Raw genomic sequence first — 72089 nt, forward strand, 5'->3', positions numbered from 1 at the left:
GACACGTCTCCATTCGTCCCTCCATTCACGCCTGTCGCGACACCACTGGAGGCGGGCTGCACGATGTTGGGGCGTGAGCGGAAGACGGCCTAACGGTGTGCGGGACCGTAGCCCAGCTTCATGGAGACGGTTGCGAATGGTCCTCGCCGATACCCCAGGAGCAACAGTGTCCCTAATTTGCTGGGAAGTGGCGGTGCGGTCCCCTACGGCACTGCGTAGGATCCTACGGTCTTGGCGTGCATCCGTGCGTCGCTGCGGTCCGGTCCCAGGTCGACGGGCACGTGCACCTTCCGCCGACCACTGGTGACGACATCGATGTACTGTGGAGACCTCACGCCCCACGTGTTGAGCGATTCGGCGGTACGTCCACCCGGCCTCCCGCATGCCCACTATACGCCCTCGCTCAAAGTCCGACAACTGCACATACGGTTCACGTCCACGCTGTCGCGGCATGCTACCAGTGTTAAAGACTGCGATGGAGCTCCGTATGCCACGGCAAACTGGCTGACACTGACGGCGGCGATGCACAAATGCTGCGCAGCGAGCGCCATTCGACGGCCAACACCGCGGTTCCTGGTGTGTCCGCTGTGCCGTGCGTGTGATCATTGCTTGTACAGCCCTCTCGCAGTGTCCGGAGCAAGTATGGTGGGTCTGACACACCGGTGTCAATGTGTTCTTTTTTCCATTTCCAGGAGTGTATCTTACGCGCCACGGCGCAGAATACGAATTGTTCATAAATTGTATCGATAGCGATATTTTGTGTTTCTTATTTTTTGACAGCTGAAGAATTGTAATCCTCTTCTGTTACCACAGTCCTGATATGTTTTTAAAGACGGCGGTCCGCAATCACTAATTAGTTATTATAAACTATTACTATTGTTCAATGCTATGTAAGAATTTATGTGTGCATCTAAGATGAAATATCGAACTTAGAACAATAAAACTGTACTGAGCCTAGTGTTAGCAATACTGACTAAGGTAATGAAATTGGTTATTGTGTTCTCAAACGCTGTAGTGCCTGTTTATTACTTAAAGTATTTTTGTGCTATCCATCTCCTATTAATGGCAACACTAATAACGGTGTTTATACTTTTGGTACAGCTACCAGGGACCGATTGCATGTCAGCAAGCGTCGTAGTTAAGGCAGAAGGCGCATTGCCATTTACCTTGTTTGTGATTTAAATCCAATTTCTTTTAACGTGTGGTGTAGTATAACAAAGCAAATTTCCAGCTCTGTCTGGTCCCTTAGGTTTCTCTGTTCGTAGTTGCTACGTCTCACATCCGGTCGTAGGCGAACATGATCACGTCAAAAATAAATTAAGTGGCAATGCGAACTCTGTTCTTGATCTTGAGAACGCTACGCCTTCTGCAAACGATTTCAGGTGACATATAAACTATTACGTACAGCACTTAAGTTTTTTGAAAAGTCTTTGCTCTTCCCGCCAAGAAGTGGTGCAAAACTCACAACAGATTTTGAGTTTTCGCAACAGAATAATAATTTAATCAAAATATAAATAATTTAAAAAAAACACAAACACCGACTCAATTGAGCCTAGTCAATTCTTGGGCGCATTGAAATCGAAAATTATGGGAATTGTCAAGCATAATCTAAGAATGCATCGCTGATTGAAAGTCTATTTTAAACTTTTTTGTGAGTACCAGATGCAGACAGACGGAAATGTTACAGAATTTCAGTTCCAGACAGAAAACTGTAGGGTTACAGATACAGGAGAGCCTCCTAAAAATTTTAGGGTCGCTAAACGAACTATCTTGTCAATAACGGATTATTTTCGAGCTCGCGGATCGGGATGGTTACTAAAAAGAACTACTGGACTTCAGTTAGGAATTAACAGATATTTTCCATTGAGAGGATCATCGTACATCGAGTTATAGGATATAATCAAAAATAAAAACTTGCATCAACTTAAAAATTAATGATCAGAAGTGTTTCTGTGAGCTATAACATCTGCGCTTTATACTGTAGGTAAAATTCAGAAAGGGTAATCAAATATAAAAATGTCGGCCTTGAGCTCGATCAGAAGCTTGAATATGTTCAATTTCCTGTACTGGTTAATCATATTCCAAAAATCGAGAGTAGAATCGTCGTGTCCATCAACATCTATTCGTTTGATGACAACTATCAGGTGTATCCATTAAAAATTACGAAAAGCAAGAGAGAGAAACACGTAAATCTGCTTTATTTCAGGGATGGGGACAATTCGCATTATTGTACCATAAAAAATTTATCTCGGTTTCTTTCGAGTCAAATCAATAAACATGAAGAAGCAAAATTTATTTATGGCGTGTGCTTGCTTCACTTCACCAACAAGCGGAGATTGGATAAGCACACACCAAATTGTTTAGTTAACAAGCCATTAAAAGTAGAAATGCCAGAGAAATGATCATATGTTAATTTTAAAAAATTATCAGCACACACAGAAAGTTCCTTTCGTTATTTATACCGACTTTGAAAGTTTACTGTTGAAGATGGAGAACTGTCAGCCAAATCCGGAAAGCTCGAATACGATGAAATACCAAAAACACGAGCCAAGCGGATTCTGCTACTATATCAGATACGTAAATGGACACACAAAGATCCCGTCGTGTACAGAGGACCGAACTGCCATAAAAAATTCATAGAATGTATTAAAAAAGAGGTCGAAGAGATTGGAAGAATTTACTCTGAGGCTGAAGAAATGGACTCGTTGACTGCTGAAGAACGGAGAAGACACGACGAATCTCAAGTTTATACACTGTGCGCATACCACTAAACGAGCAAAAATAAAAAGTCCGTCATCATTATCATTTGACGGCAAAATACGTCGCTCTATTGCGCAATAGTTGCAATCTTCAGCTGACACATCCGAAATTTGTAGCGATTTATATGCATAAGTTATCCGGGTACGATTCCCATCTGTTTGTGAAAGAACTTGGTTATGACAAAAAGGAGATAGACTTAATACCACACAACGAGGATAGATACATCAGTTTTTCGAATTTGACTAGACAAAAGCTGAAAAACATCAGAAAAGAACTGTTCAACTTGGTAATCAGAAAAGGCGTATATCCATACGATTACATGGATTCTTGGAAGAAATTCGAAGAGACAGAATTACCACCAAGAGAAGAATTTTACAACAAACTGAACGACTCTGAAATAAGTGATGAAGATTACAAACATGCAAAAATGGTCTGGGAAAAATTTGGCATGAAAAATCTTGGCGAATATCATGATCTGTTTCTTAAAACTAACGTGTTGTTACTGGTTGATGTATTTGAAAATTTTAGACACACTTGTATAAAGGCCTATGCTTTGAATCCATCTTGGTATTTTACTGCATCGGGTTGTCTTGGGATGCGATGTGAAAATGACCAGGCAGCCGCTCGATTTCTTACATGACTTTGACATGATTTTGATGGTCGAAAAGTGCATACGAGGAGGAATATCGCAGTGTTGCAAGAGGTACGTCAAGACGAGCAACAAGTATATGAAGGACTTAGATGCTAACAAGACGTGAAATTATCTGGCATATTTGGATGCAAACAATCTGTATGGTTGGGCCATGAGTCAAAATCTACCTTATGGTGGATTCGAGTGGGACGATCCAAAAAGCTTTAATTCTGCAAAAATAAGTGAGATGTCAAACACTTCTCAAGAGGGATACATATTCAAAAAAGACTTGAATATACGAAGGAGCTGCACGATTTACATAAAGATTTGCCACTTGCACCTGAAAATAAGGTTGTACCTGGAACTAAAGGAAGCAAGTTGTTGGCTACGCTAAATGACAAATAGAAATATGTGGTTCATTATAGAAATCTCAAACAGTGCCTCTCTCTGGGAATGAAACTCACAGAAATACACAGAGTTTTAAAATTTGAACAATCTGATTGGTTGAAGAAATACATTGATTTGAACCCGCAGATGGGGACCAAGACTACAGACTACTTCGAGAATGACTCCTACAAGCTGATGAATAACTCGGTCTTTGGCAAGACGCTGGAAAATGTACGAAATCGAGTGGACATAAAATTGGTTTCAGATGAAGAGAAATGTGATATACTAGTAGCAAAGCCAAACTTTAAAGGAAGAACAGTATTTAATGAAAATCTGATTGCCATCCTCATGAACAAGACAAAAATCACATTTAATAAGCCTATCTATGTTGGAATGAACATACTCGATCTGTCTAAAGAACTGATGTACGACTTTCACTATAGCACAATGAAGCCGAAATACGGACCATTAAGTAGTGCTACCAAGACATGGACAGCTACATATACTGAAGACTTCTACGAGGATATGAAATCGATGCTTGATTGCTTTGATACGAGCGACTATTCAACGGACAACATCTACGACATTCCTCAAGTAAACAAGAAAGTTGTGGGAAAAATGAAGGATGAGATCAACGGAAGAATTATAGAAGAGTTCTGTGGTCTAAGGGCGAAGATGTACACTTACAAAGTTGGCGACAAGGTGGAGAGGAAATCAAAAGGAGTTAAGAAATGCGTGGTCAATAATAGAATCGGCTTGGAAGATTATAAAGACTGCCTGTTCAACGACAGAGAACAGTACAGAAGGATTAATATGATTCGAAGTGAAAGACACGTTATTTACGCAGTTGAAGTAAACAAGAAGGCGCTGAACCCGCATGACAACAAAAGACATGTCCTGGAAAATCGAGTAGAAACACTGCCGTACGGACATTGCGCAGTCTGAGACTTTAGCCGGCGTTGCTTAAGCAGCCGCTGTCATCTTCTTCATAATCAGAATAGTAAACATCTTCATGATCATCGAATTCGTCTTCTGATTCAAAGAATGACCATAATTCAGGTGTGTTGCACATCATTTCTGCTAGCTCTTCAACAGTTAAAGTACTGCCATCGTCTTCTTCTTCAGGCCTGTTTGCTAGCTCTTCAACAGTGTTGTTGTCTGGGTCCATTTAAGAGATACAAAAATTATTCTGTATTAAAAAATTTTCTATGTAAAATGGAGACTCTCATCAAAAAGCTCAACAATGCAAGCGGCTCGAAAGAGATTAAAAAATTAAGTGAGCTAGAGGCAGACGTTTTATATAACATTACTGGATGTGAATATCTAAACACCAGATACGGAGAAAAAACATGTGTAGAGCTTAATGATGATTTTTAAGTTATTTTGCCAGACAGATACGCTAAATTGATTTCTAACTGGGATGTTCAATTTTTTGATGATGGACAGATAAAAATGAGATGTAAAGTTATGAAGAAGCATAAAAATAAAAACAATGAACTTCACGATCTGGAATTCAGTATGTGAAACTTTTTTTCTTCTTCCACCATAGAGGCAGGATGGCGTGTTTCAGCCCGAAATACTGGTACACTGTTGCACTGACGTACATAACGCAGAGGCCTGAGTGGAAGGCGTTCGATAGGAGATATTTTGCAGTTTTTTCATACATTCACCTAGGGAAAAGAGGCAAAAAATGGGTCAAATGGCTCTGAGCACTATGTAACTTAACTTCTGAGGTCATCAGTCCCCTAGAACTTAGAACTACCTAAATCTAACTAACCACACACATCCATGTCCGAGGCAGGATTCGAACCTGCGACCGCAGCGGTCGCGCGGTTCCAGACTGTAGCGCCTAGAACCGCTCGACCACTGCGGCCGCCCAGAAGAGTCATTTACTCTCGTTCACCAAGATGAGTGAGTTAGTTAGACTTGAATATTGGGGGAGAGTAGCTGTTTTTTTTTTTTTTGGCTAATTATCTCGATTTTTGCATTCGTTACCATCTATTTATTTGGTGAACAATGATGAATTTTGAGCTGAGAAATGGGTTAAAGTGTAGGTTTTGCAAGGGAAATGACTCCCTTGGTGAACGTAAGAAAATAAAGAGGTGAACGACGGTGAACGAAGGTGAATTTTGAGTGAATTTGAGCTGAAAATTGGGTTACAGTAGGATAATTCCGTAGGTTTTGGGTAATTAGCTCGGCTTCTGGCGAAACCGAAGGTTGGGCCAGGAAGTGAGCTAGTGAGTCAGAACTTGAAGAATTATCCTACTTACTGCTTGTGGCACAAAACGCTGGACTTCATATTGAACATGCCTTGCGCCAGCCTCACGGCGGAAAACGGTGTCATTTTGCTTGTTATGCGGTTTTTGGCCTCAGTACATATAAAAACTCATTTTTCCCATGCGATGTGGTACGGCCCTGCCTTGGTAGATGGGCTTACCTAACTAATAGTACCGTAAATGTTGACCTCCGAACTTGTGCGGTTATGCACATGGAACAGTGTGGATGGTGTAACGTGCTTTCAAACCATGGCCGTCGTATTGCAATTCATCTGTCGTTTGTAGCGGAACCCATTTGCGTTTAAACGATCACAACATCATGCACTGGTAAAATTGTCGTTAGGCTTATTTTGTTCCATGACGTTTCCCCCAGTACCAATGACATGCTGTTCAAATTGGATGTCATTCTGAGTAGTGGTTCTCTTTCTACATCGTTTTGAAGCTGGAATTATGGACGCCTTGTGTATTCAGAGTCGGCCGCACACCGGTTCCCCAAGCCAATGAAGTTGAGCTCTGTCAGGGTTGCCTAGCACTTGGATGGATCACCGTCTTGGTCTGCCGAGCGCTGTCGGCAAGCGGGGTACACTCAAAATCATGAAAACTGTGCCGAGAATACTTAATTTGAGGCATTACTTCTCACCACGGACAGTGGTGCATTACTTTCTGGGAAACCCTCGTATTTGAAAGCATACACTGCGGTGACAAGAATCGTGGGATATCTCCTGATATCGTGTCAGATTTCCTTTCGCCCCGTGTAGTGCAACAGCTCGATGTGGAATGGACTCAACAAGTCGTTAGAAGTCCCCTGCAGAAATACTGAGCCATGCCGTCCATAATAGTGAAGGTGTTGCCGGTGCAGCAGTTTGCGCACGAACTGACCTCTCGATGAGGTCCCATGAATGTTCGATGGCATCCATTTCTACAGATCTTGCTGGCCAAACCATTCGCTCAGGATTACCCAGAATGTTCCGCAAACCAAATACGATTAGCTGCGTCCTGGTGACATGATATCGTTGTTTGCCGATCGGTTCGTTACGTCGAGCAGATGTGCAGAACTATAAACCTATATCTCTAACGTCGATCAGTTGTAGAATTTTGGAACACGTATTGTGTTCGAGTATAATGACTTTTCTGGAGACTAGAAATCTACTCTGTAGGAATCAGCATGGGTTTCGAAAAAGACGGTCATGTGAAACCCAGCTCGCGCTATTCGTCCACGAGACTCAGAGGGCCATAGACACGGGTTCACAGGTAGATGCCGTGTTTCTTGACTTCCGCAAGGCGTTCGATACAGTTCCCCACAGTCGTTTAATGAACAAAGTAAGAGCATATGGACTATCAGACCAATTGTGTGATTGGATTGAGGAGTTCCTAGATAACAGGACGCAGCATGTCATTCTCAATGGAGAGAAGTCTTCCGAAGTAAGAGTGATTTCAGGTGTGCCGCAGGGGAGTGTCATAGGACCGTTGCTATTCACAATATACATAAATGACCTTGTGGATGACATCGGAAGTTCACTGAGGCTTTTTGCAGATGATGCTGTGGTGTATCGAGAGGTTGTAACAATGGAAAATTGTACTGAAATGCAGGAGGATCTGCAGCGAATTGACGCATGGTGCAGGGAATGGCAATTGAATCTCAATGTAGACAAGTGTAATGTGCTGCGAATACACAGAAAGATAGATCCTTTATCATTTAGCTACAAAATAGTAGGTCAGCAACTGGAAGCAGTTCCATAAATTATCTGGGAGTACGCATTAGGAGTGATTTAAAATGGAATGATCATATAATGTTGATCGTCGGTAAAGCAGATGCCAGACTGAGATTCATTGGAAGAATCCTAAGGAAATGCAATCCGAAAACAAAGGAAGTAGGTTACAGTACGCTTGTTCCCCCACTGCTTGAATACTGCTCAGCAGTGTGGGATCCGTACCAGATAGGGTTGATAGAAGATATAGAGAAGATCCAACGGAGAGCAGCGCGCTTCGTTACAGGAGCATTTAGTAATCGCGAAAGCGTTACGGAGATGATAGATAAACTCCAGTGGAAGACTCTGCAGGAGAGACGCTCAGTAGCTCGGTACGGGCTTTTGTCAAAGTTTCGAGAACATACCTTCACCGAAGAGTCAAGCAGTATATTGCTCCCTCCTACGTATATCTCGCGAAGAGACCATGAGGATAAAATCAGAGAGATTAGAGCCCACACAGAGGCATACCGACAGTCCTTCTTTCCACGAACAATACGAGACTGGAATAGAAGGGAGAACCGATAGAGGTACTCAAGGTACCCTCCGCCACACACCGTCAGGTGGCTTGCGGAGTATGGGTGTAGATGTAGATGTAGAAGAGCAGGAAGTGGTCATTAAGCAGCCAAACATAACAATTTCCAGTCAATGATCGTTTCAGCTGGGGATGACTCAGACAGCCCACACCATTATGGAGTCACCACCGGCTTTCAGAGTCCCTTCTTGATAAGTTAGATCCATAGCTTTGTGGGGGTTTGCGCTACACTCGTACAATCTGTCCTTACCATCTCAGATCAGGGCACATCAGACCAGGTCACAGTTTTCGAGTCGTGTAGGATCCAACCGATACGGTACGAGCCCACAGACCCTATGCTGATTCTTTCCGCCAATTTGCCGATCGGTTCGTTACGCGAGCGCACGGAACGGTCTTGTTTCCGAAACAGAGCCCCAACATTATTCAGTACACATTTCGAAAGTGATGCCGAACGGTCCTAGCGAACCGAAACGCTGTTGTCAGTTCTCCTGGCGCCATCTAATGAAAAGCAATCTGCCTCAGATCCGCGCATGCGCACTGCGGCACTACAGGGTCACGAACTCGAAGAGGCTAGCAGATGACACAGGCATGTCGTTCTTCACAGTACCGAAAAGTGTGGTTAGAGCACGTAATACTGTTCAAATTTCGCTGGCCACGGGCTACCGCCGAAAACAATGCTACGAATGCGAAACATTACATATGTATTGTCTGAAGTCTTCTGAGTGAACGGGCCAAGTTTTCGGCATTTCCGACAGATAGCGTAACTGCAGGACCGTTTCAAAATGGCGCCTGTAGGTGATGTACGTTACAAGCCACTGCAGAGAAAGAAATTGTGAGGAATATTCAAAAACGCTTGTGCAAAGTCTATGGAGCATCTGCTGTCGACAGAAGTACAGTTAGTCATTGGGCACGGAGGGTGAGGTCATCAGAAGGCGATTCGGCGGAGCTCCACGATTTGCAGGGTTTGTACCGACAGGGCATAGACGTTCTTGTTTCGCCTTGGAGGAATGCCATAGAACGGGATGAAATTGCGTGGGAAGACGAGATGTGTAGATAAAACACCGTTCTTTAGTGTGTATAAATCTCATTATGTTCAATAAAGAATTGTTGAAGAAAAAAATGCAGCGCATTACTTTCTGGGTAACGCTCATACAACGGGTGATTCTAATGTTGTTGATGGAACAACAAGAATGTGGAGTGCAAGATAAGCAAATAGTGCAGTTTCTAGACTTAAGCTGACAGCCTGTAGAAAATAAACTGATGGTAAATCACATTGAGACAAAGTTTTTACAGTTTCAAAAGCGCAATTCAACTAAAACTGGCTTAGTGATTACACAGACAGGGCATGTGATTAGTTAGTCTCGTAAGCGTAAATTCCTAGCTACTCAGATAGCTTGTGAAAACCCATATTCACGAATATGTTCAAAAAAACTGAATTCTGCTATGTTTACCACTAGAAGAGTATGTGCAATAAGTCAGAGCTCAACTCGAAAATTAGTTTAGTATGCTTATTTTCATTTACTTACCACATACGACATGAACAAAGGGCATTTTTGGCCCACTAACGGGCAGTTGGAGTAATATGTCGACCCTTGTTCAGGAGTCTGGGAACTCCGACATTGGCCTCACAATACATGTTTTCTTTAATGGTGTTTGTTGTTAACAAAACGAGCTTATTTCCAAGAATAAGCACTTTTGATTCAGTTAATAGTACGCAGAGATCCAGTTGTAAGTAAGCTGTTTAGGTTTTTATGTTGGTAACGCCACGTAGTGCTCTGTATGAAAATTACTGACTGTGCTGTGTGCAACGAGTTAAAATTTCATAGAGTGGCTATAGGTCCGCCATGTTTGAAGCAAATTGAAGTTCTGGCCGCCATGTTTTCTTTAGTCAAGGCAATCGTCTGCTGTGTCCCGCCCCCTTGTAACTGCGTTTGACTTACTTGAAATAGCCCATACTACCTTTATTTTTTCTAAAACAAGCAATAGACAGCAGTGATTTCAGTGTACACTGACAGCAAAAAGGGATGTTTTTGTCGAAATATGGCTAAACTTTTCGATGTAGATAACACTACAAGACAACTCAAATAAGTCTGTCCATCCACTATAACGTTACTTGTTGCCCATAAATTAATGCAATTAGAGCAGGTACCACCAGAATATTACGGTGAAACTTCTAAACATGCTGTGGTTAGCTATTAGAAACAGTAACGGGCGCAGAAATGCGATATTTTTGTCGCTATGCCTTGGCAGAATAAAAGTGTAGGGTCAGGGTAAATTTCCTTATTTGCTGAGAATAATGGCATACTTTAGCACTGCACTGAAGTTCCAATAGCTCCTTCAACAAACCAACTACATGTTCACTGTTTAACATATCAGAAACTGAACTACATAGCCTTCTTCTCAAACCAGCAACTAAAGTCTGTAACTGCACTATTCTTCTTTTGTGTCGTACACTAAGTTGCTTCATTTGCTTTATCCGCTTCTTTAGTCGCACATTCTCTGCTTGTACTCTGCTTTTCAACTTCTAAGGGCTTGGTAGACAGTAATTGTGGTCAGCAGAAACAGATGTGGATCCGACAGGCACTGAAAGAATGCAGTTACATCATAAGTTTATAACAGAGTTACACCATAAGATTATAATAGAAAGTATGTAATTCAAAGTAATAAGAACACGGAGTAAAATTAAATTATTGACTTACTTTGTGCTAATGATGTCACTGTAACAGCACTATCTTGCAAATTGTCGAAAGATCGCTTTCTGGGTTGTGGTCGTAATACTTTATCTTGCTTTTGTAAATGTGGTGGAAAGTTAAAGAGAGTAGGTCCTGCTTTTGACAAAAGGCGCCTCTGGACATTTGTGTGGTACACATATTTCTCTTCAAAATGAGCTGAACAGAGGTAACTGGCTGTAGTAGGAAACCAGTTTTCTCGCTTCATTATTATAACCCATCTTTTTGTAATTTCCTTATCTTTTAAAGGAAATCTGTAATCAACGATAAATAAATTACTTTCCTGCATTTGTCTTAAGCATAATTACAGTTCCAATGCAAATGACTCTTTAATAAACATTAAAAAACGTGTGTCGTATTTCGGTACTAATATACTTACTTATAACATGAAATATTTGTTGTTTTATCGCTGCGATTTGTGCAGTTGAACGCTGAACACACTGCAGGCATGTTGACTTTATATTTTGTAACAAAAAAGTCAACTAGAAAAGTTAAATATTGCAGTAATATCACAACAGCTGACACACTTCCAACACAAACAACAGTAACGCTTTCCTAATGTTTTGACTAAGGAGAACATGGCGGCCGAGTTAGCGTTGGTTGCCGTTAGGAGCGCTGTAACTAGTATCTCAGCCACTCTATGAAACTTTAACTCGTTGGCTGTGTGTAGTCTGTGGCTGGTTGGCATTGTTGGAATATTTGCTATTGTAGTTTTGGGCAGTTGGATGTGAACAGCGCGTAGCGTTGCGCAGTTGGAGGTGAGCCGCCAGTAGTGGTGGATGTATGGAGAGAGATGCTAGGGTTTTGCCAGTGGACGATCTGGACGAGTGTCTGTCAGAAAAGTGAAATTTGTAAGACTGGATGTCAAGATATATATATATATATATATATATATATATATATATATATATATATATATATATATATATATATATATAATGACTTTTGAACACTGTTAAGGTAAATACATTGTTTGTTCTCCATCAAAATCTTTCATTTGCTAACTATACCTATCATTAGTTAGTGCCTGCAGTAGTTAGAATCTTTTATTTAGCCGGCAGTATAGGCGCTCGCTGTATTGAAGTAGTTTGAGTAACGCAGATTTTTGTGACGTAAGTGCTTCATGAAGGGTATAGGATATTGTTAGTCAGGGCCATTCTTTTGTAGGGATTATTTAAAGTCAGATTGCGTTCTGGTAAAAAAAAAAAAAAGTATTGTGTGTCAGTTTACTATTGATCAGAATATGTAAATAGAGAAATGTCTGAGTACGTTCAGTTATGCTCAGCTGTTTGAAAATCAAATAACGTAGAGGTTTTCCAGCACTGCCATTTATAAATTTTTCGAAGGGGATGCTTCACAGTCTGCATTTGCATCGCACCTCTAAGACTCTTGTACAGAAAAGTGTGCAGTATTCTGCTTAACGCGTATTCAGTAAGATACCCTAAGATTAGCACTACTCCTATCATTTCCAAGTCTAAAATGAAGACTTCCTCATGTCTCCAGTGGCTCACTCATTCTATTCTGTCGGAGAATAATCGGGAAAAATTAACGAGGTCCGTCTGTTGTATGGTTAATTATGCTACCACATACCCAGCAGCTTGACATTATTCGAGTGAATTTTAATTTATCTATTATTAATTTTTCTTACATTAATTTTCATATACTGGCCCATTCCATGACCCCACTCCTCAATTTGTTACAACTGAGCTACAGGTCTAAAATGACAACGAGTTCAGCTAACAGAGAAAAATAAATGGTCTTGGTTAAGGCGAAAATTTTCGCATATGGACCCAACAGATGGAGACCTGTGTTTCCCTAGTCTCTCTCTCTTTATTTAGTCGTCTCTATGACAACTGCCAGCACTAGAGATGGGACAAACGATTATTTCGAAGTATCAGTTACAACGGTTACGGTTTTTTTTTTCGAGTTACTTTTAACAATTATTTATAACTGTCAGTTATTTTTACTACCGAATTCGCCACATGCGGGTACAGTTAAATAAGTGAGCGGGTGGAAACCTTCAGTTTAGCTTACCGGTATGATTAAAACTCTCAGGAACGTCGGCTGAATCGTGCCATAACATTAGCCACTTAACTATCCATTACATTTCAGCTGATGTTTGACGGGTTATTGGTGTTTCATGTTACGTTTATGTAGGTTATCGGTCGCTTTCAGAAATTAATTCTCGAAGCTGCTGCAGAATCTGTACATTTTGCCACAGAACTATCCAAGGTGAAATGTTAAAGATGGTCATTTGCAAGTCTGAACTAATGTGTGAGCTGAATACGGTGGGCAAAATTCGAAGATTAGTCTGGTGCCTCTTCACTCATCGCATGAAGTGTAGGGCGATGAAACACAACTCAAAAATGAACTTAACATCACAGACTCCTTTACACCAGTGCAACATGTTCAGTTTAAGAAAAGTGAGAGCGTGGTATTAAAGTTTTACGTGAGATTTGAAAAACTGCTCGATTTCTGCAAAATTTCTTCGGTTACCGAAAGGGTTTTATTTATCTTTTCTTTAATTTTTTTTTTTTTTTTTTAGTGTTAGATGGACTAATTACGTTTCTCCAAGCCTGCAGATTAGACTTGGCCACTGTTTCTATGTTTCGATACAGTGTATCGATACGTAGAACTTTCAGTGTTTCGGAACGGCTGTGGTTCACTGTTTCGAAACAGTGGTGTTTCATTCCGTCCCTGTCTCGGATGACCGGACCAGATTCGATTTCGAGCCAGACACAGAAACTGTATCGTTGTTTCAAAATAAGGCTGTTTCAGTCCACCTGTGCTTCGAAAGGACTAATTGTATGGAAACAGTGATGTTTCATTCCGCTGTGTGTCGGACGAGATTCGGGCTCGGCACAGGTACTGAAACACATTTAACATACCACTTCATGAAACACTTTCAAGAGTGTCGAAATCTTTTTGACAAGCAATAGCATGAAGCTTAAGATATCCGAAAATAAAGCTTCGTTTCTAGCTGACTGTCCTATTCTGAAATAGGGTAACATCTGCTTTATAAACACTAACCAAACAATAAAACAACGCATATTATTCACATTCAAAATAATAAATGTGAAAATCGTTCAGTTAAATTACACTTTTTTTTACAACATACGCTTCTCTGTTCATGTACAGTAATCATATTGAGAAACGCAAGTAAGCCTACAACATTCTGAATTAAAAAAGGCGTAGTTTGAAAGTTATTAGACATATACAGAAATTTGATGTAGGTATAATTGCAAGCAATCTGTTTGACATATCACTGATAGTGGAATGGTGAACGGGAAGGGCTGGGAAGCATGGTGAATTTTAAGTAACGGCTCGAAACACCTTGCAAGACAAAATCTTTTTCTGTTGTATTTTGTTATTTATTCGAATTATTTGGCGTTATTTGTGAGTCTGTAGTCACTGCCTATTATACACAATGATTCCCTTTGTGTGCATGGAAATTAGCAGGATGGGTATATTACCCATATTAACGGAATATGGGAATCCCAGTAGCATATCCGTTGTTCCTGCAGTTTGCTCCCATTTCCAGCTCCGTTCGTGTTGGTTCTTGTGTCTTCAGCTATGGCTGTCCTCAGCCAATTGAAAAGTATGAAAGTCAACGACACGAAAGCACAGCATTTGCTGCAGGAAATACGAAACTGCCAAGACGCCTAAGTGATAGTTTCATACTTTCTGCGGTATGATTAGCGCTCTCGCACCTCATTTGTGTTTATATGGACATACTTATACAGTAGACATTCAAGATGATAAAATGTGTAGGTTTATTAGATTACAAAACACAAACTGTTTCACTGTTTCGAAACAGCGTATCGAAACATTACATTGTACTGTTTCATTTGTTTCGAAACAGTTACGTGTTTCAGTTTGCCCATCTCTACTGCAGATCCAGCAGAAGGCGTGTGCCAGTGATACTAGAGGAGGGTAAGGGCCTGCAACTGTCTCACACAATACGCGTCCTCATTGCTCGCAATGTGTCGAAAGCTAAACGTTGGTTACTCAGTTGGTAACACTGCGTAAGGGACTTCACGTCACGCCCGATCGGCCTTGAGTCAAACTGTGGCGCGAAAATGTATCAGTCTGCGACCAGCTGTCGGCGAGTGCATGCAGGTCTGACTCCTCCTCCGCGGATTGTGTTCTTAATTCAGCCATACAGCAGGTAGGTCTTATGTTTTGTGTTTGTAAATGTCAGCTGGCCGTTGGTTTGCTGAGAGGAACCGAGAGAAGAGCGGTGCTGTTGTTACTTATGTACACAGAGCACGGGACATTAGGAGGGAGTCCCCTATCGAATCCTGAAACTACCATACAAGGTTAACTTCACAGCGGATTCGCTTAGCCGCTTAACATGAATGCTAGGATGGTTTCTTTACACAGGTCTCAACCGATTTTCTACCTCAAGATAGGTGCTTCACTGCAGGGCAAAACGAGCAAGTGCATTTACCGTCACCATGCACAAACTGAGGTTTTATTTTCGTTCTTTGTTCGTGATTTAATAAATTAAACTATCAATTGGCACGTAAAATATTATTTCGTGTGCTATTCACTTGTGCTGCAGAAACGACCAACACAAGAACTACGGGCAAAATATATCTTTAACTTAGCCATAAAATTTTGCCATTAATAAAAATGTAGAATTACAGAAAATCTGAAGGTTTACTTTACTATTATTTTCAAAATAACAGTGGCCCACAGTGTACCTGGAAACCGTTTGGTTTAATTCTCTGACAGCATAATATTGCGTTAACTCTGTGGATCTTAAAAAAAGACGATCGGACTTCGAAGCAAAGGAAAGTGATTGCATGTTCTATTGTAATTAACGGCTGAAAGATAATATATCTGAACTTGGCAACTACAGTTAATTCCTATACCATACGAAAAGCTTCCGTATTTAAATATTTCATCTTTGTTTGACTGTTATGAACTTTTCTCTTTATAACAACTCACATGACTTGGCAATCTCGACGGCAAAGGAAAATCAGTTGAGAAACACACTAATAGCGAGACAATACAGCAATGGCCGTTTTCGCCACTGACTCGTCTTCATACAATCCGTAATGTATGAGGATCTTTGTCTTCTTCGTTCTCATTACAGAGATGCTAGTACAATGTTTATAATGATCACTGGTCTTCCGCAGACGACAAATATCTTACACATTAATTATTATTTCACTTCGTGCGTACTTTACGCTTTCATGACGACATTAATAATTTCAATAAAAAACAAATGAAAATTCCTTTAATTTTGGCTGTAAGGCTATATGCTCTTGGTGTTTTAGAGTCCATGTTTACTAGACTATTTCCCTTTGAATGGTCCTTCGTGACACATCTCAAAATACTGACCATTGCTCCTTGAACGCCCTGTATACATATATACGTTCTACGACTTTAAACTGATTTACCCCGCTAACTGAAGGAGGACTTACAGTTTATCTCAGAATCACATTGCAACCTGCCATTTTTCACGTTACAAAATCATCGCATATAGATGACGGAAGCGGTAAGTTACGGGACGAGTCCTGGGATCAAACGGGGATGGAACCCAACTCATTAGAGTTCGCAGCCTGTTAAACTCACTGTGATGGTTTGTAAGCATTACAAACATACGAAAATGTTTCGCACTGTGTGACATGAATAGTTCTATCATCACAGCTGATACTGCTCAGCAGTGTTATTGTAGTGTTGGCTCAAGAGCCAACACCGTGTCGCTACTGGAGGCCGAAATGCACGCGTCTAAATACACGCAGACCGGCGTGAGGTCTGGAACAGGACAATGTCTTGAGAATTGCAATAAAGTACGAAATTCTTGTAATACTTAACTTTAATCCATAATTGTAGAACATCTCTCGTTACGGTACATGCTTCATAATATTAATTATCAGTTGAATACGGCGCCTTGCTAGGTCGTAGCAAATGTAGCTGAAGGCTATGCTAACTATCGTCTCGGCAAATGAGAGCGTAGTTGTCAGTGAACTTTTCCTAACAAAGTCGGCTGTACAACTGGGGCGAGTGCCAGTACGTCCCTCTAGACCTGCCGTGTGGTGGCGCTCGGTCTGCTATCACTGACAGCGGCGACACGCGGGTCCGGCGTATACTAATGGACCGCGGCCGATTTAAAGGCTACCACCTAGCAAGTGTGGTGTCTGGCGGTGACACCACAGTTATCGCGTTTGTAACTGGCGTGCGAAATGTTCGGTATTTGGAATGTTCTCTCCATAGTATCGTTTGTCTAGTGTTGGTGCAATAATTTGAAGTGTACTTTAGAATATAGTAGGTCATTGCATACGATACATCATAATGTGTTACTACCATTCCATGCCTGGATGATTAATAATTTCAAAATAAGCTAGCCGTACTCGGCACGGTAGATAGAATGAGAACGAAGGTAGCATGACTTTTTTCCAGTCACAGTGTGTCACCTTTTCATCCCCTCACGCACACAAACACACACTTGTTTAAATTTAAAGATCGTAAATGTTTAGTTTAATTCCTCAAATGATTACAAACGTAATTTCTAAAGCCCTGTGAAAATTGTAACTTGTCTTCCACTTTATGGTTTCCGGCCAGTGGCGGATGCATATGGGGGACGCCCGGGGTGGGACCCCCCCCCCCCCCCTTTGCGTTGCCGGCCGCATTTCCACCCACGCCGCCGACGCCAGCCAGCACGCTATTCGCTCGTTTCTTTCGTCAGTCGACTCGAATGAATCGAGTAATCGAGTAGTTGCCCTTTCCTATGCAGCACGCCCGTCCGCGTCATCGTATTTTATACGTTTCTGTCTGGCACATAGACAGCTAACACATACCTACGAGAAAACACGCGGCCGTGCGGTTAAAGGCGCTGCAGTCTGGAACCGCAAGACCGCTACGGTCGCAGGTTCGAATCCTGCCTCGGGCATGGATGTTTGTGATGTCCTTAGGTTAGTTAGGCTTAACTAGTTCTAAGTTCTAGGGGACTAATGACCTCAGCAGTTGAGTCCCATAGTGCTCAGAGCCATTTGAACCATTTTTTGAGAAAACACGCGACGATTCTAGTGATCTCGATTCTGTCTGGCATATGTGTCATGTAGATGTGTATAATCAGTTTAAATAAAACTTTCTTAAACTTTGCATGTGACTTGATTATTTTTTATTACGGTAAATGTAAAGGTAGCTCAAGATATCTCTAGCGCCTCTTTCTTGAGGTTTTTCTGCATCCACCACTCTTTCCGGCACAAAACAAAGTGCGAGAATGTTGCACTGTAGTTGCATATCAGCGAGTGTAAAAGTTTTCCTGTTTTATCAACAGTATCTGCTGAAACTAGATTTAAAATGACACTTAGTTCACATACCTATTGTCAACTGGATTACATAGTGTTCGTTCTGTAGACCGTTAGTGAAAAGCTTGTTGAAGATGTGGAAAATGTCAGGAAAACAATTCATAACATGTGTTAACGCCGGCCGATGTGGCCGAGTGGTTCTGGGCGCTTCAGTCCGGAACCGCGCTGCTGCTACGGTCGCTGGTTCGAATCCTGCCTCGGGCATGGGTGTGTGTGATGTCCTTAGGTTAGTTTGGTTTAAGTAGCTCTAAGTTCTAGGGGACTGATGACCTCAGATGTTATATCCCATAGTGCTTAGAGCCATTTGAACCATTTTTTGAATATGTGTTTACAAAAGAAGTGCTGTGCTAATGTTCCCTTCACAGACAAATGAGATGACCATCAATATTCTTTAAGTGATGTTCCGTAGCGCAGCCTGATGCCTGGGCCAGGCTGAGAGGTGACGGTTTAGTCGTGACTTAAAGAGCGAGCGATAGTATTATGACAACCGGTTTTGGTCAGATGTTTGAGCGGGGGACTCCCTAGGTGTTACACAGTGAATTATTGCCCGAATTTTCACAGGCAAACGAAGAGTGGGAAATGGACAAAAGAGGTATCAAATTGACGAGGCTGAATTCTGACTGAATTGAGAAAAACAAAGAAATTGAAACTAATCGGGCAAAGACATAAAAATTGTTGATTTGAGGAGAAAGTGAAATATTTCGCGAATAGTTGGTGCTAGCTATGTGAATGAAGTATCAAACAATATCAACTCACAGCATAAATTGGAACTGTTCTGTTTTCTCTTGATCTGCACGGTGTTAATGATAACAGAAAGCCGATCGGTATTTAACAAACTATATTTCATGCTTTCTGAAAAAGGCTTGAAAATAAAATATGTTCAGAAAACAGTCAAACGTTTTATTCAAATGGTTCAATGGCTCTGAGCACTATGGGACTTAACTTCTGAGGTCATGAGTCTCCTAGAACTTAGAACTACTTAAACCTAACTAACCTAAGGACATCACACACACCCATGCCCGAGGCAGGTTTCGAACCTGCGACCGTATCGGTCGTGCGGTTCCAGACTGTAGCGCCTAGAACCGCTCGGCCACCCCGGCCGGCAAACGTTTTGTGAAACGATGTCCAAGGGGAGAAATAAACAGATTATAGAAAGATTTGACGTGCCGTTTCATTGCTCGAAGTCGTGTACAGTAAATATGGTTTCAATTAAGAAATTAAAGTTGTTTGTTTAACGGAATTTTAAAGAGTACTAGAGGATTTTTGTCTGGTGGAATTTCGCTGAGTGGGCTCTTTACGTCATTAATGTACGAGAATCTCAGCTGCAGTGCATGACTTCGAGCATCACGGAATGGCACGTCGGAAGTTTCTCTAACCTATTTTATTTCGTACTTTTAGACAAAACCTTTCGAAGATTTTTCAAGTCTTTCATATAGTGTGTGCATTCCATACTTACACTGACGTCCCTGATGAAAACCTCTTTTCGCACTGTAGTCAAATATTTTGATATCGTTAATACGCCTTTAAGCTTCCATAACAAGCAAGTACGCCACCTGTTCGCGTGCATGTCTCGTTAATTTCTCGGTTTTTATTTTCCCAATTTTTTTCGTGCCGTGTTCGACGTCATACAATAGTCCTTTCTGGAGGCTCATATTAGAGCCGTTATAATGACGTCATCGGTGCATCGGCGCGATATCGCGTGTTGCGTCAGCCTGCTGCCGCTTCAGGTTCCAACTTGCTCGCTGGCTGGCCGGAGCGCTTTATCAGTGCTCTATTTATACGCGCGCCAGAGCGACTCCTTAGTGTACTGTGCCGTTGTTTTGCAGTTTTTGCGATGTGTACGTAACTGTGTTGACCTTCCACCTCTGCTGTACTTACTCTGTGCGACACACTCGCGTTGACTGTGTTTTTAATGACGATATAACTTACTCCCGTCTGTATGACAAAACTCTGGTCTTACTGGTGTGCTCATATCCGTGAAAAAGTGTTGTAACGGCAGTGTACAAAGAATTTATGTCACGAGATGCCGCTAAACAACTGATCAATTTACATGTTTACTGGTGGACAATGTTTGCATTATACCGGCTCACAAATGTCGTGTGGGCCGCAGTTATCGTTATGTGTTAATGGGGTACAGACTTACGCTAGAAAAGATTAATTTCTGGTGCTTCTTCACTCACCGCATTAAGTGTAGGGCGATGAAACACAACTCAAAAATGAACTTACCATCACAGACTCCTTTACACCAGTGCAACATATTCCGTTTAAGAAAAGTGAGAGCGTGGTATTAAAGTTTTACGTGAGATTTGAAAAACTGCTCGATTTCTGCAAAATTTCTTCGGTTGCCGAAAGGGTTTTAAATTTCTTTTTTCTTAGTGTTAGATGGACTAATTACGTTTCTCAAAGCCTGCAGATTAGACTTGGCCACTGTTTCTATGTTTCGATACAGTGTATCGATACGTGGAACTGCCGGCCGGAGTGGCCGAGCGGTTCTAGGCGCTACAGTCTGGAACTGCGCGACCGCTACGGTCGCAGGTTCGAATCCTGCATCGGGCATGGGTGTGTTTGATGTCCTTAGGTTAGTTAGGTTTAAGTAGTTCTAAGTTCTAGGGGACTGATGACCTCAGAAGTTAAGTCCCATAGTGCTCAGAGCCATTTGAACCATTTGATACGTGGAACTGTTTCAGTGTTTCGGAACGGCTGTGGTTCACTGTTTCGAAACAGTGGTGTTTCATTCCGCCCCTGTCTCGGATAACCGGACCAGATTCGATTTCGAGCCAGACACAGAAACTGTATCGTTGTTTCAAAATAAGGCTGTTTCAGTCCACCTGTGCTTAGAACGGACTAATTGTATCGAAACAGTGATGTTTCATTCCGCTCTGTGTCGGACGAGATTCGGGCTCGGCACAGGTACTGAAACACAACATACTACTTCATGAAGCCGGCCGGTGTGGCCGAGCGGTTCTAGGCGCTTCAGTCTGGAACCGAGCGACCGCTACGGTCGCAGGTTCGAATCCTGCCTCGGGCATGGATGTGTGTGATGTCCTTAGGTTAGGTTTAAGTAGTTCTAAGTTCTAGGGGACTGATGACCTCAGAAGTTATGTCCCATAGTGGTCAGAGCCATTTGAACTTCATGAAACACTTTCAAGAGTGCGGAAACCTTTTTGACAAGTAATAGCATGAAGCTTAAGATATCCGAAAATAAAGCTTCGTTTCTAGCTGACTCTCCTATTCCGAAATGGCGTAACATCTGCTTTATAAACAAACAATAAAACAACGCATATTATTCACATTCAAAATAATAAATATGTGAAAATCATTCAGTTAAATTACACTTTTTATATAACATACGGTTCTCTGTTCATGTACAGTAATCATATTAAGAAACGCAAGTAAGCCTACAACATTTTGAATAAAAAAAGGCTCACAAATGTGAAGTGTGGGCCGCAGTTATCGTAATGTGTTAATGCGGAACAGGCTTACGCTAGAAAAAAAGTAGTTCCAATTTTGGCCAACAGGTGCAAATTTAGCGCTGTGAATGCAAGCAGACATTTAGAAACGGCTCCGTATGTGACGGATTAGCAGTGGGATGTGGGGAGAAAAGGTCAAACAAGTGAGAAAGCCATAATGTTGATTTTATTTTTACGCAGTTTGTTCAAAATGAGCACGACGAGATGGCGCATCCGTAGAACGACGTTATCAACAGTTGTTCGCAGCGGCTCCGATGGAATGTGAGCAACGTGTTCTTGTAAACTGGGCTTCAGGTGAAGTATAGATCGAAAGTTGCAACGAAACTACTATTGCTATATTACGTGGGGAAGACAGTGAAATTTTTCTGGGACGAAGATTTTCAACATCGCAAAGAGATTATGTGATTTAAACAAAAAAATCTCTTAAATTTGTTGTTATTAATGTGTTCCATAGACATCAAGAAACGTGTAATCATGGGGGTGTTTCTTACTGATCACATTGGCCTCCACCACTCAAAGAATTACTTTGAGACAAATGCAAATGTTTACTGCTAGAACAGTTTCCAAAACATTACACTTTAGTAATTAGTTCTGCAGTGACACTTATATAGTTCAGTTGATTTTTTATACGTATCGTAGTTCTGTGTTATTGTTGTTGTTGTGGTTTTCAGTCCAGAGACTGGTTTGATGCAGCTCTCCATGCTACTCTATCCTGTGCAAGTTTCTTCATCTCCCAGTACCTACTGCAACCTACATCCTTCTGAATCTGTTTAGTGTATTCGTCTCTTGGTCTCTCTCTACAATTTTTCCCTCCACGCTGCCCTCCAATACTAAATTGGTGATCCCTTGATGCCTCAGAATATGCCCTACCAAGCGATCCCACCTTCTAGTCAAGTTTTGCCACAAATTTCTCTTCTCTCCAGTTCTATTCAAAGCGTCCTCATTGGTTATGTGATCTACCCATCTAATCTTCAGCATTCTTCTGTAGCACCACATTTCGAAAGATTCTATTCTCTTCTTGCCTAAACTATTTATCGTCCACGTTTCACTTCCATACATGGCTGCACTCCATGCAAATACTTTCAGAAACGACTTCCTGACACTTCAATCAATACTCGACGTTAACAAATTTCTCTTCTTCAGAAACGCTTTCCTTGCCATTGCCAGTCTTCATTTTATATCCTCTCCACTTCGACCATCATCAGTTATTTTGCTCCCCAAATAGCAAAACTCCTTTACTACTTTAAGCGTCTCATTTCCTAATCTAATTCCCGCAGCATCACCCGGTTTAATTCGACTACATTGCATTATCCTCGTTTTGATTTTGTTGATGTTCATCTCATATCCTCCTTTCAATACACTGTCCATTCCGTTCAACTGCTCTTCCAAGTCCTTTGCTGTTTCTGACAGAATTACAATGTCATCGGCGAAACTCAACGTTTTTATTTCTTCTCCATGGATTTTAATACCTACTCCGAATTTTTCTTTTATTTCCTTCACTGCTTGCTCAATATACAGACTGAATACCATCGGTGAGAGACTACAGCCCTTTCTCACTCCCTTCCCAACTACTGCTTCCCTTTCATGCCCCTCGACTCTTATAACTGCCATTTGGTTTCTGTACAAATTGTAAATAGCCTTTCGCTCCCTGTATTTTACCCCTGCCAGTTTCAGAATTTGAAAGAGAGTGTTCCAGTCAACATTGTCAAAAGCTTTCTCTAAGTCTATAAATGCTAGAAACACATGTTTGCCTTCTCTTAATCTATTTTTTTATAAGTCGTAGGGTCAGTATTGCCTCACGTGTTCCAACATTTCTACGGAATCGTAACTCGCAGTAATCTGCTTCCTGCTGCTGCTGCTGAAGTAGTCGTTGCCTCGGTCCATTTCATCAGCTAACTGGATCAAGTTACGTGAATTCCATGAAATAATTCAGGTACCAAGTCGTTTTTATCGTGGTTTATTTACGACAAGCCACACCATTTCTTCTTAGTAGGAGCCCACTCCTCGCAAGAGGCTACATGGTCACAATGCCGTATTACAACAATTACATTATTGCACAGATGTGCGCCACAGTGGTTGTGTTTCAAAACTGTCTCCAACTGTCCAATCGTGAGTCTTGTGCTCCTCGTATTTATGCGTTTGTTAACAATCAAGTCAACAAAATTACAGTGTACATTTATTAAATTAACACTTAAAAGTTTAACATTTTTATGAGTAACTATTCACAAAACCTTGCTTATTTTATCCTGAAAGTGGCGAGTACAATAGAAAAGACTTTTACAAAGCATATACATCATATTATATAAAATACTGAAAGAGAACAATGCTAACCTAAACTTTCTTAATTATGGCTTCATTTGTAAATGCAAAATATTGCGATCATATATTAGACAAGCATAACCTACTAGTAACCAAATGGAATAATAAATTTTATGAGATTTAATGTACGCTACTGGCCATTAAAATTGCTACACCACGAAGATGTCGTGCTACAGACGCGACATTTAACCGACAGGAAGAAGATGCTGTGATGTGCAAATGATTAGCTTTTCAGAGCATTCACACAAGGTTGGCCCCGGTGGCGACACCTACAACGTGCTGACATGAGGAAAGTTTCCAACCGATTTCTCATACACAAACAGCAGTTGACCGGCGTTGCCTGGTGAAATGTTGTTGTGATGCCTCGTGTAAGGAGGAGAAATGCTTACCATCACGTTTCCGACTTTGATAAAGGTCGGATTGTAGCCTATCGCGATTGCGGTTTATCGCGTTGGTCGAGATCCAATGACTGTTAGCAGAATATGGAATGGGTGGGTTCAGGAGGGTAATACGGAACGCCTGGCTAGATCCCAACGGCCTCGTATCACTAGCAGTCGGGATGACAGGCATCTTATCTGCATGGCTGTAACGGATCGTGCAGCCACGTCTCGATCCCTGAGTTAACAGATGGGGACGTTTGCAAGACAACAACCATCTGCACGAACAGTTCGACGTCGTTTGCAGCAGCACGGACTATCAGCTCGGAGACCACGGCTGCGGTTACCCTTGACGCTGCATCACAGACAGGAGCGCCTGCGATGGTGTACTCAACGACGAACCTGGGTGCACGAATGGCAAAATGTCATTTTTTCGGATGAATCCAGGTTCTGTTTACAGCATTATGATGGTGGCATCCGTGTTTGGCGACATCGCGGTGAACGCACATTGGAAGCGTGTGTTCGTCGTCGACACACTGGCGCTTCACCCGGCGTGATGGTATGGGGTAACATTGGTTACACGTCTCGGTCACTTTGTGTTAGCATTGACGGCACTTTGAACAGTGGTCGTTATATTTCTGTGGGGAAAGTAGAAGGATGTTTGCTATCGTGATCCAGCGACAACGCCTAACAACATGCGTCAGCGCATTGTCAATGCATGTGCGAACATTACACCTATCACATTGGAACAACCGAAAAAAATGTTCAAATGTACCTACGTTCTGTATTTTTAAAAAAACCTACCCGTTACCAACTGTTCGTCTAAAATTGTGAGCCATATGTTTTTGACTATTACAGCGCCATCTATCACAAACCGAAAAAGATGGTCCGACTATAACTTTTATATTTTTTTACGTACTACATGAATAGGTAATAAAAAATGGGGGTTCCTGTTTTAAAAAACTAAGTTGATATCCGTTTGACCTATGGCAGCGCCATCTAGCGGACCAGCCATAGCGCCATCTGGTTTCCTCCTTCAAGCTAGACAAGTTTCGTTCTTTGTAGTTTTTTCGTTTGACGCTTATTTCGTGAGATATTTGGCCCGGTGACTATCAATGGACCACCCTGTATATATATCGGCAAGAAAAGACCTTCTGAGGACACTACTCTTCCTTATAAATGCGGCCGCAAGATTACGACTGAGTCAGTGGCGCCAGACGAACAGTTATGCAATCAAGTTTTGTGTTATTCTTGAAAAGCCGAAACAGGCCTTATCAAGAGCATGAGTTTTTCGCTGGCACAAATCATTTTTGGAAGGCCGAGAACACGTTGAAGATGAACCTCGCTCAGGTAGCAATATTGCTTTTCTGATAGTAGGTATATCGTGCATAGAGCATTTGTTCCTCCAGGACAAACTGTCAACCAAGTGTTTTACAAAGATGACCTGGAAACGCTCGAGAAAAGGGTGAATCGATTGAGACCAGACATTACGGAGAGGTGGATATTGCATCACGACAACGCCCCATGCCACCTGGCCACTTCCATCACGTAAATTTCGACCTCAGAAGGCATTCCTGTTGTCTCACAGCCCCTCTCCCCTCCCATTCACCTAATCTGAGTCCTTTTGACTTTTTTGTTTCCCAGAAATTGATAAATGTCTTAAGAGGACGTCATTTTGGGACTCTGGGAAACAGTCAAAGAATGTGACTGACATGTAATGGCTCTCCCAGACGAAGCCTGTCAGCGTCGCAACCAAGACTTGGAACAACGACTTTACAGTTGCCAAAAGGAATCACTTTGAAGGGGACGATGTAGTTCAATACTTTGTTAGATAAAAAAACCAGCCTCATTATTTTCCTCACACGTCTCGCATATTGCCGCTAGATGTGATGAACGGTGATCAGGTGCTAACGTGCTACAGTACACTGTAAATATCGCACTAAAATTATGCGATTTCTCTTCGAATGCGAGCCGGAAAACGCCCTAAAATCACGCCATTTCGCTTCGAATGTGTGCTGGTATGCAAATAAAACGGACGAAAACATGTTTGTAGCGATCCCTCCGCGATATCTAGAAACCTGTCATGAGTGCCGAAATGGCCAGCTGCGCAACGATGAACCCAGAGAAGGGTTGCAGCTGTCTGTTTCCCACTGCGCAAGCTCCGATGTGACGTCATTGGTGTCGTCACTTAGGGTGCTACGTTGCTCACAGTTCCAGGCCAGTATTTTTGTTCGAATGTGCGGATAAACTATTGTGCAGACTCTGTAGAAGATTTGCTAAAGAGGTCCTTTTCCACTAGATCTTTGGAGCGGAATGTGGAAGTTAAAAGATTTAGACAGACTTAATTCAAATATAAATCTTACAAGGGGCGGGAATGGGATGGGGCTCACTGATTTGGCTTAGACAATGAGTGGAAACAGATAGATGCACCTTCCAAATTCCCACAATATTTCACTTGAGTAGGTCACAGGAACAGTTACAGTGCTCTCTACGTGTTTATGAGTAAGTATGTGGGACTTTTTTAACAGTACTCTACGTACAGGTGCTGTGGGGTAGTGGTCAAGCACGCAAACTGAAAATTCGATGGCTCGTGTGCGATTCATGCTGCTAGCTCATTTCTTCTTTTATTTTATTTTATTCCTCACAGTTTTAAACAATTAATTATATCATTTAAATATATTTAAATAGTTTCATTTATATGCATAAAATTATGATATTCAATATCGGTAGGACTATTACCTTGTAAATCAAAACGCCATAGGTGGTAGTAAAAAACGCGAGTATACAAGGAAAATTAGTATGAAAGTGATGAAGAGAGTTGGATATGTGAGTGTGATGTTTGCAATGAACTCTTTTGCTTTCCATGTTTGTGACTTGGGAATAGCGATGCATGAGGTACAAGAGGATTAAAATATAGGACATATTATTGCATTAAATAGAACATAGCGGAAATCCGAAACGAGTAAGTAATACCTCTAACTTTGGTACTCCTGTTGTCCTCAGACACAAGTTATATACACACATCAGAAAAGGTTTTGCATCACCCCATTTCCGAGAGTTCCGGAACCTGTACATAAAATTGGAATAGAGATCAACATAAACATCATTTCCGCCCTTTTGACTCATGGAAACCACACATTGCATGTTGTACCACCACACAGCGAGACCTTCTGAGGTGGTGGTCCAGACTGCAATACACATCGGTACCTGTAATAACCAGTAGTACGTCCTATTGCATTATTGCATGCCTGTATTCGTCGTGGCATACTATCCACAAGTTCATCAAGGCACTGTTGGTCCAGATTATCCCACTCCTCAACGGCAATTCGGCGTAGATCCCTCAGAGCGGTTGGTGGGTCACGTCGTTCATAAACAGCCCTTTTTCAATGCATCCCAGGCAAGTTAGATAGCATTTATGTCTGGAGATCATGCTGGTCAGTCTAGTCGAGCGATGCCGTTATCCTGAAGGAAGTCATACACAAGATGTGCACGATGGGGGCGTGAATTGTCGTCCATGAAGACGAATGCCTCGCCAGCATGCTGCCGATATGATTGCACTATCGGTCGGAGGATGGCATTCACGTATCGTACAGCCCTTACGGCGCCTTCCATAACCACCAGCGGCGTACGTCAGCCCCACATAATGCCACCTTAAAACAGCTGGGAACCTCCACCTTCATGCACTCGCTGGACAGTGTGTCTAAGGCGTTCAAACTGACCGGGTTGCCTCCAAAAACGTCTCCAACGGTTGTCTGGTAGAAGGCATATGCGAAACTCATCGGTGAAGTGAACATGATGCTAATTCTGAGCGCTCCATTCGGCATGTTGTTGGGCTCAACCGTACCACGCTGCATGGTGTCGTGGTTGCAAAGATGGACCTCGCCATAAACGTCGGGAGTGAAGCTGCGCATCATGTTCCTACTGCGCACAGCGTGAGTCGTAACATGACGGCCTGTGGCTGCACGATAAGCATTATTCAAGATGGTGGCGTTGCCATCAGAGTTCCTCCAAACCATAATCCGTAGGTAGCGGTCATCCACTGCTGTAGTAGCTCTCGGGCGGACTGAGCGACGCATGTCATCGACAGTTCCTGTCTCTCTGTATCTCCTCCATGTCCGAATAACAGCGCTTTGGTTCACTCCCAAACGCCTGGACACTTCCCTTATGAGAGCCATTCCTGGCACAAAGTAACAATGCGGACGCGATCGAATGACGGTATTGACCGTCTATGCATGGTTGAACTACAGACAACTCGAGCCGTGTACCTCCTTCCTGGTGGAATGACTGGAACTGATCAGCTGTCGGATCCCCTCCGTCTAATAGGCGCTGCTCATGCGTGGTTGTTTACATCTTTGGGCGGATTTAGTGACATCTCTGTGTCTGTGATGCAATATCCACATTCGAGGTCTATCTTCAGGATTTCTGGGAACTGGGATGATGTAAAACATTTTTTGATGTGTGTAGAATAAATAGGATTCTGTTCGACAGGAGAAACAATGAAAAATGAATGAGTACAGCCATACAAATAGCTGGGAACAATGGGCGTATCACACATCAAAAAATAAAAACACAAATACAAAACAACACAACATATCTAACATTTCGAGAATTCAAGAAAATTAACAAGCCACAAACCCACAAACACAAATACACGAACGCGATGACGGCACGACACAGAAAAGAAGCAGATGGTACACAATGCCATACACACATAATTAACACTGAGTTGCATATATACTAAAGAAACAGGACTTCTAAATAGCATATAAAGTTTTCGAAACTCTCCAATCAAACTTAAGCCAACTAACAATCAACAGTGAGATGTTTCAGAGATCAGGATGAACAAACTTGAATGTCAAAGACAGTACAAAGAACACATCACGTGTTTGAAGTACGAAAAAAGATCCATTCCACTTTTGCAGAGCACTTAAATCCTCGTAACCACCACCCTACGAACATGGTACACGATGTAAAAATAATAGCGTAAACAACCATAACAAATGCCTTATACAAATGCAGAAAAGCTGTCTAAACCCAGAAAGCCATTGCTGAGAGCAAACGTATAATAAATGATCACAGATTCTCTTCTAAACTTATTAAATAAGATAAAAATTATCCCACTTGTACATACAGCTAAATTAAAACAGGTACATACTCTCTCTCTCTCTCTCTCGCAGGTTCGAATCCTGCCTCGGGCATGGATGTGTGTGATGTCCTTAGGTTAGTTAGGTTTAAGTAGTTCTAAGTTCTAGGGGACTGATGACCTCAGAAGTTAAGTCCCATAGTGCTCAGAGCCATTTGAACCATTTTCTCTCTCTCTCTCTCTCTCTCTCTCTCTCTCTCTCTCTCTCTCTCACACACACACACACACACACACACATACACATACACACGCACAAGGTGATTTTTTGCGCTCTGGGGATTGATCAATGAGAGTATATGGAACAATAAAGATGAAATGAACTTACGTCCAGGAATGCATGGTTTCCAGGCTAGAGACCATTTATTCAGTCACACATTGTTACAGAGACTGCGGCGTAATACACGCTGTACCATGCAACCACAGTTGCGGTATGTGTTGAACGTGGTTTCCATGTGCCTCAACACGTGCGTGCATGTGCCATAGCATGTTCTGTCTCACACATTCACATCGGACAGGCTGCATCCGAAGACTGTCAAAGGATGCGTCCTTCATGATTTCCTGTTTTCTTAAAAACCGGCGAAACACTTTTGCAAACACTGAATGCTGTGGTTGTTATCGGCGCCCGTTGCCATTTGCCTTTCTGTAAGTAAACACCGTGTTGGCGAGCTCTCGATTCGAATACGGAACCATTGTGCACAATGCTGTATCACATCTATTACAAGGTGAGTCAGCGAGAGAAGTGAATCTAACACAACATTACCAACTTCTACGGCAGTAGAGGACGCTCAGGCATGAAGGATGAGGAAACAGTACCATCCTCTAGGAAGTAACAATGGCTGCATGAAATAGGGCGTATTAGACCACATTCTCCGCAACAAAGTATAATTGAATAAATGGTCTCTGGCATGGAAATCATGCATTTCCGAACATAAGTTCATTGGACATTTTTGTTTCACATCCTCTTATCGACCAATCCCTAGAGTTTGTACACGGTGGAAAAAAATCACCCGAGAGAGAGAGAGCGACAGAGAAAGAGAGAGAGAGAGAGAGAGAGAGAGAGACCGACCGTCATCTAATCATACCAAAATAAAAACCGATTCATTCAGACACATACAAAAATAGATCACAGATATCAAGAAAACACATTCAATAGTTGGCAGTAACATTTGATCATTGTCAATAACATTCGACAGTTGGCAAGACCAACCGAAACTTGACATCAAAACGAATGTTCAGTTCCTAGTATTGTGAAGTCTGAAAACAAATTTCGAATGGTAATTATAAGGAGAAGAACAGCGCAAGCAAGGGAATAAAAACAAGTTTTAGAACAACATCCTCGAAACATGCAATCAGTACTTAAAATACTCATCATAGAAAAGCAAACTGCCAGAACCGTTGATAACCTGGACATACAACGTCCCAAACGTAAACTAAATAGTGTAAATAATACTTTTGCAAAGTATAAAGGCGGAACGCATGTGGTACAAAAACTGTATCATTCGCTGTAATTATATGGTCCAAAAGTAAAAATTATTAACATACTGTAATATACCGGGCGAGTCACTAACTATTGCCACCGAAAGTATGATAGTAGCTGCAAAGTTGGGACAAATTTTGTATGGGACAACGGGGGCCATAATATGACGTTGGTTTTTTGTTGGTAGGTGGCGTCGCGTCAGAGATATGAAGGTCAACTTTGCTTTCTTAAGTGGTATGTTATAGTTTAGTTCTTATTTTCTGATAGCGGCTATTGAGACTAATCCAATGACGTGTAACAGTGAGGTCTTTGAAGGACAGCGAGGGTCAAAAAGGTGGCATGAACGTCCATTTACAGAAGGTGTTCGAAATGATGACCATTGGTATCAATGCAGTGCTGCAATCTTCTTATCATGGATTGAGTGGTATTCCTTATCACTTCCGCACTTATCGAAGCTTCTGTTCTTTCCTTGTCTGGAATGCTTATCGTCCACACTGCACTTCGAGATGGCGGCCGGTGTGGCCGAGCGTTTCTAGGCGCTTCAGTCGGGAACCGCGCGACCGCTACGGTCGCAGGTTCGAATCCTGCCTCGGGCATGGATGTGTGTGATGTCCTTAAGTTAGTTAGGTTTAAGTAGTTCTAAGTTGTAGGGGACTGATGACCTCAGATGTTGAGTCCCATAGTACTCAGAGCCATTTTTTTTTTCACTTGGAGGTAACGATACATTCCAGACAAATACCTTCAGAAAGAACTTTCGAATGCTGAAATGTACTTCAGATGCTAGAGTATTTCTCTTTTCCACAAACTCTTTTCTCGCCACTGCCAGTCTGTAGTTTATATCCTCTATACTTTGACTTTTGTCGGTTGTCTTGTTACCCAAATAGCAAAACTCGTTTATTTCATTACACTGTCTTATTTTTAACCCAATTTCCTCAGTATCACCTACCTTAATTTTATTACTCTTCATTACCTCGATCTTTTTTTGGGTGATTTTCATCTTCGAACATGTTTCAAACAAAGTATCCATTCCCTTCAACTGATGTTGCAGGTACTTTGGCATATCTGATTACAGATTCTCAGTAACATCAATAAGCCTTAAAGTTTTTATTACTTCTCCCAGATCTTTAATTAGCTACCTAACTTTCTCAGTGGTTTCCTTCATTTCTTGCTCAACATACAGACTGAGTTATATACAAGATGTCGAATCCTGTATCGCTCCCTTCTTGACCACTGCTTCCTTTTCACGTACTTCAGCTCTTACGATATTGGAGTGCAGTTTCTCTGCAAGTTATGGATAACCTTTCACCCCCTGTATTTTATCCTTGCTATCTTCATCATTTCAAACAGTGTATTCCAATCAGTTTTATCAAAAATTTTTATCTAAATCTAGTAACGCAATAAACGTGAACTTGCCTTTCTTCCGGCTATCTTTACGTCGTTGAGTCAGTATTGCCCTGTAGTTTCTTGCATTTCCCCAGAATAAAAATTGATCTTCACTAAGAGCGGATTCTACAAGTTTTTCCATCTTTCTGTAAATAATTCATGTCAGTATTTTGCAATCTGGTGAGCACCTGCCTTCTTTGGAACTACAATTTATTACATTCTGTCTGAAGCATGGAGATATTTCACCTGTCTCACTTATGATAATGATGTAAGCCAAAGCAATGAATTAAAATTTGTACCTGCACCGGGATTCGATGCCATTCTCTTGTTTACTGGGTAGATGCGCTATTGTTATGCAACATTGGCACTACAGACACCACACCTGCACATACTGTCCCAGTACGTCTCCCGCACTGATAAAAATTTCAACTCACACCTCAGCCCATTGCTGTTCCCCTTCTAAATAAGCATTGGTGCTGCTAATGCTCTCCAATAATGGAATAGCACCTGAGAAATGAGTGAAAGGGGTTACTGGCAGGATTAACTCCAATTCGCTAATTGCTAAAGTGCTGTTCCAGTATTGGAGAGTTTAGAAGGGGAATTTATATCCTTGAGGGAGACATGCATCTGTGGTATATGAAGTACCAGTGTGGCATAGTAAATAGCATACCTGCTTAGTAAGCAGGCGTCCCAGGTTCGAATCCTGGTGCCAGTACAAATTTTAATCCATTGCTTTGGCCTACATTATTATCGTAGATAAAGGTGCAACTTACTAAGCCTCAGGAATAAAGACCATACACGATTAATATCTCATATATCTTGCACAATCTCAATAATTCTGAGAGAATATCGTTTACTCCAGGGGTCTGATTTCAACTTAGGTCTTTCAGTGCTCTGTCAAATTCTTGTCGCAATGTCATATCTCCAATCTCATCTTCACCTATTTCCTCTCCTCTTTCTATTACATTGTCCTCAAGCTTGTCTCCTGTGTATAGACCTTCTGTACATTTTTTCCACCTTTCAACTTTCTCTCCTGTGCTTAGTACTGGCTTGCCATCTGAATTCTTCATATTCATTCAGTTGCTTCTTTTTCCTACAAAAGACTTGTAGTTTGCTCTAGCCGCCATCTATCTTTCCCCTAGCTGTGCACACTTCTACAGCCTTGCATTTGTCCTGTAGCTATAATTGCATTGACATTTTGCACTTCCTGTCAATTTAATTTTTTAGATAACTGTATTCACTTTGCCTCCTTTATTTGTGGCATTTCCATACTGTCTCTTTCCGTCAGTTAAATGCAATACCAGCTGTTGTTATCCAGGAATTTCTACTAGATGTTGCCTTCCCTTTTGATCTCTCAGAGTTATCCATTCGTCTTCTATTGTATTCCTTTCTCTCATTCAGTCCAACGTTGCCTTATGCTACTTCTGAAACTGTTAGTAGACTCTGGTTCCTTCATTTTTCCAGTATCCATCTCCAGAATTTTCTTTCTTTCTGTAATGTGTTCAGTTCTAATTGCGACTCATTAACAATAAATTCTGGTCAACAATTGTTCCGGCACATGTGTGCAGTTCAAAATCTGACTAATAAATCTCTGTGTTATCATTATGTAACCTATTTCAAACCTTCTGGTGGTTCCAGATCTCCTCCATGAACAGAACCTTCCTCCATGATACTTAAAGCAAGTATTATCAATGTTTACATTGTGTTCTACTTCATGGCTTTCAATTTTATTCTCCCCTCCCATGAACGTTCCCCTACTATTTTTTCTTCCTTCTACCAAAATTACATTTTCATCATCCTTAACTGTTTAAATAATTTGTTTTATCTCGTCATGCAACGGTTCAATTTTTTCATCAAGCATATTACTATTATGGTGGGTGTTAGTTTTATATTTGTAAGTACTATGACAATGTGTTCGCCATGCTGTTTGTAATAGGTTACCTGCATTCTGGTTTTCTTATTCAATGTTATACTCCTTCATTATCACTATCTTTTTTGTATTGATAATCATGTACTGACCTGACCAGAACGCCTGTTCTTCCTAACACCACACTTCAGCTCTACCACAATATCTAACTACAAGCTATTCATCTCGTTTTATATTCAGTAACCTACCTACCCAATTAATGGATGTAACATTTAGTGCTCTGAATAGCAGAAGGTCAGTTTTGTTTCTCCTAATGAGAACATTCTCTTGCCTCCTAATGGGTTGAGCAACATCAGCAATGAGGGTTGACCCTCTCTCAGTTTGCTTTCAGTTGTTGGCTCCCATTTATTTCCTTGTAACTGCAGATAACTTCTTTTTATAGTCATCACTATTTTGACTAGTTCAGTTTGGTCCATTATGATTTCGTCTTTTGTGCTCACTCTTCAACTCAGAATAGCACTTGCACCTTACATTCTGAATTATTTGTTCAATGCTTTCCAAACTCTGTCTTCTGCCACACCTTTTACTCGGTATTAGACTCATATTTGATGGACGACTCACGTCCAGCCATTCTGATTTCGTTTTCCAGCTCCAATTTCTGTCTTCCGTTACAGCTTTCACTTTTTACGACACTGGACTTGTATTTGAGCAGACGATTCACGTCCAGCCATACTAATTTCGTTTTCCATGGTTTCCTAAATCGCTTAAGGCAAAAGTACGGTTCCTTCTTGATCATTCCTTAATCTGAGCTTTTCCCCCATCTCTAATGACTTCATTGTTGATAGGGTACTAAAGACTAGTACTCCTCGCAATTTTACGTACTCTCTATAGCTCTCTGTACAGTTTCTTTACACATAATTACACTGTCAGTATTTATTCTGTTTTCTTCAGGGACGAGTCTGACAGCTTACAACAACATCATGGGTTTGAGTCTCCACAAGGCAGCAGCGTCTGGGGACGTGAGAGAACTCCGGGGCTTGCTGGATTCGGGGGTTGATGTTAACCATGAAGACCAGCAGAGGCAGACAGCACTCCACAAGGCTGCGGAGAGAGGCCACGAGGAGGCCGTCGTGTTGTTACTGAGAGCTGGCGCAGATCCCAGTCTCTGCAACAACTGGGGGAGGACGCCACTGCACCTGGCGGCCAGGGAGGGCCACGAGCGTGCTCTCAGGTTCCTGATCAGGGCCGGGGCAGCCATCAATGCGGTCGACTCGTGGCAGCGCTCTCCTCTCCACCTGGCAGCCATGAACGGCCATGACAAGTGTGTCAGGCGCCTGCTGAAGGCAGGGGCCGACGCCGAGGTCGCTGACAACTGGGGGAGGACAGCTCTGCACATGGCGGCGAAGGACGGTCGTGAACCCACCGTGTGGTGGCTCCTGCACTGCGGGGCAGACGCTGGTGCTGCAGACAGTTGGGGAAGGACAGCGTTGCACCTGGCAGCCAAGCAGGGCCACGAGCAGACGGTCAGGTGCCTCCTCTACATGCGTGCCAACCATAGCCCTCGCGACAGCTGGCAGCGGACTCCACTCCACCTGGCAGCCAAGAATGGCCACGTAGAGTGTGGGAAATGCCTGCTGTCGGCGAGGGCCGACCTCGGTGCCGTCGACAACTGGCAGCGAACGCCTCTCCACCTGGCAGCGAAGAAAGGCTCTGGGCAGAGCATCCCCTGGCTGGTTCGATCCGGGGCCAATGTTAATGCGAGGGATGGTTGGCAGAGGACGCCTCTGCATCTGGCAGTAATAAATGGGAAAGATATGGCTGTCTTGAACCTCCTGTGCATGGGAGCTGATGCTTCATTGTGGGATAGGTGGCAGAGTACACCTTTGGACTTGGCAACTGCCAATCGTGATGAAGTCCTCATTAGGATGTTGATGTATGCACAAGGAAACGCTGGAATCTACGCTATGGACCACAATTAACATGCTTTTCACAGGGATAACATAGTGAGACCACAGAGACGATCTATTCAGTTTTCCATAGCCTAAGAACATCCAGTGTAAGTCTCCCTGTCAGTGCAAAGATGAATTGATTCTCTAGTGCTGACAGGGCAAGGTCATACGATTTTCAATAGTACATCTCACACTGTTGCACCATGGTTTAAAAAACAAGCTTCAGCTGAAAAATAAAATTTATGCCCAGCTAGACATGATTATTACTTTTCAGAAGAATGTTCCTTGGCTATCGAAAAGATCTACACACAAAACCCTTCATTGCAATGAACACATTTATAAACGTCCATCCACAAAAAATCGTCGCTCTTATATCAATGTACTTAAGGTAAAAAAAAAACACATAAATGTGGAAAAAAAGATGAAGAATAGGTGTTGATGGGGAACATCTGAAAGACATGGTGAGCAGGGAGAGGACAATGAAATTTTTATTGCCTTGATGTGTCTTTATGTTTATCACCTTTCATAAACTAGACGTGGATGAACATTTATAATTTTATTTCATGTAATGAAAATTCTAGTGTGTTAATATTTCTGATGATAAAGCCTTGTTCCTGTAGAGAGACTGTGCCAACATTTTATTTTCCAAGCTGAGCACAGTCACGAACGCATATCCAATCATAGATAAACTAAAAACACCTAAGTCAATTAAGTAATTAAAAACTTTGGCGTAATGATGGGTTTAACGTTATAAAATGTGAAGTACAGCTGGTTGTAATGAACATATTCTTTCCCATCCTTTATTCATTCATGAGTAACGTCTTCACTTGAGACACAACCGAAGACTTCATTAAACTTCCACATAATCCTATGCTGTTTGGCTCTCCCCACCTCTCGTAGTTTATATCCTGGGGTAGCTGGCCTCGCTTACCACTCAAAAAGTCATGGAACAATGACTGTCAATCTGCTACATTTTCACAGACATTGTGACTACTTCACCCTCGGTGGCCCGTGGGTTTCTCATTTTGTCAGTGAAATGTACAGAAAGTATCAACTAGACATGATCAGTCCTTAGAGTACAAAATGACACTTCTCTTTCACTCAGATGGATTCATTGTCCTGTTAACAATATACACTCAACTTTTCGCCACACATACGAATCTACCTAATTGCTGGGAAATTTTCAAAAACCCTATTCAGTTCATGTTCACTACGTTAAGCAGTTTGCCACAAAGCCTTTCTATTTTCTAAGCTACCCCTCTCATGTACTACAGATAGAACCTTGCAGTACCTTACCTCTGTGTTGTTCAAATGGCTGCTCACCTTTCATATTTACACTTCTATAAATTGATACTCTCTACCCTTCTCCACATTTTCACCACCACTGAACACATCCAGCAACTGCGATATTCTGTCTCTATCCATGCTAAAAATAGTATTTCGCAAGGAAGGAATGGAATGATGTATTGTAAGAATCATAGCAGTACATAGACTCGCAGTTCACAAGCATAAACGCTGTGTGGGACCATATTATCCACGATGCAAACTTCCAGTTCCCACAATTTTATTGCTATATTTTTTCATTCTTATTAAAGTTTTATTTAATTTGTATAAGAAGAATTTCCAATCGCTTGCGAGAGCTAGTAATTTAAGGACGATTATTACTTTCTGTTAAGAAGACAACTGTTTTGAATTTATTTTTCCACTTTGAAATATGCTTCTCTTTGTTTTATTACTTGTAATTGCTTTTTGTTTCATTGTACTATGAATAGCTTTTTATTTTTACTTAAAGTTATGTGTGAAAAATATTTTGTAAACGAAATGAAGTGTTAATAAATTGTTTAAATAAAAAAAATCCAAGTGTCTCTACCATCTCATGTTTTCCACCTTCTTGAACAATTAACAGTTTCCCACTCCATCCCACTCCAAACCATAAAACTATCCTGTCAGCTGTCTCGGAACTGTTACTGACTCCTGTCTTCAAAAATTTCAAGACGACGTCCTTGGGATACGCAACTCCTTGGGACACATAACGGGCACTCAATCATAGTCCTCCAACTACAGAAAATCCCTAAACAAATTATACAATAATGGTTCCCTCTCATTAGCAGCATTTGGTGCTCGTCTGCATGTCTTTCTGTTTAGTGCAAATAATGTCGTGTAACTTCCTTCAAGTTTGTCCGAGGTTATAGGGCATGTTGCTGCATTACCAAAAGTGAGTGTTGTTTTGGCTTGGGCGGCGAGATTTGAAAGAAGGGGAATAGTCAGTTGGGCTAAGAGAGAGGGAGTTAGAACTCCCTTATTAAGAAAGGAAAGGCTTGTAATCAATCATTTTGAATAATTTTCGAATATTAAGTTCTTATTGTAGTAAAACACTAAATTTCTGATGCGTCTGTAGCATTCGGCTAGCACATTATCAAACACTGACAAATCGTATTAAAGTGTCAACTAACAACGTCTATTTCTTTTTTTTCGTTCATTGTTAGTTATCAATTTACCGTCAATTGTTGGACCGCGCGCGAATAGACTAGTTTTCATAATTTAGAATACTGAGTGCTAAGAGTGAAATGAACAGACAGTATCTAAGTTCGTTCAATGAATAATGGTTACAGGACGAAAATTGCAAGGAATGGTTACAAAAAGTTGGTCATTATTAGTGTATGTGTAAGTGCAGAATAAGCAGTACTTCACTTACCGTTAAATATTTCGTCGTGAAGGATGTGAATAAACATAATCAGAAAGGCACAAAGCGAAATAATGACACAAAAGAGAAGTCAGACTCTTCTTAAATTCTTGCCAAAACAATTTCATGCAGAAGACGACAAAATCACGGTAATAATTATCTTTGACTCATCATTCCTACAGTTCTCAAGATAGTGGTGATAAGCGATATTCACATGTTTCCACAGACTCATCTGTCGTAACGAAAGCAAGATGCGGCCGAACTGAAAGTGTGGCGTTACTGAAAGATGCGATTCAACCTTCGGCTAAAGAGAAGCTACTAACCGAATAAAAACAAATAATTCCGTTTTCATTAGCATCAGACACTTCAAATATGAACAATAAAAAATATTATCCAATTGTTGTGACACACTTCTCCAAACACAGGGTATAACGTAACGAAGTTCTTGTGTTCCATGAAGATATACACTAAAATCTTCAGCCAACCGGTTGCACACAACTTTTTAAAAAAACACATTAACCAGGTTTCGATACTTCTAAGTCTATCTTTATCGGAATGGTAAGAGTTGCATGAAATCACATAACAACTTTTAAATTTCAGCAACAGTGTTATCGTCAAATGACATGTTTGTGTTCCATGAGTCAAGAGTAAAGGTCATAATAAAAAAGAAAGTTATCACAGAATGATAAAACCATTGTTGCAACTGTTGTGGCCGGCTAAGACCTGTACATACACAGCAACCGTGTGCTGACTGTTACATTTTTTATAACTGCATATACGGTTGCTGAGAGCAGAGCCACAAAATGTGTAAAATATCAAGCTAAAATCTCTTTTATTGGAAAAGGATTTAACACTAAAGAATGTACTGTAGTTTCTTATTCAGCCGACAATGCTTCAGTTAATTTCGGTAAATAGAATTCTGTCTTTATTAGATTAAAAGAAGAAAACACAAACTTAAAGCCAATTGTTGTTGTCATACGACACATAATTGTGCTAAGCTCCGATTCAAGATTCTAAGATATGTCTAGTCTAGTTCTTGAAATATCCTCAGACGTTCCGTCCTCATCAGAAACTTCCAAGGAAACGAAACCATTTTGCGAGTTTACTCAGCATGACTATAGTGAAAAATTGCCACACACTGTTGTGTGATTGTTGTGGAGAGCCTTGTTAAGGTGTGGCGAGTTTTGAAAGATGTATTACGTAGCACAGGGTGAAGAAAATACACACGCCCTAAGTTCTCAATAAAACCAAATAAACGGGTAATCACCAACATTACCAGACTGTTTCCCGTATTTTTTTAAAAAAACAATGTAAGCTGTATTTTCTAAAGCAATTTGACTTTTGGGAAAGGAGGACGGACTTTCCACATATGTTCATGAGTTTGTGTTGGGAGTGAAGAAACAAATAGAAGGTCATAAAGAAAATAAGTTTTACGGATTTGAAGTTAATATGTCTTTAGAACACCTTGCAGATGAATAAAACAATATTCTAATAAAAAACTGTACATTTGTTTATGACAGCTGATTAAACTATCTTAATATATGGTACAACCTTAGTGGAAATGAAAGTATGGATATAATTGTGTCCTTGCTTGATTTACCTCAACCAAAACTATTTTCATTTAATAACTTGGCAGAAGTGGGAAAGAAATTGAAAATTAGTTTCGATGTAAGCGACCTCTGTCAAGAGTATTCTGTTTTGAAATCGGTAGTATCAGATCTTGATGGGAAGGATAATAATTTTTGTAACGTGTGGAGTGAGCTTTTCGAAAAGCAAATGCACCAAATTTGTTCAAAATATGGAGCATGTCCTCGCAATTCCTGATAGTACAGTTCTTGTCGTGAACTATTTGAACGAGCGATTAGTGTAATGAGTCCGTTGAACTTGTGAAAGCCGAGACATGTGTTCAGATGTATTTGAGACTCACATGTAAAGGTTTCTACAGCGTGGTTCTCAAAAAGAATTCTGTTCTTAATGCAGAGAGATCCTCAAGAAAATATAAATAATAAGGTACACTTTTATAAAAGTATTTTTTTACTGCTATTCTTCTTATTTGGTTAGGGACAGGTTTGACTATTGTTAATGGCGGCATTAGCAGGCGCTTAGTCGTCGTAGTAGTAATAGTTGTAGTATTAACAGTAGTAGTTAACTTTATTATATTATTAAAAATTGTAACCAACTACACCAATGTCCATGGCCCATTGGTTGGCCTCTGGGCCTACCACGAGTTCAGTCTGGACACTGTTGGTGCATATGATAATTCAGCATGGCCATCCATCAGCAAGTAGAAAATAAACATAGAACTTACTTACACTGATCACACTACAGTACGTATGTGCAGAAATCAGATTATACATGACACATTATATGATTTCATTAACAATACGTGCAACTAATTTGGTTCCTCTAAACATTCATCAGTGAAGTAGAAGGAGTTGGCTGCCAATAAAAACTTTCATTTCCTTTTAAACTATACTTTGTTGATAGCTTTTGTGGCTGCTGGCGACTTACTGAAAATGTGTGTTCATTAGTTATGGACACTTAGACTTGCGAGCTGTCAGCTGCCATGCAAGTAGAGATAAATGCTTGAGTGAGAACCAGTTGTTACAGGATCACTATATGCACAAACTTAAGCGCTACAAATCGTGTTCACAGCATTTAGCACACTGGACTCGCATTCGCGAGGACGACGGTTCAAATCTGTGTCAGTCCATCCAGATTTCCGTGATTTTCCTAAGTCGCTCCATGCAAATGCCGGCATGGTTTCTTTTAAAGGGTGTGGCCCATTTTCTTCACCATCCTTGAAAAAATCCGAGATTGTGGTGTGTCTCTAATGACCTCGATGTCGACCGACCGTTAAACCCGATCTTCCCTCCTTCCTTACTAATCATGTTATAATGGAAAGGTAGGTAATAGACCACACCTCTCCAAGTTCACGCATGGTTATGGCATAATGTGGTTACTACACATATTAAAAAGATTTTCATAACTCCCGTTCCCAGAACTCCTGAAGATAGAAGTTGACTGTGGTTATTGTATCACAGACACAGTCCCTTTGACCAATGATGTCACTAAACCAGACCAAAGATGTAAATAACTATGTAAGAGCAGCGCCTATTACACAGAGGGCGTCCGACAGCCGATCAGTTCCAGTCATTCCATCAGGAAGGAGGTACACGGCTCGTGTTGTGTGTAGTTCAACCTTGCGTAGACGGTCAACACTGCGGTTCGATCGCGTCCGCATTGTTACCTTGTGCCAGGAAGCGAACCAAAGCGCTGTTATTCGGACGTGGAGGAGATACAGGGAGACAGGAACTGACGATGACATGCCTCGCTCAGACCCGCCAAGGGCCACTACTGCAGTGGATAACCGCTACCTACGGATTATGGTTTGGAGGAACCCTGACAGCAACGCCACCGTGTTGAATAATGCTTTTAGTGCAGCCACAGGTGGTCGTGTTACGACTCAAACTGTGCGCAATAGGCTGCATGATGCGCAACTTCACTCCCGACGTCCACGGCGAGGTCCATCTTTGCAACCACAACACCATGCAGCGCGGTACAGATGGGCCCAACAACATGCCGAATGGACTGCGCAGGATTGGCATCACGTTCTCTTCACTGATGTGTGTCGCATGTGCCTTCAACCAGACAAATGTCGACGTGTTTCGAGACAACCCGGTTAGGCTGAAAACCTTAAACACACTGTCCAGCGAGTGCAGCAAGGTGGGGGTTCATTGCTGTTTTGGGGTGGAATAATGTGTGGCCGACGTATGCCGCTGGTGGTCATGGAAGGCGCCTTAATGGCTGTTCGATACGTGATTACCATTCTCCGACCGATAGTGCAACCATATCGGCAGCATGTTGGCGAGGCATTCGTCTTCATGGACGACAATTCGCACCCCCATCGTGCACATCTTATGAATGACTTCCTTCAGGATAACGGCATCGCTCGACTAAAGTGGCTAGCATGTTCCCTAGACATGAACCCTACCGAAAATGCCTGGGATAGATCGAAAAGGGCTGTTTATGGACGACGTGAGCCACCAATCACTCTGAGAGATCTACGCCGAATCGCCGTTGAGGAATGGGTCAATCTGGACGAAAAGTGCTTTGATGAACTTGTGGATAATATGCCACGACGATTACAGGCATGCATCAATGCAAGAGGACGTGCTACTGAATATTAGAGGTACCGGTGTGTACAGCAATCTGGACCACCACCTGTGAAGGTATCGCTGTATGGTGGTACAACATTCAATGTGTGGTTTCCATGAGCATTAAAAAGGGCGGAAATAATGTTTATGTTGATCTCTATTCCAGCTTTCGCTACAAGTTTCGGTACTCTCGGAAGCAAGGTGATGTAAAACTTTTTTTTCATGTGTTTATCTTCTCGCATGGTTAATCAAGTGCTGGTGCAGAAAGCAAAGTAGCCACCTAAGTTAAATCTCGCCCATATTTGACTCTACTGCATGATGAAACCTTTGGTGAAGATAACCTGGAAAATATGAAGAACAACTCCGTATCATATTTTTGTATTCATTTATTTATGTGTTTTTGTACATTAATTCGATTTTAATTAATATTATCTGTATTTATGGTATTCTGTAGTTTTTTTATTTGCTAATTTTTATTTACTTAACCACAATGCTCTAAAGCTCAAAATAAAGTAAATATAACATTGATTTATTTTCATAAGTAATTTTTATGTCCAGCTATTAGGTTTTCTTTTTTGTGTAAGTGCTGTTACGTAACATGCTTGTATATTGGAGATGTTCAGATATGCAAAGCATCATGCGTAAGTAGCTAAAATAAAAAGTAAAAATATAATAAAAAGAAATATTAATGTAATATAATAAGCACATACAAGAAGAAAAAAATAAAATGATATGTCATATCTGAAATCAATAAAAAGTTATTAAAAATAAATATATCAAGAAAATACTAAGTACATACGAGAATAAAGAAATATTTAAATAAACATTCTTGACGATGTGCTACACATCTTCACACAGAATGAGTCACGCATATTGTTGCCGGCCCGGGTGGCCGTGCGGTTCTAGGCGCTACAATCTGGAACCGCGTGACCGCTACGGTCGCAGGTTCGAATCCTGCCTCGGGCATGGATGTGTGTGATGTCCTTAGGTTAGTTAGGTTTAAGTACTTCTAAGTTCTCGGGGACTGATGACCTTAGAAGTTAAGTCCCATAGTGCTCAGAGCCAACGCATATTGTTAAATTCAGTTATTGGTAGACTGATTAGTGAGACCAGAAGAAGATGTTCAGTATCTGAAAGTTACAGTTGATCTATATTTCACTGAACATTTATTTTTTGTAACTTTATCAGCTGAGCCACTAAACACTGCACAGTCTTTCACGTTCAAGAAGCTGAATTCTTCAAGAGCCTTTGCAAGTTCGCGATAACATCCTACAACGATGTCTGTCGCTAAACTCCACATTCGTTTACGGAAACTGATAGGTAATGTGGGTGCTTACGTTGAATTTCACCAGTGCATAACAACTCTACGACTGTAAGGGACAAAATGTTTTTTTGTTTCATGAAAACTGGTTTTCTAAAAGGTGTCCAACTTTGCTTCCGCCTTTTGCCGATAGGTGGCGACAACGGTAAGTAGCGGTCGAAAGAAACAGACCGCAGACGTCAGGCAGTTAGCTTGGACCTCGGTCGACATAACCTCATTCAAACATTAGTCGATTTGTGTCTGCATCATAAAGTTGTCCTTGATTGAAAATGTCAGTTTACGAGCCTAATTATCGTCCTTTGTGGGAGGTGCTACTGTTTTGCTTCAGTATGAAGAAAACATTGGCTGAGTCTCACCGAATGGTCTCAAGTACGCACAGTAAGAACGCTATTAGTGAAAGAACGTGTCGTGAGTGGTTTCAACGCTTCAACAACGGTGATTTTAACGTCGTAGACCGGCATAGTGGTGGAAGAGAGAATGTTTTCGAAGAAGAAGAACTGGAGACATTTCTGAGTGAAGACTCGACTCATACTAAAAAAAAAGTGGCACGATTTGTGGGAGTGACACAGCAAGCCATTTAAAAACGTCTCCAGGCTATGGGCATGATTCAGAAAGAAGAAACTTGAGCAGAAACCAAGAGACGTTGAACGGCGTTTGCGTGTTTGTGAACAGTTGCTTCAGAGGCAAAAACGGATGGGATTTCCGCTTCGCACTGTGAGCGCGGACGAAAAATGGATTCATGAAGATGACCCTAACGCAGAAAATGACGGGGATATCCCGGCCATGCTTCGACGTCGACGGCAAAACCGAATATTCACGGGTGGAAGATCATGCTCTGCATTTGGTGGGACCAGCTCGGTGTCGTGTACTGTGAGGTGTTAAAACCAAGTGAAACAGTCACATGTGCTCGTTATCGAACGCAATTAACGCTTTTGAGCTGAACATTAAAAGACAAACGGCCGCAATACAGCGAGAGGCTCGATAAAGCGTTTTTGCAGCACGACAACGCTCTACTCTACGTTGCAAAAGAGGTCAAAACGTACTTGGAAACGTTAAAATGGGAAGCCCTACCCCGCCCGCCGTATTCTTCAGACAATGCTCCCTCTGACTATCACCTGTTTAGATCAATGGCGCATGGCCTGGCTGACCAAAACTTCCGATCTCATGAAGAAGTCACAAATTGGATCTATTCGTGGATCGCTTCAAAAGATGAACGATTTTTTCGACGCGGGATTCGTACACTGCCCGAAAGATGGGAGAAAGTAGTAGCCAGCGATGGCCCCGGGAGTAGACAACATTCCACTAGAACTACTGACAACCTTGGGAGAGCCAGTCTTGACAAAACTCTACCATCTGGTGAGCAAGATGTATGAGACAGGCGAAATACCCTCAGACTTCAAGAAGAATATAATAATCCCAATCCCAGAGAAAGCAGGTGTTGACTGATGTGAAAATTACCGAACTATCAGTTTAATAAGTCACGGCTGCAAAATACTAACGCGAATTCTTTACAGACGAGTGGACAAACTGATAGAAGCCGACCTCGGGGAAGATCAGTTTGGATTCCGTAGAAATGTTGGAACACGTGAGGCAATACTGACGCTACGACTTATCTCAGAAGAAAGATTAAGGAAAGGAAAAACCTACGTTTCTAGCATTTGTAGACTTAGAGAAAGCTTTTGACAATGTTGATTGGAATATTCTCTTTCAAATTCTGAAGGTGGCAGGGGTAAAATACAGAGAGCGAAAGGCTATTTACAATTTTTACAGAAACCAGATGGCAGTTATATGAGTCGAGGGACATGAAAGGGAAGCAATGGCTGGGAAGGGAGTGAGACCGGGTTGTAGCCTCTCCCCGATGTTATTCAGTCTGTGTATTGAGCAAGCAGTAAAGGAAACAAAAGAAAGAAGAGTAAAATATAGGGAGCGAAAGGCTATTTACAATTTATACAGAAACCAGATGGCAGTTATATGAGTCGAGGGACATGAAAGGGAAGCAATGGCTGGGAAGGGAGTGAGACCGGGTTGTAGCCTCTCCCCGATGTTATTCAGTCTGTGTATTGAGCAAGCAGTAAAGGAAACAAAAGAAAGAAGAGTAAAATATAGGGAGCGAAAGGCTATTTACAATTTATACAGAAACCAGGTGGCAGTTATATGAGTCGAGGGACATGAAAGGGAAGCAATGGCTGGGAAGGGAGTGAGACCGGGTTGTAGCCTCTCCCCGATGTTATTCAATGTGTATATTGAGCAAGCAATAAAGGAAACAAAAGAAATGTTCGGAGTAGGTATTAAAATCCATGGACAAGAAATAAAAACTTTGAGGTTCGCCGATGACATTGTAATTCTGTCAGAGATAGCAAAGGACTTGGAAGAGCAGCTGAACGGAATGGACACTGTCTTGAAAGGAGGGTATAAGATGAACATGAACAAAAGCAAAACAAGGATAATGGAATGTAGTCGAATTAAGTCGGGTGATACTGAGGGAATTAGATTAGGAAATGAGACACTTAAAGTAGTAAAGGAGTTTTGCTATTTGGGGAGCAAAATAACTGATGATGGTCGAAGTAGAGAGGATATAAAATGTAGACTTGCAATGGCAAGGAAAGCGTTTCTTAAGAAGAGAAATTTGATAACATCGAGTATTGATTTAAGTGTCAGGAAGTCGTTTCTCAAAGTATTTGTATGGAGTGTAGCCATGTATGGAAGTGAAACGTGGACGATAAATAGCTTAGACAAGAAGAGAATAGAAGCTTTCGAAATGTGGTGCTACAGAAGAATGCTGAAGATTAGATGGGTTGATCACGTAACTAATGAGGGAGGTATTGAATAGAATTGGGGAGAACAGGAGCTTGTGGCACAACTTGACTAGAAGAAGGGATCGGCTGGTAGGACATGTTCTGAGACATCGAGGGATCACCAATTTAGTATTGGAGGGCAGCGTGGAGGGTAAAAATCGTAGAGGGAGACCAAGAGATGAATACACTAAGCAGATCCAGAAGGATGTAGGTTACAGTAGGTACTGGGAGATGAAGAAGGTTGCACAGGATAGAGAAGCATGGAGAGCTGCATCAAACCAGTCTCAGGACTGAAGACAACAACAATAACTCCAAAAGAAATGGACACTATTTTTTTTTTAAATCAATCTTTTTTTCTACATGTTTGGAAGTTCTACAGTGTGTAGATACATCCTTTAGGAACAATATTTTCATTTCTCCACACAATTTTCATCCCTCTCAACTGCCTTACGCCATCTTGGAACCAGCACCTGTATACCCGCACAGTAAAATTCTGGAGCAACTTGTTGGAGCCACTGTTTGGCAGCGTGCACAAGGGAGTCATCATCTTCAAACCTTGTTCCACGAAGAGAGTCTTTCAGTTTCCCAAAGAGATGATAGTCACATGGAGCCAGGTGTAAGGCGGGTGTTTCAGTCCATCCGAGTTTTGTGATCGCTTCCACGGTTTTTTTAACTGACATGTGGCCGTGCATTGTCGTGCAACAGCAAAACATCCTGCTTTTCTCGATGTGGTCGAACACGACTCAGTCGAGCTTTTTCTTCAGTGTCGTCACATATGCTTCAGAATTTATGGTGGTTCCACTTGGCATAATGTCCACAAGCAAAAGTCCTTCGGAATCGAAAAACAACGTAGCCATAACTTTTCCAGCAGAAGGTGCGGTTCTGATTTTTTTTTCTTGGGTGAATTTGCATGATGCCACTCCATTGATTGCCTCTTCGTCTCTGGTGAAAAATGATGGAGCCATGTTTCATCACCTGTCACAATTCTTCCAAGAAATTCATCTCCACCATTCTCGTACTGTTCCAAAAGTTCGCTGCATACCGTTTTTCTTGTTTCTTTGTGAGCTACTGTCAACATCCTGGGAACCCATCTGGCACAAACCTTTTTTAACTCCAACACTTTGAGTATTCTGCAAGCACTTCCTTCTCCTACCCCAACGTAGCGTGACAATTCGTTCACTGTGATGCGTCTGTCAGCAGTCACCAATTCGTTAACTCTCTGCACATTGTCTGGAGTGTGTGCAGTACGAGGCCTGCCGCTGCGAGGACAATCCTCAATATTGCCGTGCCCGCTTTCATCACGCAACCTGCCTGCCCACCGACTAACTGTACTGCGATCGACAGCAGCATCTCCGTACACCTTTTTCAACCTCTTGTGGATGTTTTGCACTGTCTCGTTTTCACAGCACAGGAATTTTATTACAGCACGTTGCTTCTGACGAACGTCAAGTGTAGCAGCCATTTTGAAGACATGCTGTCAAGGCGCCACTCACGGGAACAGGTTGAACTAAGTTTGAAAATAAGTGGGAAGGATGTATCTACACACTGTAAAACTTTCACACATACGGAATGAAAACTGTATTTTTACAAAAAATAGTGCAAATTTCTTTTAGAGTGACCCTCATACTTTGAATGATACATGTGTAACCAATTTGTTTCATTAAAGCCTCAAATGTTGGGGAAAAAACTTGTATTGATGGAGCCATGTTTCATCACCTGTCACAATTCTTCCAAGAAATTCACCTCCACCATTCTCGTACTGTTCCAAAAGTTCGCTGCATACCGTTTTTCTTGTTTCTTTGTGAGCTACTGTCAACATCCTGGGAGTTAATAGGGAGTTAAATCCCACCAGCACTGTAATTGTCAGATTCGTGATATTTTTTATCCCCAGACCAGATTTTATTGGTGTACATCAACAGCTTCAAAAGGCAGGATGAATTGCCGGAAACCATCCCCCACAAAACCTATTGTGTCACTGGTCTTGATTTCCAATACGTGTTTGTAAATCTGGGGCTAGTTTCTAAAAGAGAAATCAAATAGAAAAATTTGAAGTACATGAAGAAGTCTGACGAAGTAAATATTACAGCCAACACCAGTTCCTGTCAGATCACCGAAGTTAAGCTCTGTCGGGCTTGCGTAGCACTTGGTTGGGTGACCCTCTGGGTCAGGCAGGCGTTGTTGGCAAGTGGGGAGCACTCAGCCATTCTGAGGCCAGTTGAGGAGATACTTGACTGAGAAGCAGCGGCTCCGGTCACGAAAACTGACAACGACCGGCGGAATGGCGTGCTGACCATATGCCTCTCCACACCAGCATCCAGTGATGCCTATCGCCTAAGAATGACACGGCGGTCGGTCGGTACCGTTGGGCTTTCCGAGGCCTGTTTGAACGGAGTTAAGTTTTTTTTCAGATATAAATAAAAAGATCATTGTGGAAACGACCGGATAGTTTCTAACAGTTCTGTGTAGTGGCCGAAGTGTCTGTTATGTTACGTTAGTCCCAAGTTTTACAAATCAGAATTTAAGTTATGACGAACAAAGCAGTTTTCACTTGAAACAAACGACTTGTAATAGATCGGTTGGTCGCAATCGTTTTCGGATTTATGATAAGCGCGGCGAGCTGATTAGAATTATATCACAAAGCACAGTATATGGCATTTACACTCACCCAAACACTGGCTTCATTTGACTCATTCAGCCGTTATTTCACCAAATCAGTTATTACGAATCCCTCTAAATTCGACATACTTTCACTTCTCGTGCATGGTTTTCGCTCCATAACACTGCTTGTACGAGAGTGGGTCAAATGAAAGCCTTAAATTTGTAATAACAAATCGAAATTTCGCGCCGTTATCCTGTAAGTTGGTAAGCGTGCTACAAACAGCGTGCAGAACGGCCTGTAGGTGGCAGCATAATGAACATGCGCACATACCGTCGCAGTATCAGTATGAAGATGGCCGCCCCACTTGCGACTTGCACCAGGGAAGAACAGCGTTCTGTTATTCGATTTATGCGTAGTGAAGGTGTGAAACCTATTGAAATTCATCGACGAATGAAGGCTCAGTACGGTGATGCATGTTTGTCACAGCAGCAAGTCTACGAATGGAGTAGGAAGTTCGCAGACGGTGTGACTTCAGTGGAAGATGACCTCGTCCAGGTCAGGCACAACGAGTTGTGACTCCACAGAAGCCGTAGTGAAGGAAATCCGCCGAGTGACACTGAATGACATTGTAGCATTTTTACAGATTAGTCATGGGACAGCACACCACATTGTGCACGATGTGCTCCAGTTTCACAAATGTCTGCAAGATGGGTGCCACGGCAGCTGACTCCTGAAATGAGAGAACGACGTGTTGATGCTTGTGAAGAACTTCTTCGGTGCTTTGAACGAGAAGGTGATGGCTTCCTTGTAAGAATCGTTACTGGGGACGAAACGTGAGTTCACTTCGACCAATCGGAAACGAAGAGAGCGAGCAAGAAATGGCGCCATTCCTCATCACCAAAACCAAAGAAGTTTCGAACCATCAGCAGGGAAGGTTATGCTGACTATCTTTTGGGACGAAAAAGGCGCCATTTTGGAGTATTACATACGTAGAGGGACCACTGTCACCAGTGCATCATACACAGATCTCCTAAAAAATCATCTGCGGCCTGCAATCAAATCAAAGCCATGTGGATTGCTGTCAGCAGGTGTCCTTTTGCAACACGACAATGCAAGGCTCCACACTGCCCGTACAACACTTGCAAGAATTACAGACATGCATTTTGAGTGTCTTCCTCATCCACCATACTCACCAGACGTTGCCCCAAATGATTTCCATATGTTTGGACCACTCAGAGACGCAATGGAAGGAAAGAAGTTCCGTTCTGATGAAGAGAGACGCCACGCGGTGAGTGAGTGGTTGCGCGGACTACCAAAAGAATTTTCTTCTAAAGGAATTTGTGCACTTTGTAAGTACTGGAGGACTTGCATTGAGCATGGGGGACATTATGTTGAAAAGTGGTACAGCTTTGTACCACTTCTGCACGATAAATAATATTAAAAAATTATTTAAGGTTTTCATTTGACTCACCCTCGTATATACACCCGTTTTAAATAACGTTCATCCCCGTTTGATTATCACAACGGATACACACGCACCTCAGGAGTTCCTGTTAAACGTTACTCCTACAGGGAACACTCACTTTAAGCTATGTTGGGCATAGATAAATGTTTCTGGCCATTTCTACAGGGCCTCAGAAAAAGTCTGAACAGCTTGAAAGGGTATTGCTGCGCAGCTTCTGTGGAAAAACAATCATTAGAAAAAAAATTCGATACGTTGCGCCGTTTGCGAGATAATTAGCATCGAAGTTAGCCAATTAGAACATGGCGCCGGCCAGAGATGGTGTCGCAAAACGTGTTCTCCGCTTGGTTTCCTAAAACCGAACAAGAGAACAATACAAAAATTGCTCATAGGACGGCAGTAAGGGTCGAACCCGGGCCAAAGATACACCAGTGTCGTGCGCTATCATCTACACTATGACAACAATCGACACTAAATCTGGCAGGCCGCTTGAATTTGCGTGCACATAGGCCTGATTGGCTAACTTCAATGCTAATTAACTCGGAAACGGAGCAAGGTATGGAATTTTTTTCTTAACACTTCTTTCTCAGCATAACCTGCCGTGTACCACTATTACTAGCTATTCAGACTATTTCTGACCAGCCCATATGATATTTTTTTGCTTCTGTGGTGAATCGATCACTAATCAGCCCTAAAAAACGGCATTACACGTTCTTCCACACACACCTATCAACCCTGCACTAGTCCCGTGTATTTTACTTTGTTTTTAATTTCTCTGGTCATGGAACTTGGATTACACAACAGATTCATGCACAAGATTTAGACATATTTAGCACGTGCACATTTCAGATAACATAATTAAAGATAACTAAAAATTACAAATGTCAAATAAATAAACACGAAAGGAAAAATTATATCTAAAACATTTCGGTACTTACTGACATTTTATACTCCCTCCAGCCTTTTGTGTGTCCAGCGTGCCCCTTTGAGAAGGCAACCACACGAACCTCGAAGACGATGAGGTTGCCTGCCACCCAGGCGTCATCGCAATCCTTTGGAAGAGGGCACAGAAAATTGGAAAAAGTATTTAAGTGTTTAGTATTTTAATCAAGCACTTTTGCATAGCAGTTGAATACTTCAAGTGAAGTGTCCCAAGATGAGTGGCTTAATTTCGCTACCAGTTCCAAGCATTAACTGATAGAAACGATTACCTCAGTATCTCAATGAGTAAATTGTTCCGACATCGGCAAGTATCAACAAACGCATTAAAATTATTTACCGTAGATATCATCAGATTCAACGTCTTTAGCAACGAGTACTAGATTACAACTGTTGCTATCGAAAATTTAATATTATCTTCCACAGGAAGAACAACTGCAACGACATAATTGTTGGTGTAGAAAGATGCTCAGGTGTTGATTTCTGTTTCGGAGGATGATGGATTTTGATTGAAAATGGAGTAAATAATAAGTGTTTTATTTAGCAGCCTTCGATACTTTCAACGTGATTTTCATTAAAGATTTCCTTTTCAAACGCGTCACATTGAACATTATTGTAACAAGTGAGGTAACACTGACACAAACACGCCTCGATCTTTAATCGCAGCTTTTGGCAGTTGCTAGACCAGTGCGTTTTCGGCTACACTTCAAAAGGGCAGGAGTTAAGTTTTTCGTGTCTTCTAAAATGTTTTACGTGACTTTTCCCTGCTTTCACCACACGCGTTAATTTGTTGATGTGTTGTTGTTGTTGTTATTCTGGCTGTTGTCTTCAGTCCGAAGATTTGTATGACACAGATCTACATGAAACTTCCTGGCAGATTAAAACTGTGTGCCCGACCGAGACTCGAACTCGGGACCTTTGCCTTTCGCGGGCAAGTGCTCTACCAACTGAGCTACCGAAGCACGACTCACGCCCGGTACCCACAGCTTTACTTCTGCCAGTACCTCGTCTCCTACCTTCCAAACTTTACAGAAGCTCTCCTGCGAAACTTGCAGAACTAGCACTCCTGAAAGAAAGGATATTGCGGAGACATGGCTTAGCCACAGCCTGGGGGATGTTTCTAGAATGAGATTTTCACTCTGCAGCGGAGTGTGCGCTGATATGAAACTTCCTGGCAGATTAAAACTGTGTGCCCGACCGAGACTCGAACTCGGGACCTTTGCCTTTCGCGGGCAAGTGCTCTACCAACTGAGCTACCGAAGGACGACTCACGCTAGTTCTGCAAGTTTCGCAGGAGAGCTTCTGTAAAGTTTGGAAGGTAGGAGACGAGGTACTGGCAGAAGTAAAGCTGTGGGTACCGGGCGTGAGTCGTGCTTCGGTAGCTCAGTTGGTAGAGCACTTGCCCGCGAAAGGCAAAGGTCCCGAGTTCGAGTCTCGGTCGGGCACACAGTTTTAATCTGCCAGGAAGTTTCATATCAGCGCACACTCCGCTGCAGAGTGAAAATCTCATTCTGGACAGATCTACATGTTAAGCCACCAGAAAATGTATACACTCTTTGTAGGCTCTTTCGAGATATCGATATTGTCGTTCGATTTGAGTTACGAATGTATTGTAGTATGGTCTTTGGCTTAACAGATGTTAGTACTTTCATCTCGGTATTGAGAAAACAAGATGGATGGAGCACGCTTGTATTGTGAAGTGGTTTCCCAAGTTTGATAACGCACGTCAGTGGAGGCGGAAGTTTGAAACAGAACAGCCAACCCGCCTAACAATTAAACGCATCATGGACAAGTTTGAATTGCATGGAACGATTTGTGATATTCACAAAGGAAGATTAGGAAGACAGCGTACAGCCGCAAGTCCTGCTTCGTCGGCTCTCGTGTTGGAAACGCCTGTCAATTCTCCACAGAACTCTGCTACGCAATGTGCACGTGAAGTGGGTGTTAGCACTAAAAGTGTAAGAAGAATACTGAAAGCTGCAAAGTGGAAAGTTTACATTCCACGACTACTGCACGCGATTAATGGTAACGATCCTGATCGCCGAATTCAATTTTGCGAATGGTATCAGCAAATGGTAACTGATAACGAACAGTTTGTGACGAAGGTAGTGTGGAGTGACGAGGCACAATTTAAACTTAATGGAACCGTGAATCGGCATAACAGTGTGTACTGGGCACCGGAAAATCCGCATGTGTAAGTGGCTAAAGCGGTCAGTCTACCAGGGGTTGATGCGTGGTGTGGACTGTCATCTAGGGGCTTAGTAGGACCATTTTTCTTTGATGCTATTGTCATTGGAAGAAGTGGACCTGGAAATGTTATGCACACCAATTTTGCCAGGTATACGTGTGCTTTATGAAGCTGATGAAGAGGTCTTCTACCAACAGGACGGGGCGCCACCATACTAACACCTAGCCGTACGAGCTTTCCTGGGCGACAGTTTTCTGGGGCACTGGATTGGACCAAGAGGGCCCATTGAGCTTCCCTCCACGGTCGCTCCGGACAGCGATGGGGCGATCAACGTGGCCGCATATCTCCTCGATTGATAACGCTTGGAGCATTATGAGCAGGGCCATCCAACCTGTTCGCGATTTTGACGCTCGAACTCATCGATTGGACAGAACATGGCACCATATCCCTCAAGACGACATCCATCAACTCCGTCAATCAATCCCAAACCGGATAACTGCTTGCATAAGGATCAGAGATGGACCAGCGCGTTATTGACTTGCTCAATTTATGAACCTCTTTCCCTTGAATAACTCAACCAGTTCTATTGGAATTATAATCATTTGTTTGTCTGTGCTTGTACATTACACCTACTGATTTCCGTCCTATTCGGATAATTCCATCGTGGTGTGTCCTTTTTTTTCTTAGAGTGTACTCGAGCTTTTCTCTCCCCTACAATTTTAATGACCTGCACTCCCTTCAATTACCAAGTGACTACTCCTTGACGTTTTAGAATAGGCCCTATCAATAGAGCCCTTCTTTTAGTCCATTCAAATTAATTTTTCCCTCATTTCGATTCAGTGCCTACTGAGCATTCGATCTACCCACCTAATCTTTAGCTTTCCTCTGTAGCACAACATTTCAATAGCTTATGTTCTGTTCTTGCCTGAACTGTATAATGTCCACGTTTCTCACCTATAATTCAAATGCCACCAGAAAATATATTGTAATGTATCAATTTATTTTCGATGTTAACTAATTTCTCGTTTCCGTTAATGCTTCTCTTTCTGTGACCTGTCTGCAATTTATACCCTCTCTATTTCGACCACCGTCAGCCATAATTCCGAACAAACAGTAAAACTCGTAGATGACTTTCAGTGTCTCATTGCCTAATTTAATTTCCTCAGCATCAGCTGATTTAATTGGATTCCATTTCGTTATCTTTCTTTTACTTTTATTCTTGTTCATCTTAAAAACAAGTTATTAAAAATTATCTATTCCATTCAACTCATTTTCCAAGTCCTTGGCCGTCTCTGATAGATTTACAACGTCGTCGGCAAACCTCAAAGTTTTTATTTAATACTCCTGAACTTTAATCCCCCTTCCACCCTTCTTCTTGGTTTCCTTTACTTCTTGCTCAATGCGAACACTGACAACATCGGTTGTAGGATAAACCCAGTCTTAGCCCCTTCTTAAGAAATGCTTCCTTTCGTACCATTCGACTCTTATAACTTGTCTGCTTTCTCTACAATTTGTAGATGATTTTTCCTTCCCGTGTTTTATCCCTGCTATTTTCATACACACTTTACTCTATTCAACATTGTCAATAGCTGTTTTTGAATCTAAAACTGCTATAACGTTCACGGTGGCGCAAGAGATGTGTGACCACCCTGTTTTTGAATAAACACTTCATTGTCAAGATAAACTCAAAGCAATGGAAAACACTCTGTGGAGAATTTTTCTGACAGCTCAAGCCCAGCATGTCCACCATTTTGATTCCTAACTTGTTTCAAAGTTTTAACGATCTTCAAAGTAGTCACCAGCATTGTGCATAACCCGTTGCCAGCGATGTGGAAGTCGTAGGATACTCTTAGCAGTGCCAGTTGTGTTGACAGTTCGAGCGGCGCGGTCTATTGCCCGACGAATTTGTAGCAGTTCTAAAGCGAATGCCGCGAAGTGTTTCCTTCAGTTTAGAAATCGAGTTGAACTCACGAGGGCTTAAGTCAGTGGAGTGTAGTAGGTGGTATAGCACTTAGCAGCCCCATCAGTCAGACAAATCAGTAACAGCTTGCACTGTACGTGCTTGAGCATCGTCCTGCAAAATGATGGTCAGGTCCTGCAGAAAGTGTCACCACTTTCGTATCTATGCTGCTCATTTTTGGAACACAACCTACGACATCTGATCTCTAAATCCAGATGGACCTTTCAAAAATATTTTTGCTTCTGTGCATCAGCGAGTTTGAACTGCTTTGTTTATCCTGGACTAGGAAAGCTTTGGGTACTGATACATACAGGAAGCTGTGGGGACGGGTCGTTAGTCGTGTTTGGGTAGCTCCGATTGTCAAGGGTGGGATAATGGGTTAGTATTCCCGTTCAGAATTTAATACCTATTTGTGCTTGAACAAATTTGTTGATTTTCTTTTGCAGCTGATATTAAATGATGATTTGGCTATAGTTGTCTGATTTTCATGAAAATACTAAGTCAATCTGATAATAAAAAAAAAGGATGGTAGAGCGCTTGCCCGCTAAAGGCAAAGGTCCAGAGTTCGAGTCTCGGTCCAGCACACAGTTTTAATCTGCGAGGAAGTTTCATATCAGCGCACACTCCGTTGCAGAGAGAAAATCTCATTCTGGAAACATATCCCCCCCCCCCCCCCCCCCCCCACGGTGTGGCTAAACCATGTCTCCGCATATTGGTTCTTCCAGGAGTGCTAGTTCTGCAAGGTTCGCAGAAGAGCTTCTGCGAAATTTGGAAGGTAGGGGACAAGGTACTGGCAGATCTGAAGCTGTGGGGACGGGTCGTGAACCGTGCTTGGGTAGCTCAGATGGTAGAGCACTTGCCCTTGAAAGGCAAAGGTCCCGAGCTTTAATCTGCCAGGAAGTTTCATATACAGGATGTTAAAAAAAGTATTCCATGTTTTGATAGTTATAGTATTTTCGATGAGGATGAGTCTGGCTATGGGAAACGGAGGCACCAGAGTGGCACTTCTGACGTTGCGTTTGATAATGAAAGCAAGACGGAAGAAAAATCAAGGTACGTTCATAGGATTCATCGATCTGGAAAAAGGGTTCGACAGTGTTAAATGGTGTAAGATGTTCGAAATTCTGAGAAAAATAGGGGTACGCTGTAGGGAATACACATAATACACAATATGTAGAACAACAAAGAGTGAACAAGAAGAGTCGAAGACCAAGACATAAGTGCTCGCATTAAAATGAGTCTGAGACGAGAATGACAGGGATGTAGTCTTTCAACCCTACTATTCAATCTACACATCGAAGAATCAATGGCGAAAATTAAAGGAAATTCAATAGTGGGATTAAAATTCACGATGAAAGTATATCAATGATAAGATTCGCTGATGACATTGCTATCCTCATCAAAGTGAAGAAGAATTACAAGACATGTTGAACGGATTAAACAGTTTAATGAGTACAGCATATGGATTAAGAGTATATCCAAGAAAGACAAAAGTAATGAGAAGTAGCAGAAATGAGACTAGCGAGAACTTAATATCGGAACTGGGGATCACGAAGTAGACGAAGAAATTCTACTACCTAGGGCAGCAAAATAACCTATGATGATACAATGAAGGCTTTCACGACCGGATGTTTCAGCTGGTGAGAATTCTTTCGGGTTGTATGGCCGTGGTCCATGGAACTCTTCTATCTCTGACGTTTCGTCCAAAGCTACGTTGGACATCTTCGGAGGTGCTCCTGGTTGTGCTGCGTCTTGCCGACTGACGAGTCGGACGTCGAGGAGCGGTCTAAATACCGTGGAAAGTGGGCGTGGTCTGGATTTCACGTGATAGCACAGATAGTGGTTATCCTTGTCAAAGATAAAATATAACTATCGATCATAGTACGGCAAAGATAAAAACTTCTCATCGATTCTGTAGCGCCATAGTCCACACATCACCGAGTTTCATAGCTCCTTCTTTTCTGTCAAAATTGCCCCATGTTTATATATTTCGATGGCTTATCTATATACTCGTGCATAATACACTCCTGGAAATGGAAAAAAGAACACATTGACACCGGTGTGTCAGACCCACCATACTTGCTCCGGACACTGCGAGAGGGCTGTACAAGCAATGATCACACGCACGGCACAGCGGACACACCAGGAACCGCGGTGTTGGCCGTCGAATGGCGCTAGCTGCGCAGCATTTGTGCACCGCCGCCGTCAGTGTCAGCCAGTTTGCCGTGGCATACGGAGCTCCATCGCAGTCTTTAACACTGGTAGCATGCCGCGACAGCGTGGACGTGAACCGTATGTGCAGTTGACGGACTTTGAGCGAGGGCGTATAGTGGGCATGCGGGAGGCCGGGTGGACGTACCGCCGAATTGCTCAACACGTGCGGCGTGAGGTCTCCACAGTACATCGATGTTGTCGCCAGTGGTCGGCGGAAGGTGCACGTGCCCGTCGACCTGGGACCGGACCGCAGCGACGCACGGATGCACGCCAAGACCGTAGGATCCTACGCAGTGCCGTAGGGGACCGCACCGCCACTCCCCGGCAAATCAGGGACACTGTTGCTCCTGGGGTATCGGCGAGGACCATTCGCAGCCGTCTCCATGAAGCTGGGCTACGGTCCCGCACACCGTTAGGCCGTCTTCCGCTCACGCCCCAACATCGTGCAGCCCGCCTCCAGTGGTGTCGCGATAGGCGTGAATGGAGGGACGAATGGAGACGTGTCGTCTTCAGCGATGAGAGTCGCTTCTGCCTTGGTGCCAATGATGGTCGTATGCGTGTTTGGCGCCGTGCAGGTGAGCGCCACAATCGGGACTGCATACGACCGAGGCACACAGGGCCAACACCCGGCATCATGGTGTGGGGAGCGATCTCCTACACTGGCCGTACACCACTGGTGATCGTCGAGGGGACACTGAATAGTGCACGGTACATCCAAACCGTCATCGAACCCATCGTTCTACCATTCCTAGACCGGCAAGGGAACTTGCTGTTCCAACAGGACAATGCACGTCCGCATGTATCCCGTGCCACCCAACGTGCTCTAGAAGGTGTAAGTCAACTACCCTGGCCAGCAAGATCTCCGGATCTGTCCCCCATTGAGCATGTTTGGGACTTGATGAAGCGTCGTCTCACGCGGTCTGCACGTCCAGCACGAACGCTGGTCCAACTGAGGCGCCAGGTGGAAATGGCATGGCAAGCCGTTCCACAGGACTACATCCAGCATCTCTACGATCGTCTCCATGGGAGAATAGCAGCCTGCATTGCTGCGAAAGGTGGATATACACTGTACTAGTGCCGACATTGTGCATGCTCTGTTGCCTGTGTCTATGTGCCTGTGGTTCTGTCAGTGTGATCATGTGATGTATCTGACCCCAGGAATGTGTCAATAAAGTTTCCCCTTCCTGGGACAATGAATTCACGGTGTTCTTATTTCAATTTCCAGGAGTGTAGTTCGTCATAGTACATAAAACATGTTTCCGAAAATTTCACTACGTGATCACCCGTCTGAAGAGCATGTTCCGCCACGACTGACTTGTCTGTTTCCCCTAGTCGGCAAAGACTTTTACGTCCCTTTAACCGTGTATTCACACTTCTCTTTGTAGTTCCGATGTAGACCCTACCACATGCACACGGAATTTTGTATACACCACTAGTAGACATAGGGTAGACATAGGGGGACGTTTATCCTATTTTCTTAGTAGGTATGAAAATCGGTCGAACATTATGTTTCCTTAAAATTTTGTCGATTTGACCCGTTACTTTTTTGATGCAGAGTAAAGAAAACGTGTTCTTCCATCGCTGTGTCCTGTCGTTGTCCTTAGGCCTCCTGTTATTCGGTAGCAAAACTCTATTTATTTCCTTACTATAATACCCATTCTTTTCAAAAGCCTGCTTTAGATGTTTTAATTCGGCGTCCAGGTATTCCGGCGCACAAATCCTTTTAGCTCTGTCCATTAGATTTTTAATTACACCTCTTTTCTGTTGTGTATGATGATTGCAATTCTTATGCAGGTATCTGTCTGTATGCATAACCTTCCGAAAGACTTTATGCTTCAGGCTACCATCAGTCTGTCTCATAACGAAGACATCCAAGAAGGATATTGCATTGTCTTCCTCCATTTCCATGGTAAACTGGATTTTAGGATTTATACTAGTTAAATAACAAAAGAATTCCAGAATGAAATTTTCACCCTGCAGCGGAGTGTGCACTGATATGAAACTTCCTGGCAGGTTAAAACTGTGTGCCGGACCGAGACTCGAACTCGACACCTTTGCCTTTCGCGGGCAAGTGCTCTACCAACTGAACTACCCAGGCACGACTCACGCCCCGTCCTCACAGTTTCACTTCCGCCAGTACCTCGTCTCCTACCTTCCAAGCTTTACAGAAGCTCTCCTGCGAACCTTGTAGGACTAGCACTCTTGAAAGAGAGGTGCGGAGGCATGGCTTAGCCACAGCCTGGGGGATGTTTCGAAAATGAGATTTTCACTCTGCAGCGGAGTGTGCGCTGATATGAAACTTCCTGGCAGATTAAAACTGTGTGCCGGACCGAGACTCGAACTCGGGTCCCGAGTTAGAGTCTCGGTCCGGCACACAGTTTTAATCTGCCAGGAAGTTTCAACAAAACAATTCCTCTAAAGCTTTTTTGCCATGTGATCAAACCACAGATGTATCATTCACGTATCGACACCATCGACATGGTTTCTTGTTCGATTTTTCCAGAGCTAATTGTTCGAATTTTTCCATGTAAAAATTGGCGATCGTAGGACTCAATGGGTTACCCATGGCCACACCGTCAACCTGCTATCACGTGAAATCCAGACCACGCCCACTTTCCAAGGACAGAAGAGTTCCATGGACCACGGCCATACAACCCGGAATAATTCTCGGCAGCTGCAACCTATGATGGATGGGGCAAGGAGGCCATAAGAAGCAGATTTGCACTGGCAAAAAGGATATTCCTGGCCAAGAGAAGTGTGCTAGTATCAAACATAGACCTTAATTTGAGGAAGAAATTTCTGAGGATGTAGGTTCGGAGCACAGCGTTGTATGGTAGTGAAACATGGACCGTGGGAAAAGCGGATCAGATGAGAATCGAAGAATTTCAGATGTGGTGCTACAGACGAGTCTCGAAAATTAGGTGCACTAATAACGCATTGAATGAGTAGGTTCTCCGCAGAATTGGCAAAGGAAGGAGCATACGCGAAACTCTGACAAGAAGAAGAGACAGGATGATAGCAAATCTGTTAAGACATCAGGGAAGAGCTTCCACGGAAGCAGAGGGAGCTGTTAAGGGTAAAAACTGTAGAGGCAGACAGAGATCGGAATACATCGAGCAAATAACTGAGGAAGTAGGCTGCGAGTGCTACCTTAAGGTTGACATAGGAGAAGACTTCAGATAAAAGGTTGGCACAGGAGAGGAATTCGTGACGGGCCGTATCAAACCAGTCAGAAGATAGGCGACTCAAAAGAAAATATGGACCAGAACAAGACAATAATGTCCAGTAAACAAGGGCTCTAAAATGCATACCATAAAAGCTATTAGCGCTTCAGAAACCTCCTCGTTGTTCTTAACGTACTCAATTTAGAGCCTATAGAACATTTTTGTCTTGCGTTCGCGTAGGCCCATTCCACCATCTCTCAAAATATGGAATACTTTTTTAACACCCTGCAAATCAATATGTGTTGGCTTCCACGAAGAGAGTAGCCTATGCGACTATCTCGTTTTGTTTCAAGCAGAACTCCCATGCGGAAGTTGGGAAAAACAAAGACGTCAACTGTCTCATGCGACACAATCGCCAGTCACTTCACGGTAGTTTCCAGGATTACAGCAGATAAAGGAAATGGTCAGCAAGTAAAGAAAGAACTTATTGAAGAAATCTTTACAACATAACCCAGAATTCTCTTCTACACTTACAATTACTGAACTGGTGTCAGACTTATCAGGAAGCTACGAGCACACCGAATAGGTTCCGAGATAACTGAGTGGCACGAAGACTTCGTAAGTAATAGAACACAATATGTTGTCCTCGACGGCGAGTGTTCATCAGACATATGGGTATCGTTAGAGGTGCTGCCCCAGGGAAATGAGATAGGACCACTGTTATTCTCTTTACACACAAATGATCCGGCGGACAGGGTGGGCAGCATTCTACGGTTGTATGCTGAAGAAGATGTTGTGTACGGGAAAGTGTCGAAGCGACTGTAGGGGCATACAACATGACTTCAGTGTAAAGACTGAATAACATTTGCAGACAGAAACTTTCTTAATGCGATCTCAAACACTGTTTTCCTTTCATGCCCTGGAACTCTTATAATTGCAACCTGATTACTGAACGAGTTACAAACAACGTGTAAATGAAGAGATGGTATCTGTTCTTTCCGACATGTCCGAAAGAACAGATACCATATATATATATATATATATATATATATATATATATATATATATATATACTACTGGCCATTAAAATTACTACACCACGAAGATGACGTGCTACAGACGCGAAATTTAACCGACGGGAAGAAGATGCTGTGTAAATGACTAGCTTTCCAGAGCATTCACACAAGGTTGGCGCCGGTAGCGACACCTACAACGTGCTGACATGAGGAAAGTTCCCAACCGATATCTCATACAAAAACAGCAGTTGACCAGCATTGCCTGGTGAAACGTTGTTGTGATGCCTCGTGTAAGGAGAAATACGTAACATCACGTTTCCGACTTTGATAAAGGTCGGATTGTAGCCTATCGCGATTGCCGTTTATCGTATCGCGACACTGCTGCTCGCGCTGGACGAGATCGTATGACTGTTAGCAGAATACGGAATCGGTGGGTTCGGGAGGGTAATACGGAACGCCGTGCAGGATCCCAACAGCCTCGTATCACTAGCAGTCGAGATGACAGGCATCTTATCTGCATGGCTGTAACGGATCGTGGAGCCACGTCTCGATGCCTGAGTCAACAGGTGGGGACGTTTGCAAGACAACAACCATCTGCACGAACAGTTCGACGACGTTTGCACCAGCATGTACTATCAGCTCGGAGATCATGGCTGCGGTTACCCTTGACGCTGCATCACAGACAGGAGCGCCTGCGATGGTGTACTCGACGACGAACCTGGGTGGACGAATAACAAAACGTCATTTTTTCGGATGAATCCAGGTTCTGTTTACAGCATCACGATGGTCGCATCCGTGTTTGGCGACATCGCGGTGAAGACACAGTGGAAGCGTGTATTCGTCATCGTCAGACTGGCGTACCACCCGGTGTGATGTTATGGGGTGCCATTGGTTACACGTCTCGGTCACCTCTTGTTCGCATTGACGGCACTTTGAACAGTGGACGTTACATTTCAGATCCCTGCGAAACCTTACATTTCATCAGGATAATGCACAACCGCATGTTGCAGGTCCTGTCCTGTTCGACTGGCCAGCACATTCTCCAGATCTCTCACCAATTGAAAACGTCTGGTCAATGGTGGCCGAGCAATTGGCTCGTCACAATACGCCAGTCACTACTCTTGATGAACTGTGGTATCGTGTTGAAGCTGCATGGGCAGCTGTACCTGTACACGCCATCCAAGCTCTGTTTCACTCAATGACCAGGCGTATCAAGGCCGTTATTACGGCCAGAGGTGGTTGTTCTTGGTACCGATTTCTCAGGATCTATGCAGCCAAATTGCGTGAAAATGTAATGACATGTCAACTCTAGTATAATATATTTGTCCAACGTGAAAAGGAACTAAAAAATGTTGTAATTTAATCTCAAAGATACAAGAAGAAAATTTGTTCGACTGTCATACCAGAGGAATACTCTAAAAAACTTTGTTTATCATTGAGAGACAAAGGACTAATTTCGAGATTCTTTTATTACTTCCAGTATTAACTACCTTTTGTTCTGATGTGCTGGCGTAAAGACGTACTGTATAGTTTCATGTCTATGTGTGTGTTAAATGAAGGTGTTAAATGATGAAAAATGTGTTTTATAGTTTCTGTCAAGATCAATCCTAAATCCCATACCAATGGAGTACAAATTATTCTGTTAATCCGAGAAGGCGAATTTTAAATGGAGGCGACGGTCTTCACGAAGGCGCTGCTCAACAATAGAGTTATGTGATTGTGCTCACTAGCCTACTTTCCTTTGGTAGCCGCTAACATTAATTTCGATGTGTTTTTGCCGAGACATTCAGAACCTGCAATCTTCCTTTTCGTATAAAAAATAGGAGTCCGGTTGAAAAAGAAATATTCTTAAATTTAAATAATTGCAATTTTTTTACCCAGGCCACGGGGAATGATGGAAAGTACGTGCCTCTACCCTGATTGTACGATCGCAATCTCCGAGTGTGTTACGAAGTAATTATTTTACACAAAAAAAAGTTAAGATAGATCTTTCTCATCAGATCGCAACCACTCGTGCGCGAATGTACGTACCCTCTGAGTGTGTCTAGTCAGTCGTGCGCATTGTTCTAAAGCTTTTCTGTTAATATTCTGTGGATTGCATCTCCGCAATTAATTTTTGTTTATGCCGCAAATCGCACTTCCCGCGAGGTGTTTATTACGCAAGTTTCAGGCTCCATTTAATGTCAAAAAATTCCGAAGTACGGCTGACTTAGCAAACCGCTACAATAATTTCATATCTCTACAACTACAATAACAAAAAACAATAACAAAAAACAAAAAACAATAACAGAGAGAGGGTACTTTACAAATGAATAGCTTTATTATCTGCATTTCTTCGTGGTGTAGCAATTTTAATGGTCAGTAGTGTGTAAGGCTCACTGGCCATTTGACCATCTTCTGTGCGGATGCACAAACAATGCCCGAACTCTTACGGGAATCGGTAAAGCCGCGAGTAATGAGTATAATGGGGATGGGCACTATGAATATAGTGCGAGACACTAATTTGCGAATGTGGGTCTCACGGGAGGCGTGCCATAGATAAGTCCCTGCAGTCGCACTATCCTCTGTTTGCTCTGTGGCTAAGAAGGATAGAGCGTCTGCCATGTAAGTATTAGATCCCGGTTTCGAGTCCCGGTCGGGGCACACATTTTCAACTGTCCACGTTGACGTATATCAACGCCTGTATGCAGCTAATGGTATTCATTTCATTGTAGTGATTTAATTGTAATTTCATAAACAACGTGTATTTTATCTCTGCTGGCTTCAAAGTTTCTAAAAGTGTTGTCCAATGAACGTCGTTAAAAGCTTTCTCTAAACTTAAAAATGTTATAAAAGAAGGCTTGCCCTTCTTTCGTGTATCTTCTAAGGTACCGTAAGTCGTAGGCACAGCATTACCTCGCGTGCTGCTACACTTCTCTGGACCGTAATCAGTAATGTTCATCCACGCCTTCTTAAACTGTTGGTTTGGTAGTGTTCCCATCTGTCAGCACGGGCCTTCTTTGGAACTCGAATTATTACTCTGAATAGGTCGGCAGATGAAAGTGCTAACCCACCAGAGCATAGTTCCAGTTATTGCGTATTAAATCTTTGGTTAAATCTGTAAGTAGTAAATCACAAAGCACTTATGAAACTTCCTGGCGGATTAAAACTGTGTACCGGACTGAGACTCGAACTCGGGACCTTTGCCTTTTGCAGGCATGTGCTCTACCATCTGAGCTATCCAAGCACGACTCACGCCCCGTCCTCACAGCTGTACTGGTCCCGAGTTCGAGTCTTGGTCCGGCACACAGTTTTAATCTACCAGGAAGTTTCATATCGGCGCACACTCCGCTGCAGACTGAAAATTTCATTCTGGCAGAAAGCACTTATTCGTAACTTTTACTGCAACTGTTACACTACGTTTTTAGTTATGTACGAGAGCATGGTTTTAAATTATTGCTTGCTAAATCTTTGGTTAAGTCTGTAAACAGAAAATCACAATGTACTTACTCGTAACGTTTGCTACGAACTGCTACACTAATTTTTTAAGTATGAAGTAAAAATGGCTAAAATATTGTTAATAAGTTCTAGAAAAAAGTTTACTTGCGCATTGTTCCCACTAATGTCACTAGCACTCTTTTCATCAGAAATTATCTGGAAAAGTTTTGAGAGCAAATACATGGCTCTTACTTCAAAAATGGCTCTAAGCACTATGGAACTTAACATCTGAGGTCATCAGTCCCCTAGACTTAGAACTACTTAACTCTAACTAACCTACGGACATCACACACATCCAGCCCGAGGCAGGATTCGAACCTGTGACCGTAGCAGTAGCGCGGTTCCGGACTGAAGCGCCTAGAACCGCTCGGCCACAGTGGCTGGCTGACTCTTACTATTTTACGTCAAAGAGTAAATAGCAGCAACGCTAAAGGTAGCGAAAAAAGTATTACACTAATATTCGAAAAGTAACAATGTCCATTGCTCTAAGGTGACTTTATTAACACGCCAAGCGTTTCCGATGTTCCGTGTTTTTTTGTTTTTTTTTGTTTTTTTTTCTTTTTTTTGCATAAGAAAACAGACTGCTAGGGAATCGAAACTTCTCACAAAATAAACCACAATGTAATAAATGTAAAATTCTCAGGAAGCGACTGTGGGGGTTTTTGTTGACCGAAGTCCAAAATTAATAAAGCAATTTTGAGTCTTCGTTCTCTCTATAATTCACTTCTGGGCTTTCAAAATAGTAATGATTTATACGAGGTATGTAACAAGTACAGATAAGCTTTTTTATACTAAGCGGTCCATCGGATGTGCTTAGTAACTCTTAAGATGGTGCGAATTGCCTCTCTATCTCTTTCTATCATCCTGATTGATGTCTCGCTGACGGCTAAAGAACAGTTGCTTGAAACATTTTGTAATTTGCACCTAGACAAACAGTTATTTAGGGTGGTTAAGATAAATGGGACACGCTACATGTAAAATTTTTGGCTTTTTTTAAAATCTTGTATCCATTCCCCAGAAGTTTAGTACATATCTGTTTACACCCTGTATATTACATTAAAGGTATACAGCGCTAATGTTACAGAATTCCCCAAAAATTTAACAAATGCCATGACAACCTTTTGAGGTTCAGCTGTTGGCAATTTTCTCTTGAACCACGTTTGCGTACTTTCAATATCTGATCAATTTCCCGGTGCGCGATCAGCATATATGTCACTGCCGTAAAAAAATGGTCCAGTCTCGTCATTAACAACCTCGCCAGACATCCATCTCTTCACTTGTTTGTGAGATTTCGACGCCAGTACTTTTTGTGAGCATGTAGAGCAGATGAAACCACGGCAGATAATGTGGTGATACGAATTCTCACTAAATTGAGGGTTGGCACTTTTTTCCGCCACCTCCTTCACTTCTTCTTGAAGTTTGAGGGTATTTCGTCTCTGACAACAGGAGGAATTGTTTCTCAGAAATTTGTTCGTAAATATTCCACTGCCTTCGCTAAATTTTTAAATGAAATCATCCTACGATACTTGTTAAAATGTTATCTACTGGGATTGCTGTTGTGACTGACAATTCGCAATTTTTCACAGACATAACTTGTATTGGTGTAAGTTCACAAGGTTGACGACTGAACAGCAAACGAAAGGTAACAATAACGATGCCAGTAAAAGTCTCGTAATTGAGGCAAACAAAAGTTCACTTCTAATTTTCCACAAAGGTTCGTGGTAACACATTCACACACACACACACACACACTAGTACCAGTCCAATTCAGAGACAAAGCCGTAATCTTCAACGGTCGCACTACACTAGGTCAACTGAACGTTGGGCTGGTTCTAGCCCCTTAATAGCTGTCTCCAGCCAATCAGGTTTTGGCGCAGTGATACTTCCTGCAGGCCGTGGTTCGAGCTGCCGCTGCAGGAAGTAGTGCTCGGAATGTTTCTTTCCATTATCTCGTATGTAAATAGGCGGTGTTTACCATGGTGCTTTTGGTACGCCTTGGGCATAGACAACCTCATCCTCTGTGGTGTAATATGGGTTGCCGACCCTCAGGGGCTACCTTGGCTTTGGTATAACAATTGCCATTTCGACACGTGGTCACTTTCAAGCATTCTGAAAGCAATCACTCGTGAAATACAATGCAAGTAATTATGAAACTGACAAACGTTGAAAGCGAAAATCTCATACCCGCTTACGTAAGACGTGGTAACATACTCAATAATTTAACAGCAGTGACGTGCTGTGTAAGAGCAGTTGCATGTGGTGGAGGGAATATATCTGCTGTTCCTTATACCACACACGTTATAAAACTGGTGAAATAATGACATGAACACTAACGTTTAAATCTCGCGTGGCAAGCGTCGTAAATGGGTCCCAAAAGCGGCAAATATGCAGGCATGGAGTTCAAAGATGCTTATATAGAGTAACACAAGTGATAATTGTACATCGTCTTTGTGAACCATATTCGGGCGGCTAAACACAAGTTGGAGAACACTGGAAACTCTTTAGAAATGCTTCACATAATTGGAAAACGAAGGCAACTAGAATATTTAGGAAAGAGAGAAGTCTATGGGGCGTTTAGAGACGTGCCAGAATACAATTTGAACGAAAAGACTGAGCTTAAAAATACGAATTTCCCGGACTGCTGCAGGAACATCTTATAATCTAGCGTTTTTTTAATATGGCTACTTTGGGCGTGTTAATCGTGGCAAACATTCTTGATCATGCTACGCTTAATACTACCTAGCGCCAGTTTCTTTCCTACATGTGCGTATTACTTGCGCTTATTTTATGCATATGGACCGTTAGTTTCATCTGTATCTGAGACGTCTTCTTCTTTCCTTGTATTTTGTAGGTATTGTTTTATTGAGACCTGAGAGTCACTTCATGTTTTTAGCCATTTTAATCTACACGGACGGAAAAAATCGGAACACTAAGAATGAGCTGTTGCACCTAAACTAAAATACGTAGGAGTTAATTTTAATTTTAATAATCAACAGCCTCAGTTGCACCGTTTACCTAGAATTTACCTAGGTTTTAGTCGGGATAACCCAGCCTTCTTCAGAATAACAGTAACTACCGTTTGTCCACAGTGGACATCGTCAAGCTAAAACTATAAATCCATAAATTATCGCCACACTGTGAAAACTTATCTGAAACTGCCTGGGCTCCACTTTGCGACCGCGATGCGGCAGCCACGGAGTGCTGTACTGGAACTGACCGTAGCGTCTTGAGGCTCGTCTAGGCGGACACAATACCTCGCGCCTGCGCATAAACTGAGTGATAGTTACTTGATGGGTCAAGACGCGAACCTAACTCCTGACCTTGAATTTTCTAATAAGGTGAAATAAAAGGTATAACTGAGGAAAAGGGCGTACGTTGGTTGGGTTGTTTTGGGGAAGGAGACCAGACAGCGAGGTCATCGGTCTCATCGGATTAGGGAAGGACGGGAAAGGGAGTCGGCAGTGCCCTTTGAAAGGAACCATTCCGGCACTTGCCTGGAGCGATTTAGGGAAATCACGGAAAACCTAAATCAGGATGGCCGGATGCGGGATTGAACCGTCGTCCTCCCGAATGCGAGTCCAGTGTCTGACCACTGCGCCACCTCGCTCGGTAAAAGGGCGTATGTGTTATCCTGTGCAGAGCGTACTTAGGTCGACTGTCTTAACATGTATGAAGAATTCATTGGTCATGATATGAGGAAGACATCATGTGCTTACAAGGTATGGCCTGTCTAGGAAGATTTTTGTGCTTAAGCACGAAGTTTAATCACCTAAAAAGAACTTAGGAATGGGAAGGATAATATAACGCCAACATTGTCATTATTATGAATAGGTCTAGAAATTTTTAAGACGTTATTTTTAAGCACTTGCTTAGATATGGTTACAACGCATGAACATCTTATTGACTTAGCACACAAATGGTCATGATTGAACTTATGAACAAGTCTATACCTAATCGGTAACATCCGGCAATACCGGCCATATTGCGACTGAAATCTAGGTAAATTCCAGGTAAACGGTGCAACTGAGGCTGTCGATTATTTTTTTTAAAAAAACAGCATCTGTACAGTGTGCTCGACTCCGTGAAAATTGTTTTCCGTTACGCTATTTTGTCTAAAACTGACATGGTGAGACCGTGCCTCTGTGCCGGCCGTTGTGGCCGAGCGGTTCTAGGCGCTACAGTCTGGAACAGCGCAATCGCTACGGTCGCAGGTTCGAATCCTGCCTCGGGCATGGATGTGTGTGATGTCCTTAGGTTAGTTAGGTTTAAGTAGTTCTAAGTTCTAGGGGACTGATGACCTCAGAAGTTAAGTCCCATAGTGCTCAGAGCCATTTGAACCATTTGAACCGTGCCTCTGTACAGATAATGTAGGTTGATCCTTACAAAGAAGAAGACAGCAACCAGCCACTATTAATACTGCTATTTATTTAAGTAAATAGCGCCGTAACCGGTTTCGAACTGACAAGTTCATCATCAGACGGCTGTTCACAAGATTTGCAAGATACACTTAACATAATCGTCAGTTTTCGATTTTCATTCTTCCACTGTGGCGAAATATTCTTGGTGTGTTGGTGCTATCAAAAATTCCGCGCGATGGCACCAACACACCAAGTATTCAAACAATTAGTATTTGATTTTTCACTTTTTCTCCAAAAAATTTAACTGTATAATGTTTTCGTGACTTAAAATCTGTAACAGTCTTTTATAATATATCGATAATTAAGAATGTGTATTTTCAACGAAAACCAGAATTCTGCGTGTGGCATGTAATTAGAAATAAGAAGTCAATTTCTTCTTAAAAAAGATAATCGTTAAGTATGAGTTAATTACCACAAATTGATAAAATTCATATTTAAATGATTTAGGTATTCAAACGGAACAAAAAATTCGTATTTACAAGGCGTTTCGAATCACCGCCGACGTGTCGCTCAATTACGAAACAACGACGCTACCCGTTACGCCATGCTTGTAATTCTCATTGCGGCTGATATTTACTACATTGTATTCCTCAACAAACGTCAAAGCTCATTTCTCTCTGTAATTTGTTTCTAGCCATCAACAGTGTGCCGTGCGCTGTTTCACTACGAAGGAGGAAGCAGCGTCATTCATTTTCGCGGTACATAGGAACAGTGAGACAATCAGAGCCCAAGTACATAATTTTTAAAAGAAAAATTATGTAGCTGAAGTATGATTAAGAGAAATGTTGGTGGCTGTTAATACATCAGAATGTGTTAAAGTTTCATTTACAGTGACATAGTTGTAAGATATCTACGAGGGTAATGCCAAATCTAAGGTCTCCTATTTTTTTATAAGTACATAGAACTGTTTATTTGTGCAATGGTTTACATCAGTTTACAGCTTGAACGTTTAGCTATTTTTCGACGTAATCACCATTTCTGTCGATGCATTTTTGTAGACGCTGTGGCAGTTTTTGTATGCCCATGTCATACCAGCTCGCGGCCATGCTGTTCAGAAAGTTATAAACCTCTTCTTTCACCTCGTCGTCCGAGCTGAATCGCTTTCCGGCCAAATGTTCTTTTAACCTAGGGAACAGGTGATAGTCACTGAGCGCCAAGTCAGGACTATAGGGTGGGTGGGTGACTACGTTCCACTGAAACTGTTGCAGGAGAGCAACGGTTTGCCGAGCGATGTGGCGTTGTCATGGAGAATGTGTACGCCCTTGCTCAACATTAACTCTACTCCGGTTCTGAATTGCTCGCTTGAGTTTTTTCAGTCTCTCACAG

General features: G+C 42.2%; 1 protein-coding gene across 1 annotated transcript; it reads left to right on the plus strand.

Moving 5' to 3' along the window:
* The first annotated feature begins 15096 nt into the window (after nt 1-15096).
* Nucleotides 15097-36825, plus strand: LOC124550904 (ankyrin repeat and protein kinase domain-containing protein 1-like). Its single transcript, XM_047125686.1, has 2 exons — nt 15097-15231; nt 35373-36825. Exon 2 carries the CDS (start codon nt 35402-35404, stop codon nt 36398-36400), a length of 999 nt encoding a protein of 332 aa, XP_046981642.1. The 5' UTR covers nt 15097-15231; nt 35373-35401; the 3' UTR covers nt 36401-36825.
* The last annotated feature ends 35264 nt before the right edge of the window (nt 36826-72089 follow it).

Source organism: Schistocerca americana, chromosome 9, assembly GCF_021461395.2.
Source record: "Schistocerca americana isolate TAMUIC-IGC-003095 chromosome 9, iqSchAmer2.1, whole genome shotgun sequence".
NCBI classification, from domain to species: domain Eukaryota; kingdom Metazoa; phylum Arthropoda; class Insecta; order Orthoptera; family Acrididae; genus Schistocerca; species Schistocerca americana.

Bases quoted from the DNA above. Each gene is read 5' to 3' on its own strand.
- LOC124550904 (XM_047125686.1), top strand. From the start codon at position 35,402: ATGGGTTTGAGTCTCCACAAGGCAGCAGCGTCTGGGGACGTGAGAGAA.